Here is a 72,089-nt window from a genome sequence, read left to right on the forward strand (position 1 = left end):
AATCTAATGGATCTGAACATTCACGTCACATAAGAGGAATTACAAAGGACACCTATGCTAGGTAGCATGAAGGCATCAAAAATTCATTCTTTATCACTTCCCTACTTGAGGACGAGCAGGAGTTAAGCTTGGGGATGCTTGATACGTCTCAAACGTATCTATAATTTTTTATGGTTTCACGCTCTTATCTTGTCATCTTTGGATGTTTTATGTACCTTTTATATCTTTTTTTGGGACTAACTTATTAATTCAGCGCCAAGTGCCAGTTCCTGTTTTTTCTGTGTTTTTTACTCTTTTCAGATCTGATTTTGGAACGGAGTCCAAACGGAATAAAAACCCCGAAATGATTTTTTCCTAAATGGAAGAAGATCAGGGGGCCTCTAGGCCAAGCTAGGTGGGCTCCAGGGAGCCCACAAGCTCCCACTCCGCCACCAGGGGGAGGCGGTGGTGTCAGGGCTTGTGGCCTCCCTGACCGCCCCTTGACCTAGATCCTTGGCATATATATTCCCAAAAATTCAGCAAAAAATCAGGGGAGTCTCGAAAATACTTTTCCGCCGTCGCAAGCTTCCATTTCCGCGAGATCTCATCAGTAGACCCTTCCCGGCGCCCTGCCGGAGGGGACTTTGGAGTTGGAGGGCTTCTTCATCATCATCATCGCCCCTCCAATGACTCGTGAGTAGTTTACTTCAGACCTACGGGTCCGTAGTTACTAGCTAGATGGCTTCTTCTCTCTCTTGGATCTTCAATACAAAGTTCTCCATGATCTTCATGGAGATCTATCCGATGTAACCTTCTTTGGCGGTGTGTTTGTCGAGATCCGATGAATTGTGGATTTGTGATCAGATTATCTATGATATATATTTGAGTCTTTGCTGATTTCTTATATGCACGATTTGATATCCTTGTAAGTCTCTCCGAGTTTTGGGTTTTGTTTGGCCAACTAGATCTATGATTCTTGCAATGGGAGAAGTGCTTGGTTTTGGGTTCTACCATGTGGTGACCTTTCCCAGTGACAGTAGGAGCAGCAAGGCACACATTAAGTAGTTTCCATCAAGGGTAACAAGATGGGCTCTGTCGTTGATATGAGATTGTCCGTCTACATCATGTCATCTTGCTTAAGGCGTTACTCTGTTCTTTTGGACTTAATACACTACATGCATGCTGGATAGCGGTCGACGTGTGGAGTAATAGTAGTAGATGCAGAAAGTATTGGTCTACTTGTTTTGGACGTGATGCCTATAGATATAATCATTGCCATAGATATCATCACGACTTTGCGCGGTTCTATCAATTGGTCGACAGTAATTTGTTCACCCACCGTCTACTTGCTTTTATGAGAGAAGCCACTAGTAAACACTACGGCCCCCGGGTCTATTCACATCCATCGTTTACACCTCCGCTTTTACTTTGCTTTGTTACTTTGTTGCTTTCAGTTCTCACTTGGCAAACAATCTATAAGGGATTGACAACCCCTTCATAGCGTTGGGAGCAAGCTTTTGTGTTTGTGCAGGATCTTGTGATACTCCTCCACCGGATTGATACCTTTGTTCAAAAACTGAGGGATATACTTACCACCGCTGTGCTAAATCACCCTTTCCGCTTCGAGGGAACACCAACGCAAGGCTCCAAGGCCACGCAGGAAATCCTTTGCATACTTGCCTAGGAAGTCCCTTAAGGTGTAGCCGTAGCTGAAGGATTCCTGGTGCCGTTGACACGACTATTCTTGGCGCCGTTGCAAGGGAAGCACAGCTGACATCAGAAGTATTTCTGGTGCCGTTGCCAGGGAGTATCAAGAAACACTCCTATTTCTGGCACCATTGGAAGGTCTTTTGTTGCAGTAGCAGCCTCCAAATGCAGAGGTTTGTAGGACAGTAGCAATTTTCCCTCAAGTGGGTGACCTAAGGTTTACCAATCCGCGGGAGGCATAGGATGAAGATGGTCTCTCTCAAGCAACCCTGCAACCAAATAACAAAGAGTCTCTTGTGTCCCCAACTCACCCAATACAATCATAAGTTGTATAGGTGCACTAGTTCGGCGTAGAGATGGTGATACAAGTGCAATATGGATGGTGGATATAGGTTTTTGTAATCTGAAATTACAAAAACAGCAAGGTAACTAGTAACAAAAGCGAGCATGAACGGTATTGCAATGCGTGGAAACAAGGCCTAGTGTTCATACTTTCACTAGTGAAGTTCTCTCAACAATGATAACATAATTGGATCATAAAACTAGCCCTCAACATGTAACAAAGAGTCACTCCAAAGTCACTAATAGCGGAGAACAAACGAAGAGATTATTGTCGGGTACGAAACCACCATAAAGTTATTCTTTCTGATCGATCTATTCAAGAGTTTGTACTAGAATAACACCTTGAGATACATATCAACCAAGACCCTAATGTCACCTAGATACTCCATTGTCACCTCAACTATCCGTGGGCATGATTATACGATATGCATCACACAATCTCAGAATCATCTATTCAACCAACACATAGGACTTCAAAGAGTGCCCCGAAGTTCCTACCGGAGAGTCAAAACGTGTGCCAACCCCTATGCATAGGTTTCCAATGTCACGAACCCACAAGTTGATCACCAAAACATACATCGAGTACTCACATGAATCCACGTGTGCCAACTCATATGCATAGGTTCCCAATTGTCACAAACCCGCAAGTTGATAACAGCAGATAGACACGTGCAAGACATACATCAAGTGTTCTCAAACACTCAATCCGATAAGATAACTTCAAAGGGGAAACTCAATTCATTACAAGAAGGGAGAGGGGGAAGAACATCATAAGATCCAACTATAGTAGCAAAGCCCACGGTACATCGAGATCAAGACATCTCAAGAACACGAGAGAGAGAGAGAGATCAAACACATAGCTGCTGGTACATACGCTCAGCCCCGAGGGAGAACTACTCCATCGTCGTCATGGAGATCGCCGAGATGATGAAGATGGCCACCGGAGATGGATTCCCCCTCCGGCAGGGTGCCGGAACGGGCTCCCGATTGGTTTTTGGTGGCTACACAGGCTTGCGGCGGCGGAACTCCCAATCTAGGTTTCTTTCTGGAGGTTTCCGTATTTATAAGACCAGATGGCGTCGAGAACAAGTCAGGGGCACCCGGGAGTCACAAGCCCTTGGGGCGCGGCCAGGGGGTGGGGGCGCCCCACAGGCTTGTGGCTTCCTCGGGACTCTTCTCCGGTATCTTGTTCTTCCGGTATTTTTGATATTTTCCAGAAAAAATATTTTTGGGGATTTTCTTCCGTTTGGACTTTGTTTCAAAATCTCCTCTGAAAGGGGTCAAAAACATGGAAAAAAACAGGAACTGACACTTGGCACTGAGTTAATAAGTTAGTCCCAAAAAATATATATAAGGTATGCATAACATCCAAAGTTTGACAAGATAATAGCATGAAACCATCAAAAATTATAGATAGTTAGGAGACGTATCATGTACCCACGACACCGCGCGTGATGCACCGCAGGTCACGTCGAAGGAGATTCGACCGACAGCACGATACACAAGACAGTCGGCACACGCTTTTGAAGACCCGAAACCCCACACGCCCGGGAGGAACCCCGTCATGGAGTGCGGCGGCTATGGGGTGCGTAGGTCGATTCGCTCGCTCCTAGGGCCTCGGTATTTGCAGCTCTCAAACTTGAGGAACAACAAAGAACGAGAGATAAAAACGATGGAGAGATAAAACGTAGATGAAAAAGTAATATATTGATGTTTCGATTGTGTGTTGTTTCAATCGGCCATAACCTCCAATATATATAAGAGGCGGTTGTACTTTTCATATAAGCAAAAGATTCATCTAGTCTTTCCTTACAAGAAAATTACACCAAATCACATCCTAGAGTCCTAATTCTAGTCTAACTCGGATTCAACCCGAATCTGGCCCAAACTCCTGTCTTGCTCCTTGCTCAAGGCACATAATCTGCATATGACCACAGGTTGAGAAGATTTATTTGTCGAAATCAACCGGCTTGACGATACGAATAATAATTCTGTTGATTAGTTTTCCAAATAAGGCCATCTTGAATACTCCACGAGGTCATCTTCAACTCCCAATCGGATTCGGCCACACGGTTGACTATACTGTCTAAATCTTGTATTTTTTTCTGCAGGCTGCATACCATCTCATATGAAGATGACTCCAAAATCAAAGTTAACCGCCTTGATGATGATACGCACAACTTTTGTGTTAAATACTTTTACATATAAAGACATCTAGACAACCTTTTGCACCTATCTTTCAACTTCCGGTTGGATATTGGCCAACATCACTCAGATTCAAACCTTTTCAATCGGATATTAGGATCTTTCACTCAGATTGCAAGATAATATTTGCTCATCCAAATAATAAAATTTCACTTGGAAAACAAGCTTTTCATTCGTCCGACATCTTCTCACTCGGCCGACAACCTTCACTCGGCCCGCAAACTTTTCACTCGGATTCCTGACTGAACCATTAGCCTGGTCTTGTTTTGTCCCTCCAGGTCGCATACTAACACGGATTGAGACAAAATATATATCAAAATAAGTCGTCTTGATGAGACGAAGCATTTCTGTGTTGTAAGTTTTTTCATGAGTGGTCATCTCGATTGCATTTTGCACCATGCCAAAATCAGGTGTCAACATATGCCCCCCTGTTTTTAGGCAAAGCTTGCATGCCGAAAAATAATCCGAAATATATTTGTTCTAAGAACGATGTCAACACTCCATCGGCCATTTATTCTCCTCAGGGCGATAATCATATATTGGTCATGTTTTTTGCTAAGGGCGATAATCGTATATCGGCCATTGCTTACTTAAGCTTCTGGTCACACACTCGGGTGGTATTTTTCCAGATACTTGCCATTCAGAGCTCGAGGTAGCAGTGTCCCTTGAATTGATTCCACCAAATATGAGTTTTCGGGAACCACTCTTGCAATCTTAAAAGGACCTTCCTAGTTTGGAGACCAATTCCATAATTTTCTATCTCTTGAACCAATTGGCAGGATCACCTTCCACACAAGATCGCCAATTTGAAAATTCTTCAATTTGACCTTCTTATTATAAGCTCTTTCCACTCTTAACTTGTCTCTCTCTATGGCCTTTAAAGCAGACAAATGTTTATCGGCAACTTCATCAATATTGTCCATCATTAAGTTGTAAAAGTCCACGGCCGATAAATCATTTTGTTTGGCTATTCGCAAAGCACTCAAATTCACTTCCACTCGTAAAACGACTTCTTGGCCATATACCAGCTCATAAGGGGTTACTTTTGTAGCACCGTGCTTTGACATTCTACGATCCCACAAAGCCTCAGGTAGTAGTTCATGCCATCTCCTTGGATTATCTTCAATCTTATTTTCGATGATCTTGGTTAATATTTTATTGCTAGACTTAAATTGTCCATTAGCTTGGGCATAATACGGAGAGGAATTGAGAAACTTTATCTTATAAGATTCAGCAAATTCTCTACCTTGATGTGAAACGAAAGATGAACCTTGATTTGTAGGTAATGTTTGCGGAATGCCGAATCTATGAATCATGTGCTCAGTTATGAATTGAATTACCTCCGTATGTCTCATTTTCTTGAGAGGTACCGCTTCAGACCATTTAGTGAAGTAATTGGTTGCCACCAATACGAACCGATGCCCCTTTGAAGAAGACAGATGAATTTCTTCAATGAAGTCTAAACCCCATCCTCAAAAAGGACACGGTTTGATAATAGGAGGTAACATGGCAGCAGGAGCCAATTGAATATCACCAAACTTTTGACAGGCTTCAAATCCTTTATAATATCTGAAGCAATCATTAATCATCATCAGCCAATAAAACCCACCACGTCGCAACAACCACTTCATCTTGGGAGCCGACTAATGAGTTCCACAAATACCTTCATGTACCTCTCCCATAGCAATTCTAGCTTGGTCTTCGTCCAAGCACTTCAAAATAATATCATCAACTATTCGGCGATAAAGGTGAGCATCCCTCATCATATATTTGAAAGCCATAGGCCGAACAACCATGTCCACCCTTTCACTCAGATCGTGCAAGTAATCAAAAATGGGATTCCTCCAGTCCAGATTTTCACATGTACTAGATTTTTTGTTAGTGGCGGAAGTTGTATGTTCTAGTTCAGCCTCTCTTATATTGGCAAAGCTAGACATCATCTTTTGAGAAATATGAAACATGCCATGGTCAACATGATAGTCGGACGATTGTTGTGCCATATCATTCGCTCTCCAATTGTGATGTCTAGATATATGAGCAATGCTAAATCAATCCAAATCAGAAATTATATCTAGACGTTTATCAAGATAAATATTAAGTGATTCGTCAAAACATTGAAAAACTCTGGATATTTGTTGTACCACTAATACCAATGCTTAATATTCTGCTTGATTATTTGTGCAAAAATATTATAAGCGACATGAGGCTTCAAAAACAGCACCATGAGGAGATATATAAACAATACCAACACCTTGGCCATTGCTACAAACTGAACCATCAAAATATAAACTCCACGGTACTACCGAGAAAACATATATATCAACATTGTACTTGTCATCAGTCCGATGCTCAACAATGAAACTAGCAACTATTTGGTCGCTCATGGATTTCGGAGATTCATAGGCAAAATCATAGTCAATCAAAGCATAAGCACATTTGCCAATCCTACCACTAATAATTGGTCTATGCAACATGTAGTTAATGACATTGGTTTGACAAGCTACTATGCAAGCACTCGGCACTAGGTAATGTCTCAGTTTTGTACAAGCATAATATAGACAAAAACATAATTTTACAATATATGTGTACCTTGTCTCGGCGTCCAATAAACGTTGGCTCAAATGTGTAATAGCATTATATTTTCCTTCGGTCTCTTGAGTCAAAAACAGCACCAATAACACCTTCCTCAACTGCAATGTAAAGCTTAAATGGCTCTCTATGCTTGGATGCTTTCATCATCGGAGGAGTGCACAAATAACTATTGATCATATCAAATGCTTCTTACTGCTTTGCCCCCCAAGTAAAATTGGCATCATTCTTTAACAGAAGGATGTGAGTGAATGCATCAACTTTCCCTCATAGGTTGGCTATGAATCTTCTTAAATAGTTGACTTTGTCCAGCAATTTTTGCATATCTCTCTTGCATGTTGGAGCCTCCACTTTTTGTATAGCTTCTATCTTCTTGGGATCAATCTCTACACCATTTTCATGAATGATGAAACCCAAAAACTTTCCAGCTGACATGCCTAATGCACATTTCAAAGGATTCATCTTCAATCCATATTTTTTCATCCTTTCAAAGGCTAAATGCAAATCGGCTAGATGAGATTCAAAAGCATCCGATTTGACAACAGTATCATCAATATACACCTCAAGTATAACACCGAGTAAATCATGAAAAATTAAATTCATAGCTCTTTGATATGTGGTGCCAGGATTCTTTAATCCATAGGTCATCACTGTCCACTCAAATAAACTAAGTAAACCGGGGCAACAGAAAGCCGTTTTGCGCATATCCTCTTCGGCCATAAAACTCTGGTTATACCCTGATGACCCACAAGTATATGGGGTCAATTGTAGCCTTTTTTATAAGTAAGAGTGTTGAACCCAACGAGGAGCAGAAGGAAATGACAAGTGGTTTTCAGCAAGGTAATGTCTGCAAGTGCTAAAATGTAAGTAGCGGAGTAGTTTGATAGCAAGATAATTTGTAACGAGCAAGTAATGATAGTAGTAACAAAATTGCAGCAAGGTAGCCAATCCTTTTGAGGTAAAGGACATGCCAAAACGGTCTCTTATGATAAGAAAAGTGTTCTTGAGGGTACTCGGGAATTTCATCTAGTCACTTTCATCATGTTGGCTTAATTCGAGTTCGCTACTTTGATAATTTGGTATGTGGGTGGACCGGTACTTAGGTGCTATTCTTCCTTGAACAAACCACCTACTTATGATTAACCCTCTCGCAAGCATCCGCAACTACGAGAAAAGTATTAAGAATAAATTCTAACCATAGCATTAAACTTTTGGATCCAATCGGTCCCTTACGGAATAGCGCATAAACTAGGGTTTAAGCTTCTGTCACTCTCGCAACCCATCATCTAATAACTACTCCACAATGCATTCCCTTAGGCCCAAATATGGTGAAGTATCATGTAGTCGATGTTCACATGACACCACTAAGGGAATCACAACATACATATCATCAAAATATCGAACACATATCAAGTTCACATGATTACTTGCAACATGATTTCTCCCGTGACCTCAAGAACAAAAGTAACTACTCACAAATGATAATCATGCTCAAGATCAGAGGAGTATTAAATAGCATAATGGGTCTGAACATATAATCTTCCACCAAATAAACCATATAGTAATCAACTACAAGATGTAATCAACACTACTAGTCACCCACAAGCACCAACCTATAGTTCTCGTACAAAGATTGAACACAAGAGATGAACTAGGGTTTGAGAGGTGTTGGTACCGTGGAAGATGTTGATGAATATAGCCCTCCCCAAAATGGGAGATTTGTTGGTGATGATGATGACGATGATTTCCCCCTCCGGGAGGGAAGTTCCCCCAGCGAAATCGCTCCACCGGAGGGCAAAAGTGCTCCTGCCCAAGTTTTGCCTCGAGACGGCGCCTCTTCATCCCGAAAGTCCTCTCCTCCATTTTCTAGGTAAAAATGACTTATATACCAGAAGAAGGGCACCGGAGATGGGCCTGGGTGAGCACAACCCACCGGGGCGCGCTTGGGCTCCCTGGCTCGCCCAGGTGGGTTGTGCCCACCTGGTGGGCCCCCTCTGGTACTTATTTGCTCCAATATTCCTCAAATATTCCATAAAAATTTCTCGTAAAGTTTCAGCTCATTTGGAGTTGTGCACAATAGGTAGCCTGACGTAGCTTTTTCAGGTCCATATTTCCAGCTGCCAGAATTCTCCCTATTTATGTATACCTTGCATATTATGAGAGAAAAACATTATAATTGCTCCAAAAATCATTATTATTCAATAAAAAAATATAAATAACAGTAGGTAAACATGATGAAAAATGGACGTATCAACTCCCCCAAGCTTAGACCTCACTTGTCCTCAAGCAAAAACCAAAATCGAGAAACATGTCCACATGCTTAGAGAGAGAGAGGTGTCGATAAAAACAAAAATACGGACATAGAAGCATCATGTAACTTATTATAACAACAACAAACTTTAACATAAAACTTTTATCATAGAACTTTTATCATAGGCTTCTCATGAACAAGTGACAATTCATCACAACATCGAAGTATAATGCATAAACTCAATTGGAAACCAACAAATTATGTTCTCAATGAACTTTGCAACTACAATTCATCATCTTTTCAGGAAGGGTCACATATCAGATCCTTTAGGCAAGTCCACATACTCAACCATCATTTAGTCTTCTACGATTGCTAACACTCACCGCGTACACATGAGCAAAACACTTCAACTGGACACATAGAAAGATAGGGGCTTATAGTTTCGCCTCCCAACGAATTCACCTCAAGGGTGATGTCAACAATAATAACTCATGCTACCCATATTCAACTGGATATATGTGCCTATATATTTCCTCACCACATGATGCTTGCCAAAGGAGAAAATAAAAAGGAATAGAGAGAAAAACTTTGACTCTTGCATGGAAGTAAATACATAAAAGTAAAAGATAGGCCCTTCGCAGAGGGAAGCAGAGATTTCCATGCGCTTTTTGTTTGTATGCTCAACCCGTTAGTGCAAGATAATGTCACGTTATATTGCCTCGTGTGATGGCAACCTTTATTATGCAGTCTGTCGCTTTTATTCTTCACCATCACAAGTTCGTACAACGCTCAATTTTCCCTTACGCTAAATGATCTTACACTTCTAGAAGCAATTTTTATTTCCCTTTTTGCACCGATGACAACTTACTTGAAGGATCTTACTCAATCCATAGGTTGGTATGGTGGACTCTCAAACAAGATTTGGGTTTAAGGGTTTTGGATGCACAAGTAGTATCTCTACTTAGTGCGGAGTTTTTGGTTAGCGAAGATAGGGGAAAGCACCACATGTTGAAGGATCCATAACAATATAACTTCTATGTGAATATGAACAAACATAATTCATTACGTTGTCTTCCTTGTCCAACGTCAACAATTTTGGCATATAATATTTTGATGGGTGCTCACAATCACAAAAGATTTCCAGGATAGTGTATTTGCATGTGAATCTTCTCTTCCCTTATTAATTCTTTCATGAGTTGCATCATTGACCAATGTTATGTTTGTCAATCTACAATAAAATTTTCTACTTATACTTTTCCTTGTGTAATGTCATCACTTACCATAAGATTAGCATATGATCTTCTTCATTTATTTCCTTTCTTTTTATTGAAACAAGAAAGTAAAGAAGGCAAAACTCAAACTCAACTTTATTATATATCTCGCACACGATTGGATAGATTGGTCACTAAGCAAACTCTTGGAAAGAAAGGATCAAACTAAACTTTTATTCATCTAAAGCAAAAGATAACCATGGATCGAACTAAGAAAAGTAAAGGCAAAGATGGTGGAGATGATACGATACCGGGACACCTCCCCCAAGGTTGGCGAAAGCCAAGGGGAGTGCCCATACCCGATACTAAATTTTCTTTTGGTGATGAAGAAGGTGGTGGTGGTGATGAAGTAGAAGCAATCTTGTCCTCCAGACTCCATGGCAGAGGCTCACCATCATAAGAGGAAGAGTGAGTCTCTTGGATCCTGCAACTGGCAGCCAAACTCATACCTTTAAACCTTGCCTCATATTCAAAGACTTGGCTTTGAAGGTCGTGGATCTGGCTATGGAGGAAGTTGATTTGCTCGTTGAGGTAGAAGACGATGTCCTTCATGGACTTGCCATCCACCTTGAGATCACGGGTGTAGTCCACGTTCATGAGGTGATTGGCATTGAGCCCACGTTCCACCATCCCCTTGCACCGGAAGACTTCCTGCTCCATAGCTTCAAGCCTGGCCTCCACGGATCCAGTCCCCTTGGGTCCTTGCACATCACGGATGTGCAGCGCCCCATGGCGCATCTGGATTGCTTGAGGGTGCTGCATCACTTCCCGCACATATGGGTTGATGACGTTGTCGAAGAACTTGTCCTTGGAGAAGCTTGAACCGGCCATGGTGGATTGGATCTGACAGAAAACAACAAGAAAAGAAAACAAGAGATTTCTCCATGATACGGAGGTCAACAGGTTTGGGGGTATATAAAGATTTTTTTTTTAACTTGGGGAACAAGCAGAACGGAAGAAAAACGGAGTCCGGAAAGTACTCGAGGTGGGCACAACCCACCGGGGCGCGCGTGGCAAGCCAGGCGTGCCCCGGTGTATCGTGCCCACCACAATCACTTTCCTGGAAGTTTCTTATTTTCCTAATTTTTTAAATATTCCAAAACTGACAAAAAATATTTTTGCGGATTTTTCGGAGTCCGTTTACTTATCGTATCACGTATCTCCCTTTTTCACGGTTCTGGAGTGTTCCGAAAGGTTTCTTTTATGTGTTCTTCCGGTGTCATAGTTTGGATAATATTGCTTTCAACATTTATGGGTGTACGTGAGATATAATGTTTTATTCGTTGCCCATTGACAACCTTTGGGTTAGTACCTTCGATATTATTTATTTTGATACTCCGGATCGATAGACCTCCTCGATAACATAGGGTCCTTCCCATTTGAAGAGGAGTTTTCCTGCAAAGAATCTGAAACCGAGAGTTGTACAAAATAACATATTCTCCAACTTTGAACTCTCGTTTTTGGATTCTTTTGTCATGCCATCTTTTAACTTTTTCTTTAAATAACTTTGCATTTTCATAAGCTTGAGTTCTCCATTCATCTAATGAGCTAATATCAAATAACCTCTTTTCACCAGCAAGTTTGAAATCATAGTTGAGTTCTTTGATTGCCCAATGCTCATGATTTTCTTAGTGATTAAATCAATCGCTAAAGTGCCAATATTTCCAATATAAGATACATATGAAACAAATTGTTTTTATTTTTTGTCTTACTTGAAAAAAATAAGGAGTTGATTAGTATAGTAATACTGATAAACAATAATTGCCAATTGAATTATTATTTCTTAAATCTTGACGGTTCTTGAGGTACAAGACATAGTAATAACTTGTTCTCATTGTCTGAAATTACTAGAAAAACGATGATCAGTTAAAGAATATATAAAACATAGGGTAATAGCAGTTAAAAGGAATTGGTACCTATGGGGTATTGAACCCACGACCTTCGGCATATTAGACCAACACTCCAACCAACTAAGCCAGGGGACCTAATTTCTTTAGTAATTTCTATAAATAACGAAAAATGAATAATATAGAATGAGTAATCATGTTTCGTGATTGAGTGCAATTTAAAAAAAACTCCCGACGGTGCTGAGATAAGATCTATTGAATCATTTTTGTTTTCTAAAATTACTAGGAAAATATTGAGCAGATAGAGAATGTCTCTACCTAATAATAAAATACGGACTGTTTCTCTTCGTCCATCATCCAAATTACCCTCGAAGTTGATAAGAATAACCACCAATGCCACGCGTAAGTGATGAAAAACGTTTCATAGAGGATAATCCCTGTCTGGGTTGGCCCATGCAGCAGTGACCTCCTATACTACTCCATCCGTTCCTAAATATAAGTCTTTCTAGAGATTTCAATATTGAACTACATACGGATGTATATAGACATATTTTAAACTGTGGATTCACTCATTTTGTTTCGTATGTAGTCTTCTATTAAAATATCAAAAAAGCCTTATATTTAGGAACGGAGGGAGTACGTCCTGGCCAGTGGAAGAAGAAGCAGCGCGCCAGTTTGGCCAGGCCCATGTCCAGGCGGCCTGTTTCTAAACTTTATTTTTCATCTTTATTTCTTTTTACTTTAAATATTTTAGGACTAGAAAAGTTCTGGAATTTTTTTGACATAAAATATTTAATAAATCATAAAATGTTTGTGCATACAAAAGAAGTTCATGATATTGTAAAGAAATATTTGCTTACTTGAAAAATGTTTGCAACATTAAAAACAAGTGTTCGGAAAATAATAAATTTTCATAATTTTTTAAATTTTTTGCCTATTAAAAATTATTAATGAAATTGAATAAAATTTCGTCAATTCAAAAGTGTTCATCAATGGAAAATAAACTGTTCGTAAATTACAAAATAGTTTATTCATTCAAATAATTATCATGCATTTCGAAAAATATTGTTAAATTAAAAATTGTTTGATAAATCAAACAAATGTTCATGAATTTCAAAAATTGTTCCATAATTTTTTTTTAAAAAATCATCGATTCTAGAAATGTTCGCCGATTCAAGACCATTGTCTAATTTTTTCACAATTTTTAAAAAAATGTTTGCGAATAATATTAAATGTCATGAATTCAAAAAATATTCTTGATTTTAGAAAATGGTCATGAATTTATAATTGTTCACGAATTCGAAAAATGTTGACGCTTTCAAATTTGTGCATGAGTTTAAATTTTTTTCATGATTTCATGAAATTAAAAGTGATAGTGTATCTCGGTGATGCAGCTATTGAAGATTACGAAAGAAAAATCCTTTAGCCTAGTACAAACGAAACAAGGCAATCACATTAAAAAACAATTAGTCCTGACGGGACTTGAACCATGACCTTTGGCATATCAGACCAACACTCTAAGAGCTACATGACCTATTTACTCCCTTGTAAATAAATATAAGAGTGTTTAGATCACTAAAATAATGATCCAAGCGCTCTCATATTTCTTTACAGAGGAAGTACTTAGTAAAGTAAATACTGCTTTGTTTTAAAAAGGATTTAGAGAGATAGTTACGCTCCTTGCTTACACAGTGCCCGCGGTGAATAACTGAATAACTTGGAGATGGGCTTTGAGTTCGAGAAACAATTAGAGTGAACCCTGCGACAAATTGGAGGGCACCGCACATACATCACCATGTCGTACACATACATCACTGATAGATAGGCACTTCTCACGGAAAAAATAACTATCACACAAAGATAATTACACAGTAACATATATAGGCCTAATTTTGTTTCTGCTCAGTGGTAAGCACCCTGATTTTCTTGGACTTGTTTTTGGAAAAGGAGGAACGAAGCCCCCGGCCTGTACATCAATATCAGAAACTCATGATGTTGCCTGCTGCAGCATACGGTAATTCACCGCTGCGGTAATCCTGTCGAGGGTGCTCATCTATCTTCACACCCAGTCTTATACTCATCAGTTCATATACACATTACTTGACAAGTCTTTCTGTGCCACGTCATCTGACAAGCCTTCACTTGATGGTATATATATCGATGACAATATTTGCAGACAACAGCTGGAAACCGACATTTGACAATTGGATCTGCTGCTCTTGAAAGATATACTTCTTACAATTTTACACCTTGTGGATTAATATATCATTCAACTTATTCACCCTGCTATGCAAAACCTCAGCCATTGAGCCGCGAGCCAGGGACCACTATCAGGCATGACACTCATCTAGTGTGTAGAAGCAAATGCCATGCACATTGGTGGAGTGATCTTGGCCAATGCAAGCAAGGAAGCTGGGAAGATCCAAAGCCCATCCCCACATATAAAGCCGGATGCAACTGCTGGCACCATATGTGCTGCTTTAATCCTGTCCATCTTGTGCCAGATGTAGACTATCAAGCTCCCGGCGCACATGTCGATGGCGAAGCTCGCGCCGACGAGGAAGGGGAACCCCATTGCCATGGGCAACGGAACCCATTTGCCATACTTCCACGGAAGGAAATCCCTCATGAGGTTGGCCGCCAGTGCAAATGCAAAGAATCCACAGCACAGCTGCAAGCAATGCATGGGCAGAGCAGAGAAGCCCTGCACACCAAGAATCGCGATGTTTCGGTATATTAGAGCATACGGCGCCTTCCAGGGGCTGTCCTGGTTGCCTATGTCAAAGGCACTGTAGAACACATAGAATGTCAGTGGTGAGATGACACAGCCCATGGCGGTGCCAATGATCTGAGCGATAAGCATTGATCTAGGTGATGTTAATGTAAGATGCCCAGTTTTGAAATCCTGCATCAGATCAGCAGATATTGACGTCATGCATTTCACCATGCCACAGCCTACCATCCCAGCAACCACACCATGTTCTTTCCCAGCCGCGGCCGCAAGAATGAGGAGGGCAACTTTTCCGTAGTTGAAGGCCATGTTGATGTCAGTAAGGCCGGAACCATAGGCATTGGAGAAACCCAGGGCAGGAGCCAGTAAGTATGCTACGACAGCATAGTACCACTTCAACTCAGGGAACATCCTGGGAATAGCGATTACAGCGCCGACTGACAATGCAAAGTAACCTAAAATGGCTATCCAGTTAGGGAGACTGTCTCTTGTAAACACTTCATTGCGATGTTGGTCAGCGAGTGACAGAGTACCTTCCCCTGAAAGGATAATGAACCCAACATCAGATCATCTATACATCAGGAAGGGAGAAAGGTTGAGTTGTTTACCGTTCTTTGTGTTTTTCTGCTTTGATTTGTCAAGCATACTGATGGTGGTCTTAACCATAACCTTTGTAAAATTGTATATGCCGTCTCCTAGGATGAGAGCTATGCAAATGAATGCCTGCGAATGATAGTAAGTAAGGTAAGAAAAAAAGAATTGCATTCTCGAAAAAAATGATTTTTTTTGCAAAACACGCGCACAACAAAAAAAATCAATTTTGGAAGCAAACCTTGTAACCTTGCAGACTTTTCATGCTGCTTTCTGGTAAATCTGCAGGATACCAGTTCCCTTTCATATTAGCAATCAGTGGCCACATTATGCCCCAGGAGAGAACAGAACCAAGAAGGAGAGATATATTGACAAGGTGGGGGCAAATCATCCCTGCCCCGACATATGTGAGATTGAAGTCAAAGAAGAACCTGACACCCCATCACAAAATCCAAATTAGGTGAAATTGTTACCAGTCAAGAATATAATATACTCCCTCCGTCCGAAATTACTTGTCGTAAAAATGGATGTATCTAAAACTACAGTACGTCTAGATACATCCATTCCTCCGACAAGTATTTCCGGAGGTAGGGAGTAATAATGAATAACATGATGGGTGTTACGTTTGTTTCCAAGCTCTTAATCCAAGAGTGGGGAACTGCGAAAAGCCACAATGATCTCCACCCGAATAAAACCACTGGAAGAAGCTCCAGACGAAGCTAATTGCAAAGTATTTTGTGAATCCATTCACTTGCATCCTGACGTTAGCAAGAAAAACATCAAATCTTGCTGAAAATGAGGGAATCATAATATTTGGTTATGAAGGCCATTGGTTATGTGAGAGAACTGCATACTTTGCCACATCATCTCCCTTAGGCGCATGAAATCCATTTATAAGCACGGCGGTTGCAGTTCCGCTTGGGTAGGTTAATTTGTAGTCGATCACCAAAATCTGAAAATTTACAAAGTTCCATACAGAATTGTGCTTAGATTTGGTTTTTCCCTTTACACGTGATGTGAAACAACTTATTTTTCTTTCCTTTTTGCGCGGGTCAAACAACTTGAAAAGTTAACAGCGGAGAAGTTATGCAGGGATCACGTTCAATATGAAAGGTTTCCCAAGATGATAGAGAACACCGCACGCCATGGCTTTATTTTCCTTGGCACTATTTAGCAAAAAAAGTTTAACATACTTAGCCAATGTGTATACCGTGTGGGACTTGGCTGAAGAAAAGTTTTGTCAGGACTCAGGACTAAGTGGTGAATATAAATCAAATAATATGGGCTATGGGCAGTGTGGCAACGAAACTAAGCAGTCCAAAAAACATTCAAGTGCTAGTGTTTACCACAAACAACAACACCTAACAAAATGGAAGAATACTTGTCCCTTGTCTGAGCTTTACATTACCCTTCACACACTAGTTGGAAACTGGGCAAAGGTACAAAGCCGGGGAAATCTCAGTTGGTAGTACTAAGTAATGGTGAACCCTGATCGAATGGCAGAGGTAAATTGCTGAATATGTAGACAGGAAAGACTGACAGACCTTCCTGAGAGGGACAAGCGCGAGAATCCCCACGAAGGCGACGGCGAAGAGGAAGCCGGTCATCCACCCAACGCCGGGCTCCTTCGTGCCCACGTTGCCCTCCATGTCCACCCCGGCCATCTCGTAGGTCTTCTTGTTGAGCCCGAGCAGGTAGGACCCGAACCCACCTGGGGAGGGAGGAAAAGAAAAATGCAAGAAGGCGTCAGAATCCCAGTGCTCCACTCGACGAAACCGGGGAGAGATTGGTGGGCGCGGTGCCGACCGGCGGATCCGATGCTGTAGCAGGCGACGGCGCAGGTCTGCACGACGGTGTTCTCCTGGCGGGTGAGCGGGCGGACGACGAGGCCGAGGCGGGCCAGCGCCTGCGTCCAGCCCCGGAGCATGACGAAGGAGATGAGCGCGGCGGAGACGTTGAGGGTGGGGTTGAGGCCCGTGGTGAGGTTGAGCTTCATCACGATGACGCTGTACATGGTGCCGACGGCCACGCTCACCACCAGGCCGCGCAGCGTCAGCTGCTCCGTCCACGGCGGCACGCGGCCGGTCGCGTGCGCGGGCACCCCCGGCTCAGCCTCCGCGCCCTCGTCGCAGAGCGCGGCTTTCCCCCCGCCGCCGCCGCTGCTCTCGCCGGCGTCGTCCCGCTGGTGGAGCCCCATCGCGAGCCCGGTGCGGGGTTGCTTCCTCCGCCGTCCCCTGCTTCATGGGGGAAAAAAGAAATATTTCCGCGGCGTCAGGTTCGAGTACAGACGGAGTAAGAAAGATTCGTGGCTCGTGAGGAGGAGCTAGTGGTGAACAGAAGCCCAGCACAAGAGTATTACAGTGCTACTAGCAGTGAAGTCATGTGCAAGTGAGCTCTCGTGCACCATGAAAGGTCGATTCAGTGGAGGAAAACATGTGGATTTGATCGGCGATTCATGAGCGCGAAAAATCCTGCGTCACCTGCGGTCTCCGCTCCAAACCAAAACGACGAACAGAAGAGTGAAGCAGGGGAAATGGAAGGTGAGCAGGATGCTAACCGGGGAGGACGTCAAGGAAAGAGAAAGGAAAACGATGGACAATAGAAGGCAACAGTTTGTTTGACAGTTCTTCTGCAGGTCTCAGCAGCAGTTAGCGCTGACTGGCCGATCACCGCCCCTTGTGTACGTTAATAGTAACACACACGCAACCACACAAAACTAGGAAATAATAATAATAACCAATCGGCAGTTCTTCCCTGGCACGCAATAAGGAAACAACATTTCCAGCAGGAAACAGGAAGGGATCCCCGTCGAATCACAGCACGAGATCGACCTCCCAAGCAAAAGAGGTGCCAGAAAACGGAAGCAACCCCAATCAAGATGATCATGATGTAGTATCAAAGAACAAAGAACGGCACAATACGAGTTACATAAAGCCTAATTTCTTTCCCAAGCAAGACGATGGATGAAAGAACAGAGAACGGCAGAGTTAAGCTGTTGTTATCCTAGGAAATAGATGGATAGACATGATGTGCTCCCCTGCTCCCATCCGAACTGTACCTGCTCGGTGATCGTAGGAGGAGGACCCGGCCGGCGACGGCTGCTGGACGGTAGTAGGAGTCGGCGATGGGTCGATGGATCCTACGTGGTGGGTGGACTACACCAGTGGACAGTGGCAGGGGTTATATATAAAGGCGTCGACGTTTGTTGTCTTATGGCGCGTGGGCCCCCGGGAGCAGCATGGTTCACGCCAACTGCGCTCGGCTTGTCTGCTTCTGCGGGCGTGTGCTCCGCGCTCGCGACGTCAGGTGTCAAGTTTTTCGCTGCATGATGCACCCCTGTGCGTTTCTAGTCCTACCCTGGTGTCTGCTTCTCTTCTGTTCAGTGTTCACCTGGTAGATGATGCTCTGCTCTCCCCGGCGGCGGAGGGAGCGGCCGACACGTCGGCGAACAAAATCCAGGCCGGGGGTCACGGGTTTGGGCAGGCAGATGCCGGCGATACGGGGAGCGTCCAGCCGTCCAGTACAACCAGGGGACCAAGCGGACGCGTTGGTGACTGTGTTTCAGTATTCTGGTTCGGTTCCGTTCTCGCTTGGTCCTCCTTTCTGCATTTCCCCATCAAGCTATAGTGGCCCAAGACACAAACACATGGTTAGTATTTCGTCGAGAAATATTCCTAGTCGCTTTGTAAGAAGGAAGTTGATCAAATTGAAGAGTGAAGTCTGTTTTGAGAGGGTAGTGTGCGTCGGAAACGAACCCCCAATGTTCAAATCCCAAAAGTCTATGTCCTGTTGTCGCTAATTCCGGATGCTTCTAACCTTTAGTGTGTATCAAAACGAGGGGATGCGTACGTGGCTCGGGAAAGACCGGAATCGCGTTCGCCCCTTCCTCTTCCTTCTCTCCCGTGATGTATGCGCTCCTCCCTGCACGGTGGCGATGGTGGCGTAGCGGATGATCGCGGCGGCGGTTGACGGCAACTCTGATGGTAAAAAGCAAGGTATGCAATGTTCTTCTACTGTGTCCACTCGTCGTATCTCTCCTCTCTCTTATCTCAGCTAGGTTTAGAGGTTTTGGAGGGTGGAGTAGGGCAAATTTAGGTGTCTGAATTGGTTGGTTTGTGGTCCAATCTGGTCATGTAGTGTTTTAATCATTTGAAATCGATGCAATGTAGGTGCTTTTTGTTGACTCCATGGACCCATCGAAGATTTTGAATGTCAGAGTTCACATAGGGGGTCGGGTTTGTTCGAATTAGACCCTCTCTGGACTATGTTGGGGGGGTGATGTGGCCTACTCAGAGATTGAGAGGGACAAGTTGTCCTCGCGGGAGGTGAAGGGCTTTCTTAGGGATCACGTGGTTGTGAAGGAAAGCATGAAGTTGTACTTCTTTTTGCCAGGCAAAGAATTGGTGAATGCACTGCTGTTTTGCATGATGATGAGGGTTGCATGAAAATGTCACAGTATATTACTGATGGTGGAGTAGCTTATATATATGTGGAATACAATGAGGAAGAAGATCCAAAAGTAGAAGGGGACAATGGGTCTGTTTTTGCAGATGAAATTCACGATTATGCAAGTGGAGATGATGTTCCTGTTGTCATGATTGTAGAACATGAAAACATTGAGAATGCAGGTGCAGAACATGATGAACATTTACTTGAGAAGGTGCTTGTTCCTAATGACAGTGGTGCTATCACTTCACTAATTAACAACCCCTTAAAGAAAAGAAATGCAATAGTTGGTCCATCTCAAGCATCTCAAAGTTCTCAAGTGTTGAATCCATCTCAAGCATCTCAAGCAAGAGAAATTGTGCAAAAAATACTTCAAGGAGCAGAGCATGGGGCAGAGCAAGGAGCAATGTAAAATTGTAGAAAAGATCCAGATTCAGAGGACACTAAATATGTGCCTCACACTGATAACAGTGGAGAGGAGTCAGAAGTAGTTGCGATGAGAAAGCATGCAAGGAAATTTAGAAAGAAAATGAAAGACTCTAGGAAATGGTTTCAATCATATGCAACAGGGGCAGTGCCAATTGAAAGCATTGCAAATGTTCACGAGGTGGTAGAGGACATGGAATTTGAGTCTTCTGATGAAGATTATAGTTATGATGAAGATAGTGATGGAAACATGGTGAGAGGCAAGAGAAAATACCCAAGGTTTAACCCAGATAATCATATACCACATTTTAGTTTGGGGGTGGCTTTCACAAGCAAGAATCAGTTTGTCAAGACTATGAAAAGATATGGACTTGTGACCAAAAGAAGCATGAGATTGAAGAAGTTAGAGGGGACCAGGGTAAATGTTGAATGTGGATGGCCTGGTTGTCCATGGCTTGTGTGTGCAACAAAGACAACCAGATCAAATTTGGGAAGAGAAAAATCCATCAGGGGTACACATCCATCAAAAGCAAGGGTTGAGGCAAAGCAAAAGCTAGCATCGCGAGTTGTGTGTGGTAGCTACTACACGTGAGAGTATTTGTACGCGGAGTTCGTGTACTTGGCATTGCGTGGATGCTCGGATTATTTTTTCACACAGTCAGCCGTACAAAAAACCATGGCGCCAGTGGGTACCAGGTTTGAGGAGGAGAAGTAACACGACTTACTTGTTACGCAATCCTGGGTCCGCTAACACCAGCGTTTCCGACCCACATGCGTTAACAGGCCCAACCGGAGAGCAACACCGACTTATGACAGGCCTTGGGCCCTCTCCTCCCAAAAGACTAGCCTGTTAGGAGGGGACACCCTCACCCTTATAAGTCGTGTTATGTCTTCCCCCACAACCGATGTGGGACTAAACCCAACAATCTCCCCCTCACACATCGGTCACCCATGGGCCCGCTAACACCAGCGTTCCAGCCCACCTACCATGACCGACCACCCGTGAGTCCACCGAGATTTATTCCGAACACCTGGGCTCTGATACCACTTGTTACGCAATCCCGGGTCCGCTAACACCAGCGTTTCCGACCCACATGCGTCAACAGGCCCAACCGGAGAGCAACACCGACTTATGATACGCCTTGGGCCCTCTCCCCCCAAAAGACTAGCCTGTTAGGAGGGGACACCCCCACCCTTATAAGTCATGTTATGTCTCCTCCCACAACCGATGTGGGACTAAACCCAACACCAGATGCTCAAGGTATCAAATTATCACCTTTGGTGATGACCACCAGTGTGCACAAAACAGAGAGAATAGACTAGTAACTGGAAAGGTCTACTTCTCTTCTATTCACCTCGTAGATGAGGCAAAACCTGATGTTGTGGACTTTTTTGAAAAGTTTAGCCGGATTTGACTCGATGAAGAAAAAAATCAAGATTTGACCTTTGTTCCTACCGTCAGGGAAGCTCGCGGTAGGGTTGCACTGCCTACCACCGAGGTGACTCGCGATAGACCACTCATCCACGTCAGCAATGGTAAATAGTTGTTGGCCTCTACCGTTGAGGCCCCCGGCTATAGGGTGCTTTACCCTATCATCGGAGACCCTCGCGATAGGGGCTGAATAGTTATAAACCCGCAGGGCTGGCTCACGGGCCCCCCCACGAACCCAGCCCCCATCTTCTCCCTATCACACCGCAATAGAGAGGTGTGACCTTTGTCAGGACATCTTGCAGGCTTGTCCCCGCTTGAATTGCCGCCCTATGGTCGGCCTTTTCCTGCCGATATTTTGGGAAGAGAGGCCCATGGCAAGGATAAGAGGGGCAGGCAGCTAGAGAGAGAGGGAAAAAGGATTGACCTCCCATTTTCCCCCTGGGAAGAAGGCTTCTTCTTCCTCGTAGCTTGTAACACATGTGCAACACAACAGAGAGGAAAACACAAAGCAGGAGTAGTGTTTTACACCGCAAGGTGGTCTGAACCTGGGTAAACTACGACATCCTCCTTGTGCTCTGCACGTGTGCCTTGGTCGTAGGAGAGAAATGAGGTTGTAGGTGCACCCAGATCCCCGGTGCTCGAACCGAGTTCTTGAGAGGTTTTCCTGTAGGCACAAAACCAACCTCCGACACCCGCGGGAGTGTCAGCGACGCTAGAAATCGCGTCGGTGGGAACCTAGTCCGTCACGGGATCCCAACGTCACGCGCATGAGTAGGGCGGTTCCACGGGATCCTCTGTGGGTGCTGAGCTGGATGCGGCCACTCATACGCCACACCGTAGGCTACAACATCTGTTGTGCAAAGCAGGTCCAGATTCTATTCATGATATTCTGTGACTAATTCTTCTACGCCATCTCATGTACAACAAGTTGCACGGCGTGTTCAATCACAACCAGTTTCACATGTTATGATTTGACTACAAAAAGGTATAAAGAATCCAAAAACTAGAGCTGATGGCACTATACCATATGGCATGTTGTATGTTACAGGAGAGCCAACGGGTTTAGAGGATCCACTGAAAGATCCGAAGTGGAAAATGCAATGGATGAGGGATACAAGGAACTTATGAGAAGCAAAACATGGCATATCGTACCCGAGCCAAGAGGTAAAAATATTATTGACTCTAAGTGGGTGTACGGAATCAAAAAGAAGGCACATGGCTCGTTTGACACGTATAAAGCATGTTTAGTTGCAAAAGGTCTTAAACAATGTTATGGTTTAGATTATGAAGATACCCTCAGTCCTATTATTAAAGTTGTGATTATTAGGCTTGTATTAGCCATTTATGTTTCTAGGGAATGGATCTTGAGACAACTAGATGTTCAGAATGCGTTTTTTCATGGTGTTCTAGAAGAGGAGGTTTACATGAGACAACCACCTGGGTATGGAGAAACAAGGGCACCTCATTATGTGTGTAAACTTGAGAAGGCACTTTATGGTTTGAAATAAGCACCAAGGGCATGGTACTCATGGTTAAGTTCTGACTTGAGGCATCTTGGTTTTCTTGAATCCAAAGATGACACATCACTCTTTATCTATAACAAGGCAAACACAATTATATTTGTCCTGGTATATGTTGATGATATTATAGTTGCAAGTTCTTCACAAAGTGTCATTAATGCCCTATTGCATGATCGAAGTTCAGAGTTTGCTTTGGAGGATATTGGTGATCTACACTTCTTCCTAGGCATTGAAGTCAAGAAGATTCAAGATGGCATAGTACTTCACCAAGAAAAATATGCCACTGAACTTTTGGCTCACATGGGGATGAACGACTATAAGCCTTCACACACACCGTTGTCTTCTTCAAACAAACTTTTAGCATTTGAAGGAGAGCCACTTAAGGAAGAATAAAGCACAAGGTACATAAGTGTTGTAGGGATCTTACAGTACTTGACATTAATGAGACCAGATATATCCTTTACTCTAAACAAGGTTTTTCAGAATCTGCATACACCTACTTCTGTACATTGGACAACCGTTAAAAGAATCATACGGTATATAAAGCATACTGTAAGCTTAGGCCTTCAGTTCAGATATTCCAATTCCACTCTTGTTAGTGCCTTCTCTGATGCTAACTGGCTAGGATGTAGTGATGACAGAAAGTCAACTAGAGGATTTGCAGTATTCTTTGGCTCTAATCTTATTTCCTGGACTAACATAAAACAAGAAAGAGTGTCAGGGTCAAGTACTAAGGCTGAGTGAAAGTCTCTAGCCAATGTCACTGCTAAGATCATTTTGTGGTAACCATTGCTTAGTGAGTTGGGAATCAAACATGCGCTGTCATGTTTATGGTGTGACAACTTTGGAGCCACCTATCTCTATGCACCATGGCATAACTAAACATATTGAAATTGATTTCCATTTTGTGTGAGAAACGGTTGTAGAGAAGAAGTTGCACATATGTTTCATTCCCTCCAAGGATCAAGTAGCAGATGGTTTTATAAAGGCCCTACCAAGCAGACCATTTGAAGACTTCAAGAGAAATCTTAATGTAAGATAGCTGAGATTAAGGGAGAGTGTTAGACTTAGAGATATTTTGAGTTGTAATCTCAACCAACTCTCGATTCTCTATGTCTCTATCGTAGCAATCTCTTATTCTATAACTACCTGATCGTAGAGATCGAGGGAAGTCTTGTATGACATGGAAGGGGCTATTCCTGCCTCATATCAATGTAAGCCAATGCAGCCCTCTACGACGCTTCCAACTTACTCACATGATATGGTTCAAACAATGGATTCTCTTGAAACTTAATAACCTATGCTCTTAGTCAACAATTTCAATGCATCTTATTTTCACCAAAGTCTAAGTAAGAGCTCCACATACTCAATTATCATATAGTCTTCTATGATTGCTAATACTCATGGCATATTTTTAGAACAAACATCATCCATCGAACATAGAGAAAGAGAAAGATAGGTGCTTAAAGTTTTTCAAAGAACTCCGGGGGAAATCACACAGATTGATTCCTCTCCGAAGAACTCCTACCGCCTAGGAGTCTCCAACCTCCAAGAGTAACAAGATCACGGGAATGCTCAAAACTTGCTCAAATCACAAATAGCTTGGGTTGAGAGAAGAAGAGGGAGAATATCTATCTTTTGATTGGAACAACTCTCAAAGGGGCTCACAAATGCTCTTGGGATCTAAGATTTGGAGTGAGCAAATGTGTGTGAGGTGGAAATGTGTTCTTATGAGGATAAGGCTGTATTGGGCCACCCACTCACGAAGTGGGAGGGGTATTTATAGTGTGGAGAGAAAAAGAGCCGTTGGGGGTACTTTAAATCACACAGGGTCCGGACGTCCGACAGTTGTCCGAAGTCCGGGCGTCCGTGAGGGACCGGACGTCCGACAGAGGTCGGACGTCCGAGACCTCTAGGCATGACTGGAACTCTTCTGAATTCATCAGCGATCGGACGTCCGACAGGGGTTGGTCGTCCGAGGCCTGTAGATGTGCCTGGACATATTTGAATTCATCAGCATACGGACGTCCGGAGTGGCCCGGAAGTCCGTGTTATGCAGCACAATTTCTACTGGTGGTAGGTTCCGGATTTCCGACGGGTGTCGGACGTCCGGAGGGAGTCGGATTTCCGAGATATAGAACTCAACTTCTACTGGTGCAGGCTTCCGGATTTCCGGGACTTGGCCGGACATCCGGGCCTCGGACGTCCGGAGGTAGCCGGAAGTCCGAGTTATATGGCTCTGAATTCTCTGGTATAGGATTCCGGATTTCCGAAGCTGTCGGGCGTCCGACCCTCGGACGCTCGGAGGAGGCCGGATGTCTGAGGCACTGGTTCTGTTTTCAGATAACAGCAGAGCAGTGGAGATGTGGTCTGAACAGAAAGTGAAGATGTAGTTTGAGCAAGTTCATCGCAAAACCTGTGATCCCCTCTTAATAGTGCGGGATCCATAAGGACTCAAGAATCATAAAAGAGTACTGATGATCCATACTTGAGTGTATACTTTTATTCGCTGATCATCACTCCGCACAACTAACGTCAAAGGAACTGATACCTTTGAGTTAGCCCTTTCACCTGAGCTTGATGTTGTTGTTCCTTCTTGGCTCAAGTTGAAAGCAAGACATGATGAAGTCTTCAAGTAGCTTTCCCATACACAATGCGGAAAGCCTAGCTTATGTATTCATCTTCATTTGTCCACCATGTGAACATCCACAAGAATCAAGCATGAAGTTCTCAAGAATGTTTATCTTGATCTTGTCCTTGTTAGCACATGAGGTTGTCCTTGTCACCACATGATCATTGACAATAGTTTCAATGATATATTCGTGCTGATCCACTTGAACTTGCACACCACAATCTTGATGACGATCACCACTTGACGTCATCCTTCATGGGTTGTATGAGATCTTCCTTTTGACGCAAGCCCAATGGAAACACACCTAACCCCCACATAGGAGTCTCACAAAGACCATGGGTTAGTACACAAACACGTAATGGACAATGCTTACCATACCATGGGATCACTTGATCCCTCTCGGTACATCTTATACGCTTTGTGTGTTGATCATCTTGATTTGCTCTTAGTCTGAGATCTTGATCAACCTAGTGTTTCTATGACCAATCTTTGGATAATACCTTGAATAACATCTTGGTCAACATATAAACTCCTTGAACCCAACAGATGGACTTCAAGAAGTGCCTATGGACAAATCCTATAAATATAACTTAAGGCAACCATTAGTCCATGGGGAGTTGTCATCAATTACCAAAACTACATATGGAGATATATGCTCTAACATATACATCAACTGACAACTTGACTTTTCTGTTTTTAATAAGTGCATCCACAGGTTCTCTAGGATTTACTCTAGGAGAAGGCTCAACTGCTTTGGAAAGCCACTTATTAGTAACCTTTGTGTTCTCTGCTGATGTTGGACAAGTGTGCTTCATGTTACACTTCTTAATGCAAAAAATCTTTCATGAGCTATCCTGGAGGTACACATGTAAAATTCACATCCATGCTCTCTCTGTGAACACCCAAAAATAATTCTTGTTGGGGAGTTCCCGTGGTAGTGAAAAGACCTCAAAGTCCTTATATGAAAATCCCTTAATGCTTCTCTGAACTGGTAAACACTCAAAACACAAGCTCTTGCACAACAGTAAATGTGAATTGGGAATTGAGGGGTCAAACCATACCCTATCATTCTTCTTTTTCTTATTACTCTTTGGCTTCTTCGGGAGGTATGGTAGTTCAACTTCATCACTTCATCCTTTTCTTATTACTCTTTATGTTCACAACCTTCACATGATGATAAACCTCCAACATTTCATGAACACTAGCTTCATTCCTAAATACTTTATTCTTTCAGATCCAATGTCCTCCTCCTTCACATAGTACATGTAATCACTCTCCCCATACCCTTCACTAGCAATACGTGATTGTAGAGTAAGAAAAGAAATATTTGTCTCATATATACCCCTTTTCACAGGGTTTCTTCCTTTGAAATGAAACCATATGTCCCACTTCTGGTCAGCCAAACTGCATAGATAAGTGCTCATGAATTGAATTGAAATAGACACAACTACAAGTGCAATACAATTTACTACACATGTTTAACAAACAGAAACATCCTACTTTAATGGCAAATCTAGGATTGAAGAAAACATGCTCCTACAAACACATCTTACTAATTTGCGAGATTAAAGAAAACATGTTCATTTAAGCAGATGATATTTCCATACCTGCAACCCACAGAACATCCATGCGCCGGCGATGATTGGACGAGCGGTGCCTCCGGCTGCTGCAAGCCTGCCTGCGTCGTGTAAGTAGTGCTCCCCAACCAGTTATCAACTTCAGAGAAAGACCCTACACCGTTCAAACTTGTGCCACCGCCGCCGCCGTCGCTGCCGCCATCGCCGCCGCCCCCGTCCGGAATCACCGACCCCATGGTGGTCGCCACCTAGGTCAGAGAGAGGGAGAGGAGAGAGTGAAGCGAGAGGGGACTGACTCAGATCTTGACCTCACCCGACCGCTTTCGACCGCAAACGCGTCGTTAAGGCGCGATGGTGCACGGTTGGCCACGGTTGCAGCTGGTTAGTGGGCCCAACCGGTCAGATTCGTGCTTAGAGTGGGTGAAGCAGGCGGTTTCACGACTTGGTAGCTTTTTGCGACGGGTTAGGAAAAAAAGTGGTAGTTTTTCGCACAAAATCGTAAAATTGTAGTTTGTGGGCATGTTTCCATGAAATGTGGTAGCTTTTGGTTAAATACCCTCTCCGTTGTGATCATGTAGCATTTTTTTTATTGTGCAGCACATTTCCCTACAAGTTTCTGGATCCCCCCCCCCCCCCCCCCCCCCCGAGAAGACCGAGCTATGCGTAAATCGCCTGGAAAAAATATTTTGGGTAAGTCGATGTTTTGGGTCATTATATTAAGATCCAATGATCGCTGTTCTATCTTCTTCCTTCACCTTTTTTCCTCCACTCAGAAATTTGACTTGTCTAAATCGTAAATTTAATCAACTTACCTATATTTTTCTTTTTCTTTGAGGAGACAACTTGCCTATAGCTATTGTGCTTAACGATTGCATGTCTGTCTATAAAGTCTGTTCCTACAGCTATTGTGCTTCACAATTGAGGATCAGAAATGAAGTTGAGGGAACGGTACAGGGCTGTAGGAGAACGATCTTGTCGAGGAGCTGCTCCTCCGTTCGGATTCTCTCTACTGTCGCATTTTTGTCTTCCAATTCTGCTAGTGCTTATTAGGGGGGTGATACCATTACCACCACGATATGCTTCAACTTGGACCAGAGATCCGTGCTTCATCACATCCTTACGTAACACTTGACTTGATCGCTCATCGTACCTCACTACTGAAGTCAAGCCACAAAGGTGCTTTCTTATGCTGGAAAATCTAGCTAGCTAGGTTGCCGTGATTCTTGCCGTGATTGCCCATCGCGGCGCATGTGCGAAGTCAATCAAACCACCAAGGAAATCTAGGTGGTTACCCCAGCCTACGGGAGAAGAGAGAACGAGTTTTCATATAGGAGTAGACTAGTGCGTGGGGGATCATGACCATGCGGTCCTGTTTTGGATTCTTTTCGCGTGAGATTCAGGCACTGCTGCACGGGAGGCAGTGGTGCCATCGCTGCTGCAGCTTTCGAATCCCTCAAATTGGTCAGCAAACCTAACCGGATATATGCGAGCACTGCAGAGCATGGGTAGCAACGACCACGATCGATCGGTGTGGCGACAAGCCGATGCAGACCGCGCCTTGAGCTGCACTGGGTAAGAAAGCTCCACAATGCGTGGCACTATTTGCTTCGCAGGGAACAGCGAACCAGTGCGATCGATTCGTAGCGAAGACAAACGGAATCAGCGCAAGCCAAGCTCCGGGGTGACACGTAGAGAGAGAAGGAAGAGATCACTCGAGGCATCATACGATTGATAGATCCCATGGATCGACAAGGCTAGATGTGTTCGGTTAGAGTAGTGATTTATTACCTTGTGATGAACTCGATGAGCTCCCTCCAAACACCGTCGTGAGGTGGTGACGACGGTGGGGAAGGAGAGAGATGTGACAGCGGCTGAGGTGAACTTCCCATCGCTTCAGTGCATCCCTCTAGATCGGATTAGGGTTAGGAGTGGGGAACAGTGGCGACGGCGAACCTCGTTACTTGTGCCACGGTCCCCACCTCCTCTTTATAGCACTGCGCGACAGGGGCCCACCAGCCTTGCTTGGGCTGGACGCCTTCGATCAGGACGTGAGTCAAGGTCCAATGAACCGTTGGGCTCATTGGGAAAGAGATCAACCTAACAACAAAGTCATAATCGGCGACGGCTCTGTCAGCCACCGTTTCCTCCACCACTGGCACCCGTGTCTGTTTCCACAAGGGATCATTTTGGGAAAGCTCTAGCCTCTAGGAAAGCAGGTTGTTCATAGTAATGTTTTCACGTGTAAAGTCGGTGGTTTACCACCCATTTGTCTTGGCCTTCCAAGAGATGAGATTTGGATTGGAAACAAGGATTGGAAAAAAAGTTGAGAGTAAAACTGGAAACAGGTTAAGAGGCTGACAAGGAAGAGCTTCTTTCAATTGGAGGAAGATTGGTACCTGTCAATTCAAGTTTAAGTAGTAGCATTCCCTTTCATATTATGTCTTTGTATGAAATTTCAGTGGGCGTTAGGAAAAGAATAGATTGTTTTGGAGCTAGGGTAATGTGGCAAGAGGATGTGCCGTGAGGAAGTGGTATCATTTAGTGGCCTAGCCAAAAGTTGTAGACTGGTTCTAGGTGTTTTTTTTCTTTTCTTTTTCTTTTCTAAAAAGGAGAATGACATTCGGCCTCTTCATCAGGACGATGCATGCAATCATTTCAATACATCAATCAATAAATCTAAAGTCATCATCTTGCTAACATTATCGCCACTCCTATCAACTTGATGAACAGGTCCGGGGTGTTAGATCTGGAAATAAGAGTTTGGAAAATGGTAGAGGACTTTAGCAAAAGGTAGTATCATTTATGTTACGAACAAGTGTTCTTTTTGTTTAAAAGCAGGGCAGGTGACTCCATGTTTTGGAGCGGCCCGTTACATGTGAAAAATACTTTTTACAAATGTTGTAAAACAAGAATTAGAATTAGAAAGGATTGAGGTTTTGAGAGGACTAGTGTATAGGGATGCACCACTGTATTAGCCATTCCCTATTTTGTACTCCCCCCATTTCTAAATATAAGTCTTTTAAGATATTTCATTACAAGTCTACGTACAAAGCAAAATAAATGAATCTATAATCTAAAATATGTCTATATACATCCATATGTAGTCCATTAGTGCAACCTCTAAAAGACTTATATTTAGGAACAGAGGAAGTATGATTTTTGCTTTAGTGAGGGAAGGAAAGTATGCTTTATGAGAAAGAACACAGATCACTGAAGCAAGCTGATGACAATGTCAATAAGTCTAGTAGATTTAAAAGATGATTTTTTTGCGGGGTGTTTAAAAGATGATGTTGTTTGGCCTCTTACAAAAACAAATGGCAGATTCACTGTTAGTTCTTTCTATTAGAATTGTAGTGGATGGATACCTCTTTCCCACAAAAATAACTGCGAAAAATAAGGTTTCCTTTGGGTATCAAACGATTAATTTGGCTGGTGGCTCATGATAGCATCCTTACTAGTGAGCGAAGTGGATCAGTTGTTGAATCGGTGGGTTCATGCTTTTGCTCGTGAAATGAAATGTTTGATCTTGGTTTGGATTGCCGTTGTTCTTTGGTCAATATGGACCACAAGTAACAAACCTCATGATTAGGTAGTGATTGTACAACTAGTTAGACACGGGCTCCATACGTCGTCTCAAACAAATTACGGAGGCGAGATGAAGTCTGCTGTTGTGAGCAACAAAATTGTTTGAGCAGGTGGCAAGGAGGGTCTTTTCTAGAACAACTTTATATTATTATTTTTGGAAACAAAGTGAGAAGTTTTTTTAAAACAGAGGCAAAAGATTTCCTTCATCTAATTAATTAAGAAGAGGGGGACAAAGTCTATTTGTTACATGACCAAGAAGGTCAATCAAAAACACGAAGAGATCACTCTTCCGGTAAAATGTTACCCAGGAACTAGCAAGGAGTTTTTTTAGCTAGCAAGGAGGTTTTTAGTTTTTTTAGCAATCTGTTTTTTTTTTTAGAAAAAGGTTGTATAGAAATCAAGGAGGTTTTCAGCGTAAAGCTGGAGACTGTCTAATGAGTGGCTCATGGCCCATGCACTCATGTCCAAGGTGGTCCAGTCCCATATCAGAGAAGTGCACGACATTGACAACGAGGAGGAGACAGGCACCCCTATGTCTCGCATTCAGCCAGACATAGGGAACCTCGCTGAAGGGTGCCGCGAATTGGGATGGTCCAGACGCACGGGAAACAACAACCTTGTTTTTTGTTCTTTTTGCTTTTTTAACTTTTTTTATACTTTCAAATATTCTAAATAAATATATTACAAAAATAACTATACATAAAAATTTTGATAAATATTGACCAAACATTTGGAAAATGCTAAACAAACATTTCAAAAATGTTAATCAGGCATTTGAAAAAGTTAAATGTATACAACAAAACCATGTATTGAAAAATGATGAATTTTTATCATGAATATAAAAATATTAATCAAGAATTTGTAAAAATGTCAAACAAGTATTTGAAAAATGTTAAATAAGCATTTGAAAAATGCTAAATGTGTTTAGACAAACTGTTAACCATGTGTTCAAGAAATATTAGTATTGTATTTAAAAATGTTAATCAAGCATTTAAAAATATTAAATGGGCATAAATAAAAATATTGAACATGTATTAAAAAATATTAATCTTGCATTTGAAAAATATTATTCAAGCATTTAAAAAAGTTTGAAAGTATGCATAGCAGACAAATTGACCATTGATTCAAAAAAAGTTAACCTTGTATTTAAAAATTATTAATCAAGCATTTGATTTATTTTTTAAATATGTATAGAAAAAATATTGACTAAATATTAAAAATATTTTGTATTGGCAAAAATGTTATACGTCTATTAAAAAATGTTTTGGTATAAAACAAATGTAGAATGAAAATCAAAAGAAACAAAGAAAACAAAAAAGTAAACAAAATAAACCAAATAAAATTATAATGAAAAAATGGAGATGAAAAACAAAAATAAAAGAAAAGAAAAACCCGGATAAAACCGGCTTGACTCGCTTCAAGTAAATCACACCCTTCTACTCCTACTTATCACGAACAATAGGCTGGTGCGGATGCTAGCATCGTTGCCTATCTTCCTCGAGAACATAGATCTAGCCTTTGTGTGGAAAGTCATATTCTACTCCCGAGCTCAAATACTCCTTTGTGAATAGTAAAATCAAAAAAGTAGTAAAATATTAATAAACTTTGACAAATATTTTACATGCGTATCTAATTCAGCACCAAATAATATTCCTGCAAGTTATAGCGAAAAAAACAAAATCAACAGTCTAAAATGTATCCGAAACTAGCATTTTTTGGAGCAGCAATTTTTTTTCTCCACGACTTCCACAAATGCTCTTTAGAGCTGAAATTTTGTAATCATACAAAACTTTTGCCAAAGTTTACCATAGATTTTTTACTTTATTTTTGATTTTACTATCCACGAGGGAACATATGAGCTCGGAAGCAAAAACTTCACTTGTGCTCCCTTTTTCCTTCTCTTAAAAAAGAATGGGTATTATTGGCTGGTTTACTATGGGGATTGGGAGAAGGCAAACCGTGTATGGTTTGATCCTAATTTAGATCTTTCTTTCTGGTCTTCTTTCCATCTCATTTCGTGAGCCGACCTTTCCTGCTGGAGGTGTGATTCCTATCTTTGAATCAAATTGGATTTTTTGTGTTAAAGTGAGGGGGGTGAGTGGGGAAGGAAGCTGACGGTTTTATTAACACTCACGCAACTCAACCTTGTCTAGAGAATAGCGTCATCAGAACGATTGACTGCGAGTTGGGAACCATCGGCTATCTTCCTGGAGTCGACGGGTCAATCCATTGTGCTCCCCTTTTCCTTGCTATAAAAAAGAATGGATACTATTGGCTGGTTTACTATGGGAAAGGGGAGAAGGGAAGCCGCATATGGATTGATCCCTAATTCAGTTATTTCTCCGTGATCTTCTTCCTATCTCACGACTTCCATTTTGTGAGCCGACCTTACCCGCTGAAAGTATGATTCCTATCTTTTAATCGAATTGGATATTTTTGTGTTAAAGTGAGGTGAGTTAAATCCATCAAACCACCACATTAGCGGCATAGCTCTCAGAAAACCACCATTTTACAAAATGTGACACTTTGCACCGCAGCAGAATTTTTGACAGTGGCACAAAACACTCAGCTGATAATCGAGCCCATTTTGATGTGGCCAATCGTGCCCTGACCGACAACGGCGGATGGCACCGCGCTAATGGTTGTTGGTACCGAGTCGGTTGGCCCGTTTCCTAAGGGGAAACGGTGCCATTCCCACCCTCTCCTCTGGCTCACTCCCTCACTCTCCTCTGCCTTGCTCCCCTTCGCGTCGTCGCTGCCGCAATGGCCTCTTGGAGAGATCTAGAAGACAACAACGAGGAGGAGGAGCGGACCTACACCAGCATGGACGTGGATGGCTAGGTATGTATACACTGCTTTCGGTTAGGGTTCGGGTTTGACAAGGTTAACCTGCAGAATGTGCCATTTTTAGATCCTCCATTCCCAGCCTCTCCTCTTTGGATTGACTAAGGCATCTTTTCGATGCAGAAGAATCATGATACTACTATTGGTTCTTCCTTCTGTGGCATGGTGACTAGTCCAAAGTTTTGGGGAACGTCGCATGGGAAACAAAAAATTTCCTACGGACACACAAGATCTATCCATGGTGATGTCATCTACGAGAGGGAAGAGTGCATCTACATACCCTTGTAGATCGCTAAGCGGAAGCGTTAAGAAATGGGTTGATGTAGTTGAACATCTTCGCGATCCTATCACGATCCGTCCCGCGAACTCCCGGTCAAGTGCAGAACGGACGGCACCTTCGCGTTCAGCACACGTACAGCTCGATGACGTCTCCGCCTCCTCGATCCAGAAAGCGAGGGCAGAGTGGTAGATGACTCCCCGGCAGCGCGACGACATGACGGTATTGGTGGTGGTGCTTTCCCGGCAGGGCTTCGCCTAAGCACTACCGAAAAAACTAGAGGAGAAATACATCCAGGGAGAGAGAGGGGCGCCAAGGGCTTCGTGTGTGCTCTTGGGGCGCCCCCTCCTCTCTCTATATATATAGGTGGAGGGGCATGTGGAACAGCCCCTCCAAGCCCTAGGGCGCAACCAAGGGGGAGAAGGTGGAATCTAGAACCCTTCCTTCCCTTCCATACAAAGGTGGACTTTCCATCTTTCCCAACTGCATGGGCCTTGAGGGACTTGTGCGTTTAGCCCAATAAGGCCACGACGTCTCCTCTCAGCCCATGCAAATGCTTGGGACATGGTGGAACCCTTGGTGCACTTCCGGACTCCTCTAGAAGTTTCCGGAACCTTCTAGAAGCTTCGCGGTACAATACCGGAAAAAATCAAACTTTTTCGGTAGCCAAAATATGACTTCCCATATATAAATATTTACCTCCGGACCATAACGGAGCTCCTGGTGACATCCAGGATCTCATCCGGGACTCTAAACAACTTTCGGTTACAACCACACATAATTCATTAATACCAAATCGTCACCAAACCTTAAGTGTGCAGACCGTGCAGGTTCAAGACCTATGCACACATGACCGAGACACTCTCCGGCCAATAACTAATAGCGGGACCTGGATGTCCATATTGGCTCCTACATATTCTATGATGATCTTTATCGGTCGAACCACGATGTCAAGGATTCAATCAATCCCGTATATACTATTCCCTTTGTCTATCGGTATGTTACTTGCCCGAGATTCGATCGTCGGTATCTCCATACCTCCCCGTCATACGGAGTGACAAAGATACGGAGTAGCGTGTGATCGTGTCAGTTTATTGCTACTGTTTTCTGCATGTCAAGTATCTATTTCTATGACCATGAGATCATGCAACTCCCGGGCACCGGAGGAATGCCTTGTGTGTACCAAACGTTGCAACGTAACTCGGTGGCTATAAAGGTTCTCTACACGTATTTTCGAAGGTGTCTATTGGGTTGGCGTGAATCGAGACTGGGATTTGTCACTCTGTATGACTGGGAGGTATCTCTGGGCCCACTCGGTAATACAACATCACAAGAAGCTTGCAAGCAATGTGACTAAGGAGTTAGTCACGGGATCTTATCTTACGGAACAAGTAAAGAGACTTGCCGGTAATGAGATTGAACTAGGTATAGAGATACCGACGATCGAATATCGGGCAAGTAACATACCGATGGACAAAGGGAACAGTATACGGGATTGATTGAATCCTTGACATCCTGGTTCAACCGACAAAGATCTTCGTAGAATATGTAAGAGCCAATATGGGCATCTAGGTCCCGCTATTGGTTATTGGTCGGAGAGTGTCTCGGTCATGTCTGCATAGTTTTCGAACCCGCGGGGTCTGCACACTTAAGGTTCGGTGACGATATGGTACTAATGAGTTATGTGTGATGGTAACCGAAAGTTGTTCGGAGTCCCGGATGAAATCTCGGACATCACAAGGAGCTCCGGAATGGTCCGGAGGTAAAGATTTATATATGGGAAGTCATATTTTGGCTACCGGAAAAGTTTCAAGTTTTTCCGGTATTTTACTGAAAAGCTTGTAGAAGGTTACAAAAACTTCCGGAGGAGTCCGGCAGTCCACCAAGGGTTTGCATGGGCTGAGGAGAGACATCGTAGTCTTATTGGGCCAAGCGCACAAGTCCCTCAAGGCCCATGTAGTTGGGAAAGGTGAAAAGTCCACCTTTGTATGGAAGGGAAGGAAGGGGACTAGGATTCCACCTCCTCCCCCCTTGGGTGCACCCTATGGCTTGGAGGGGCTGTTCCCCACGCCCCTCCACCTATATATAGAGGGGAGGGGGCGCCCCAAGAGGACACACGAAGCCCTTGGCGCCCCTCTCTCTCCCTAGATTATTTTCTCCTCTGTTCGCGGTTTCAGTAGCGCTAGACGTAGCCTTGCCGAGATAGCACCACCACCGCCGCCGCCACACCTTCGTGTTGCCAGAGAACTCATATACTACTCCGTCCTCGTTCGCTGGATCGAGGAGGTGGAGACATCATCGAGTTGTACGTGTGCTGAACGCGGAGGTGCCGTTCATTCGGCGCTCGATCGAGAGTTCGTGGTACGGATCGTGATTGGATCGCGAAGACGTACCATTACATCAACCACGTTCTTTAACGCTTCCGTTTAGCGATCTACGAGGGTATGTAGATATAATCTCTCCTCTCGTAGATGTGCATCTCCTAGATTGATCTTGTTGAGCGTAGGAAATTTTTGTTTCCCTTGCAACGTTCCCCAACAGTAGCACTCAACGGGACCTTCCTCTGTCGTCTCAACATCGCCATCAAAGTCTGAATAGTCTATGGTCAGGAGGGGTTGGATAGAGTCAAAAGGAATTGGGAATGGTAAAATGCCCTGGATCCGGTCCAAATCATACCAAATCACTAACCCCGGGCTATAAAAAAAAAGAGTACAGTGGAGGGGCATTACATCATAGGGAAGTTGAGCATTTCTACCTCACTGCTCTCCTCGGAGTCTGCCCAAGAAAATATTCCGGTGGCGACGGTGAGGTTAGGCGGCGGCGACAGCGATGGTGCAGAGGGGGCCGAGGCAGGGGAGAGCAAAGCACGGAAGAGTGAGCGAGAGGAGAGGATGGGAACGACGATGTTACCCCTTAGGGAACGGGCCGACCGGCTAGGTCCCAATGGCCGTTAGCGTGATGCCGTCCACCGCTGTCGGCAGCGCGCGATTGACCACGTCAAAACGGGCTTGATTTTCAGTTCACTGGTTTTTGCCATTGTCAAAATTATGTTGCGGTGCAAAGTGTCACGTTTTGTAAAGTGATGGTTTTACAAGAGCTATGACACTAATGTGATATTATTTGCATTTAACTCAAGTGAGGGCGATGAGTGGAGAAGGAAGTTGATGATTTTATTAGCACTCACGCAGCTAGACCCTGTCTGGAGAATAGCACCGCCCGAACAATTGACTGCGAGTTCGTAGCCGTCTCCTCAATCCAAAGAGAGACTGGTGCTAATGGGCAAACCTGAAAGATGCAGTATCGGCTCAAGCTGTTGCCTTTTGTTCTGTTGGAATAAAAACCTGAAGTTAGTTATTCGTTGTGAACTAGTTTTAGCATGGTTTTAGCTGGAAATGTGGAATGACCTTGAGTTGGTTCTCTGATGCTAAGCCGTTTCCTTTTGGTGTATGGTTGCATTTGAACATGTAGCGACATAAACCGGAGGGGAAACACTCTTTCAAAAACTTTTCTTTTTTATGATTCTTCATTGGCATATATGTCAGTGAACTATCTTCATATGCTCGAAACTGACAATGAACAACTGGATCAGCTGCCCCTGAAAGATTATTCCCATATCTTACAGTATTACACCTTGAGGGACTTGTTGCCAAGACTATACAGAAACATATCAATAGTAAGAAAAATGCATGTGCATGTTACAATCTCGCCCAGCTATGCAAAATCTATTTACTGCATTCTTGCCAGGATGTATGCCTTCTAGCTGTACATAGATCTAGCTTGCTTGTTACTGTCCTAGTGTGTAGCCCTGAATGCCATGCAGAATGGTGGGCTGATCTTGGCCAGTGCAAGCAAGGCCGAAGGGAAGATCCAAAGCCCATCTCCACATATCAAACCAGATGCAACTGCTGGCACCATCAGTGCAGCTTTACTTCTGTCCAACATATTCCAGATGAAGACAGCTAAGCTTCCCACACACATGTCGATGGCAAAGCTCGCACCGACAAGGAAAGGAACCCCCATTGCCATAGGTAGGGGAACCCACCTGCCATACTTCGGTGGCAAGAGGTCCCTCATAAGGTTGGCCACCACCGCAAAGCCAAAGAACCCATAGCACAGCTGCAAGCAATGCTTGGGTAGAGCAGAGAAACCCTCGACACCAAGAATCGCCATGTTTCGGTAGATTAGAGCATACGGTGCCTTCCAGGGCCCTTCTGGGTTGCCTATGTCAAATGCTTTGTAGAAAAGCATGAATGTTAGTGGCCCGATGATACAGCCCATGGCGGTGCCAATAGCCTGAGCAACTAGCATTGATCTAGGTGATGTTAATGTAAGATGCCCAGTCTTGAAATCATGCATCAGATCAGCAGATATTGACACCAGCGATTTCACCAGACCGCAGCCTACTAAGCCAGCCACTACACCAGAGTCTTTTCCAGCCCAGGCTGCAAGAATGAAGAGGGCAACCTTCCCATAATTGTAGGCCATGTTCATATCAGTAAGGCCGGCACCATAGGCATTGCAGAAACCCAGGGCAGGAGCCAATAGGTATGCTATGACAACATAGTACCACTTCATCTCACGGAACATCAAGGGAATAATAATTACTGCAGCAACTGATAATGCAACGTAACCAGAGTAGGCGAGCCAGGAAGGTAGACTGTCTTCCATAAAGACTTCATTACGATGAAGGTCATCAAGCACTGGAATGTCTTCGTCTAGAAATAGCATGAACCCTAATGAGATTATCTATATATATCACAAAGACTCTACATACATGCATTTGTCAGAATGGTTACCTTTCTTTGTGTTCTTTAGCTTTGATTTTTCAAACAGATTTTTAATGGTGAATGCAATTATCTTGACAAAATTGTATAGGCCATCTCCTAGGATGAGAGCTATGCATATGAAAGCCTGCAGATTGAGACAAGGTAAACAACAAAAGAATTATAGTCGACATGTAAAATAACCGAAACAAACTCAGAAACAAACCTTGTAACCTTGCAGGCTGCTCATGCTGCTTTCTGGTATATTTGCTGGATACCAGTCACCTTCCAAATCACTGATCAGAGGCCACATGACACCCCAGGAGAGAATGGCACCAAAAAGGAGAGACAGATTGACAAGGTGGGAACAAATCATCCCTGCCCCAACATATGTGAGGCTGAAATCAAAGAAGAATCTAACACCCCAAAAATCAGAAGAAAAAAAACAGAATCAGGTAAAAATGTTACTGGTCAAGAAGATATTTAATATCACAATGAGCAAAGTGGACAATGTTACGTGTGTTTCCAAGCTGTTAGTCCAAAAGTAGGAAACTGCGAGAACCCACAACTGTCTCCACCAGAGTAAAACCACTGGAAGAAGCTCCAGAAGAAGCTGATTCCGAAGTATTTTGTGAATCCATTTACTTGCTGCCTGACGTGAAGAAATAAAGGACTTATTAAAAAAGATAATGGTGTTTGATTCTCCAGGTCCTGTGTTAGAAATAACCAACATACTTTGCCATAGCATCTCCATAAGGCGTATGGAATCCATTTATAAGCACAGCTGTTGCAGTCCCGCTTGGGTAAGTTAATTTGTAGTCGATTATCATAATCTGAAATTTTACAAATTTTGATGGCAAAATTAATCATCTGTGTACATGTGATGTCAAACTTATTGAAGCTCTTGTGACCTAAGAGAAGACTATGCAGGATCAAGTTCAATTTGAAGCATTCACAAGTACAAATATGTTTAGCCAGACATGACAAGGACTATAGCGCATAGCTGACAACTCAAAACTTCCATGTACTTTTTCCAAAATTATGCTCTTAGTGAATTGCAGCTGAAGATTAGAATTACAAGTTTTCAGAAACATAATAACCGAATGATAGGGTAAGTAGCTAATGTTAAGAAAAACACCACACGGTACACGATATACAGTTCCGGAGAGCTTTGGTGGGTAGTCGATGGGAAGGATGGTTACACCTAGTCAGAAGATTGATGAATATCCACTTATCGGAGGGGCCCGATAGGATTCATTGGAAGTTAACCATGAATGGCATCTTCTCGGTCAAATCAATGTATCTTAGCTTAATTGACTCAGGCCCGATTCCCAAATCGATTCACATTTGGAAGGTCAAAGTGCCCTTACGAATCAAGGTCTTCATGTCGTTTGTTCGCAAGAAGGTGATTCTCTCTAAGGATAATTTGGCAAAACGTAATTGGGAGGGTAGTAAAAGATGCAACTTTTGTGATAATGATGAGACTATCAAACACCTCTTTCTTGACTGCCCGCTTGCCAAAATTCTTTGGCAATCAGTCCATATAGCCTTTAACATCACACCTCCACAATTCGCACATTATTTGGATCGTGGTTAAATGGAGTGGATTTAAATTTAGCGAGACATATTCGGATAGGAGTATGTGCTTTACTATGGGCTATATAGAACTGTAGAAATGACATGGTTTCTAACAAATAAACTCGTATAAATTTTTGCAGGTCATTTACAAGGCAACATCTTTGATCCGTACGTGGTCATTACTCACTCCTGCGGAAACCAGAGAGCCTTTGATTACTGGGTCTGCCCGACGGGAGATGGCAGCTCGGGATATCTACAACCGGTTTGGATGACGGTCCAGTAATAGGATAGGTGGTTAGGCATCTAGTCCTATTTTTGCCGATTGTGGCTTTTCAATTTATATTTCGATTTTTTTTGCTTCAGCTCGTTTTGAGCATGTCTTGGATTGCAGACTATTTTGTTTGATTTATTAATAAAGGGGCTGCATGCATCTATCTGATGCAGAGGTCGGGGCACGCCTCCTTTTCTAAAAAAAGATAGAAAGGTGATATACTCTTTCATCTTCTTGCTCCGCCTCTGGGCGGTGACGGGACCATCAGCCTCACTCATCATACGGTGGTTTCTCTGATCTCCCATAGCGGTGACCAATGTTGTCTGGTTGTCATCCTCAAGGGCGGTCAGCGCACCGACAATGATGACACTCTGAACTGGTGGGTTATGGGCATTGCTTGACTAGTGTGCCACAGACGGTCGTGTTGTGGTTAGGCATCTGCTCGCGGGCGATGGACATCATGACTATGGTGCGGTCGCGGTCAAAGCGTACTCCTACGGAAACCAGAGAGCCTTTGATTACTGGGTCTGCCCGACGGGAGATGGCAGCTCGGGATATCTACAACCGGTTTGGATGACGGTCCAGTAATAGGATAGGTGGTTAGGCATCTAGTCCTATTTTTGCCGATTGTGGCTTTTCAATTTATATTTCGATTTTTTTTGCTTCAGCTCGTTTTGAGCATGTCTTGGATTGCAGACTATTTTGTTTGATTTATTAATAAAGGGGCTGCATGCATCTATCTGATGCAGAGGTCGGGGCACGCCTCCTTTTCTAAAAAAAGATAGAAAGGTGATATACTCTTTCATCTTCTTGCTCCGCCTCTGGGCGGTGACGGGACCATCAGCCTCACTCATCATACGGTGGTTTCTCTGATCTCCCATAGCGGTGACCAATGTTGTCTGGTTGTCATCCTCAAGGGCGGTCAGCGCACCGACAATGATGACACTCTGAACTGGTGGGTTATGGGCATTGCTTGACTAGTGTGCCACAGACGGTCGTGTTGTGGTTAGGCATCTGCTCGCGGGCGATGGACATCATGACTATGGTGCGGTCGCGGTCAAAGCGTTGCTCCCCTTACTGCCGCCGAATGTGGAGGGGCTTTCCTCCATTTGAGGTGGTAGGAGCGGTAGCTCACTCTCTATCAGGCATGTGGTCTTTGTATGACGATCTTGCGGCAAGGCTTTGTGCCGATGTCGCGGGCATGCAGACATGTACCCACGAGTGCATCACAATCAAAGGATCAACGTGGTCTATCATGGCATCGCCCTCTCTCCTTTAACAACAGGTGGATGCATGTTGCGGAAGGTGGAAGACTAATGATTCAGTCTAGTCAAAGATGATCAGGGTCGAGTCATTACACGATCGATAGGATTTCCAATGGTGGCTATCTTAGGAGGATAACAGGGTGGGTTCGCTCCTAGTGATGGGTGTAATAGCTCTTAGAAGACCCACCGTCAAGACGGTCAACACTATTCATATCTAGGGTAAAACCTGCGATCTGGCTTCACTAGTCGGAGCCGGCAACAACAAAATTGCGTCTTATTGTTGAAGGCATTGTCTTTGTGTTGATGCTCTTGCCTTTGACTTGTAGGATCTGACATCCAGAATGAAAATCCTTGTCCTGGCCTTCACAGGCTAGACTCAATGACATCGATGCACATATGTTTGTTTTGGGAGAATGCTGACTTAGAGGTAGGTGTTTTTTGTCATATCTTGTAATGGCTCTACCGATGTTGGCAATTTTATGTACTCTATTGCGTACCACGAGGTGTTCCCCAAGGTTTTCGAGGGTATTGCACAGATTTGCAGTGCAGCACATCCGATAGGTCATATCCTAGAGTCCTAGTAGCCTGTCCCGTTGGAACATGTCGAATTCAAAAAGCATGCCCGGGCCTTTTTGTAACGTTTCTATCTTATTAGTGAATGGGCAATGCTCCTGCTATTGTTCTCCAAAGAGAAGGCACATTCAGTAGGTACAATGAAGCTATCACCAATCAAGAGCTCCTAACTAAATCACCTAACTAAATCATGACAATGGTAGCACTGACGTCGAACTACATCACCAAACTCAATCGAAGTAGCTAGATTTATCCTTTTTCAGCTTACCTAATCCTTTTTGACAAGAAGACTGAAACAATATCCTATAATAAACAAACAAGGATAACAAGACAGAGACAAAAAGACCTTAAGCGGCACCTGACGTGTAGGACAGCAGAAGGGGCTAACATTTTTCTGTTGTTGAAGCAAGAGCAGATGATGGAATACAAAGGGTGACATGGAGATGATGACCAATTTGATACAAGTATGCAAAATGAATGCAACATTGGTAGAGGAGCAATTTCGGGATATATTGTAAGCTTGTGATTACAAGTGTGGGAGCACAAGCGTACTGACCTTCCTGAGAGGGACGAGCGCGATGATCCCCACGAAGCTGACGACGAGGAGGAAGCCGGTCATCCACGCAATGCCGGGCTCCTTGTAGCTCCCCGGCACGTTCCCCTCCGTCTCCTCCCCCGCCATCTCGTAGGTGTTCTTGTCGAGCGCGAGCAGGTAGGACCCGAACCCACCTGAGGGAAGGAAGGGGAAAAAAAATCCAAGGACGCGCGTCTCAATCCCAGGGCTCCACTTGACGAAACGGCGGATGCGATGCGCGGCCCTGACTGACCTCCGACGGCGATGCTGTAGCAGGCGACGGCGCAGGTCTGCACGACGGTGTTCTCCTGGCGCGTGAAGGGGCGGGCGGCGACGCCGAGGCGGGCCAGCGCCTTGGTCCAGCCGCGGAGGACGACGAAGGCGATGAGCGCGGCGGAGACGTTGAGCGTGGGGACGAGGCCCGTGGTGAGGTTGAGCTTCATCACGATGACGCTGTACATGGCGCCGACCGCCAGGCTCGCCACCATCCCGCGCGCCGTCAGCTGCTCCCGCCACGGCGGCACGCGGCCCCGCGCCTGCCCGGCCCCCAGCTCGGAGTCGCCGCCGCCGGCGTCGAGCTCGCGGATCTCCTCGAAACGGGCTCCGCCGCTGGACCGCGAGTGCGGCGCCATCCCGAGCTCGACGGCGGCGGCGGCCTCGGGTGCTTCCTCCGCCTGTCCTGCTTCATAGCGGGCGGAAGATTTTCCCCGGCGTCAGATTCGAGCCCGGGGGTCATCCGACCGTCGGACGGAGGACGGTGTTCTTTAATCATTAGTGAGCTCTACACTTGTACCACCAGTACCGACTACCGAGTGAGCTCTCGACAGAGAGCTGTGAGCGAGTGATTCAGTGCAGAAAGCAGAATCATGGAGCATGGAAGACATTCTTGATTCCTCGGTTGGAATGGAGAACTGAACATACATAGAGCATGAAGAAACAAAATCTCACCTGCTGGGTCCTCTAGTTTTCGACCAAAGAGCTTGGGAGCGGCGTCCCCCGCCAGAAAATGATGGAAAGGCCAAGAAAATGTTATGATCCTCGCCTCGGTGCTGGCGAGTGCTCTCCGTGAGGCCGAGTAGGGGCTTGTGTTTGTGTGCAGACAACTGTGCAAGAATGCACACAAGCAAACGGACGGGAGTTGCTCCTCGGCACGCATCGATAAAATATCTCATTATCATTTATCAACGCTCGGGAAGGAGCCCCGTCCAATCAAAACTCCAGACCAAGGGGCTGAAAATGGAAAAACTTAAAAAAAAAAAGAGGTCAATGAATCTCCGAGTGAAATCGATCTACAGTTGCTTGAAAAATCATTAACTGACGCGATTGCGTAGCTGAAAGAAAGATCGGCTTCCGCGACTCTGCGTAATCCTTCTGCTTGTTCACTCCACGGCGTGTGGTCGCCACGGCTGACGGCTCCCCGGCACGCACGGCTCGGACGATGAGGCCACAAGTCTACGTCGACTCACAAAGGCAGAAATGAAGCCGGGAGAGGGACGCTCAACTACACCGTTGAACAATACAAAATGGTGAGGTGTCATTTACAAAGCCGATCCTAAGAACAATTCCAACCGGTCGATTCAAATGGACACGCGCTATGTCCGTATTTTGTCTATTTGAATCGGCCCGGTGGACATTCGTGTTTACTTTTGCAATTAAGTCAGCGCTTATGTCCAACGCGGTCATGAGCCATTTTAGACGGCACGGAAAAAATCATAATAAACATTTTAAAATATGTAAATCATTAATTAAATATTAATGTCGGCCTAGTCCACATTACATTAAACAAAAAATTTAATAAACTAAAAACGAGGAGGCGCGCTGTCGTAGGCGTCCTCGTCGTCGCCGTCGTCGGGGCGGGTGAAGTCGACTAGCGTCAGCACCGGGCCAGCCTAGGGAAAGGCCGTCTCCTAGACGGCGGTGACGTCGGTTGCTGCACCGACGCTCGATGGGCAGCACGTCGCTTCTCCTCTTCAGCTTCGGCCTCGCGCTCCACCAGCTTGATCCGTCGGACCTCTCCGCCCTCTTCCGACACCCGTCGCTACCGGCAGTGCTTCAAATAGGCCACCTCCTGCTCCGTCGTCGCACCCAATCAGACAGGTGGCGCGCTGACCCACTTGCGCACCACCCCGTCCCAGGCGTACAGCTCGAGCGTGAGGACCAACGACCGTGGCTCGGTGGGGGACGGCGAGGCCAGCGGCGGCATGACTGTTGGGGTTATAGTCCTAGGGTAGGGTCATAGGCCTGCCCTATAAGTCCTACCCAAGGACTACCCTTCATAAGGGAGAAGACCCTTAGTCAGTTCCGAGTGAATTAAGGACATCCCATGATCCAGTCGATAACGAATCCTCCACCATCCAGTCGGAGATGAGTATTCGGAGTATATCAAACTAACCGACTGGATTCCACTCTGCGCATCGTAACCCCCTGGAGGGAAACGGTCGTACGTTTCCACGTACCTTTATTAGCATTTAAGACATACGTTACCTGTAACGTGGACATTTATTCGCCACTACTCCACCCCTGTGCACCGAACCGTTGTGGAGGGCAGCGCACTCTATATAAGCCGCCCTCCCCCACTGGTGCAGGGGTTAGCAATTCACTGTAATCCATATTCCACTCGACAACAAGCTTCCAGAGCACTGAGACGTAGGGCTATTACCTCCACCGTAGAGGGGCCTGAACTCATACAACCTCGCCGTAGCTAAGGCTCTGCCCATCCTTTCATACCCTACATATCTACTGTCAGACTTATACCCACGACAGTTGGCGCCCACCGTGGGGCAGGCGTCTAAGCGACTTCCGACGAGTTTGCGACTACATCTTTTCGTCATGTCATCCGGCGGAGATTCGAGCATGGGTCACGAGATTCTCTTCGACGCTCTCTCCTTCATCGTCGACGATTCGGCATGGCTTCGGGACGCCCCTCTCGACGTCGAGACGATTCCCCATCGCGGGGCTACGCACTTCCGTGCCGGCGCCCGCGGCATTCTTCTTCTCCAGCAGTCGGCTCCGGTGTCGACCTACACCGCCGTCATGCGCCGCAACAAGCGGTCCCGCCGTCCGTGGCTCCAGCGTTGGGTGCAACACGCCCAGGCGCGCCAGAACGTGTCTTCACAAGTGGCGGTCCTGGAGTCGGTTGTGGTTGCCCCGCCGTCCCAGCGCTCGGACTCGGTTCCAACTGAGTCCCCTTCTGAGTGCGTGGGTCGCGGGCCTGCAGCAGAAGTACACATGGCCAACTCCCATGAAAGTCCCCGCCAAACTGTCCGGAACGAACGCGAGATCGGCGAAACATCCGGCGCTCGCCGTTCTACCAGTCGGCACACTCGGCGGAGCAACGTGGAGCTGTTCCGCACACCCATCCTCAACTTGGCTGCCGCCGCCAAGATAGCCGATTCCCTTCAGCCGACTGATTCAGAGGCTGGCAGGGGGATCGAGCAAATCTGTGCCCTGTTGCACACGGCGCAGCAGCAAAATTCGGCGGTCTCCCAGTCGCACAACAGGATCCACAATAGTTCTGTTCATGCGAACACGCATCAGTCAGTTCATAGCCCTGGTTCTCATCAGTGACACAGGGGAGGCAGCCGTTCCTTAAATCCCGAAGATCGTCGCCGTTCACGCACCCCTCCGCGGGGTGGGCCCTACGGGTCCCGACATCATGATGATCGGCGTTCAGTCGGTGACACTTACGACCCAAGGCCCGACGCGAGAGGGCATATCGCCCAGCGGAGGGTCGACAGGGGCCGAGCCCACCACGATGGTCGCGATATTGACCGTCCGAGTGGAAGCAGGACCATCGTTTCTGGTCCCGAGTGTTTCAGTCGAGCAATCCGTTCGGCTGACATCCCTCCCAACTTCCGATTGGCGACGGGGATCAGCAAGTTTACAGGAGAGTCCAAGCCAGAAACGTGGCTGGATGACTACCGAGTGGCAGTCCAGATCGGAGGAGGAGACGACCACGTCGCCATGAAGCACCTCCCTCTGATGCTCGACGGCTCGGCGCGAGCGTGGCTGAACCAATTGGCCCCCTCAAACATCTACAGCTGGGCAGATCTGGCCCGAGTGTTCATCAGGACCTTCGAAGGGACGTGCAAACGCCCTGCTGGCCTCGTGGAGCTCCAGCACTGCGTCCAGAAGCAGAATGAACCCCTGCACGATTTCACTCAGCGTTGGACGACCCTCTACCACACGGTGGAGAACGTCACAGAGCACCAAGCAGTCTGCGCCTTCAAGGCAGGCGTGCGGTACAGAGATCTGTACCTGAAGTTCGGTCGAACAGGCGATATCTCCATGAGAAAGATGATGGAGATAGCGGCACGCTATGCAAATGGCGAAGAAGAGGACCGCATCCGCAGCGGCAAGCACAAAACAGCCGCCGACGGAGATGGGAATAACACTCGGAAACAGAAGCAGAAAGCTCCGTCCACTCCGCAGGCAGAAGCCGCAGCTGTTACCAATGCCAAGTTTAAGGGCAAGGGGAAGGCTCAGTTCACCCCCAAGGAGAAGCAGTTCAACAACCCCATCCTGGACCAGCCATGTCCGATTCACACGAAGATGGATGAAGAGGGCAACGCCATATATCCGAAGCATACCACTCGGCAATGTCGCCTCCTGATCCAGGGGTTCGGCGAAGGGCAACCGAGTGAAAAGGGCAATGAGCAAGATGAGGAGGATAAGGAGGATCCGTTCCCCCAAGTCCATGCAACACTGATGATTTTTGTTGACGTTGAGAGCAAGAGTCGACTGAAGCTGGTGAACAGGGAGGTGAACATGGCCACGCCGACCAACCCCACGTTCCTCAAATGGTCTCAGACTGCGATCACCTTTGACCAGTCGGATCATCCAGCACACGTGCCCACCCCAGGGAGGCAAGCTCTGGTCGTCGACCCGGTGGTGGAAGGAGTCTGACTGCGCAAAGTCCTCATGGACGGCGGCAGTGGTTTGAACATCATGTACGCTGACACTCTCAAGGGGATGGGCATTCCGATGTCCAAACTCAGCGAGAGCAGCATGCAGTTCCATGGAGTCTTCCCTGGACGAAAGGCCAAGTCACTCAGCCAGATCACGTTGGATGTCGTTTTCGGCTCCGACAACAACTTCCGCAAGGAAAAGCTGACGTTTGAGGTGGTGGACTTCCAGAGCGCTTACCACGCAATTCTGGGCCACCCGGCGTATGCGCGTTTCATGGCCCGTCCATGTTACGTATACCTGAAGCTGAAGATGCCAGGCCCGAAAGGTGGGATCACCATCACAGGCAATCGACAGCGGGCCGAGGAGTGTCTGCAGCAGGGATCAAGAATTGCCGATCAGCAGATGGTCGTCCTCGAGCTTGACGAGTACAAGAAAACAATCGACCCCGCTGACTTGATGCGTTCGAAGAAGCCAGCTTCGGAGTCCGCATTCCAGTCAGCGAGAGAGACGAAGAAGGTCAGCATCCACCCGACAGACGACACCGCTGCCCCGACGAACATCTCCACCACCCTCGATCCTAAATAGGAAGCCGAGCTCATCCAATTCCTCCGTGAGAACTGGGACATCTTCGCATGGAAGCCTTCTGACATGCCAGGTGTACCCAGGGAGTTGGCTGAGCACCGGCTGCACGTGGATCCCTCCGCTCGGCCTGTCCGAGAACGCCTGCGCCGGTCTGCCGCGCACAAGAGGAAGGCAATCGGGGAAGAGGTGGCCAAGCTTTTGGCAGCCAACTTCATTCGCGAGGTTCACCACTCCGAGTGGCTCGCCAATGTTGTCATGGTGCCCAAGAAGGACAAGTCGCTCCGAATGTGCATCGACTTCAAGCATCTCAATAAGGTCTGCCCGAAAGACCATTTTCCGCTCCCCCGCACCGATCAAATTGTCGATTCGACTACGGGTTGCGAGCGTTTGTCATTTCTTGATGCCTACTCGGGCTATCATCAGATCCGTCTGTATGGCCCCGATGAATTAAAAACAGCCTTCATCACCCCATTCGGGTGCTTCTGCTACATCACTATGCCATTTGGTTTGAAGAATGCAGGAGCAACCTTTATGCGCATGATCCAAAAATGCCTTCTCGACTAGATCGGTCGGAATGTGGAGGCGTATATGGATGATATCGTAGTCAAGTCACGCAAAGGTTCTGACCTGCTGACTGACTTGGCAGAAATATTCGCCAACCTTCATAGGTACGATATCAAGCTCAACCCAGCCAAGTGTTCATTCGATGTTCCTAACGGAAAGTTACTCGGTTTCTTCGTTTCCGAACGAGGGATCGATGTTAACCCCGAAAAGATTGGGACCATCGTCCGAATGGAGCGGCCGGTCAGAATACACGATGTTCAAAGGCTCACAGGTTGCCTAGCGGCTTTGAGCAGGTTTATCAGTCGACTCGGCGAGAGGGCACTTCCTTTGTACCGACTCATGAAAAAATCAGATACCTTCGAGTGGACAGACGAAGCCCAAGTCGCATTCAACGACCTCAAAGTCCTACTTTCCACCCAGCCGGTTCTTACTGCTCCGCTCAGTAAAGAGCCCCTTCTTCTGTACATCGCGGCTACAAATCAAGTCGTCAGCACTGTTCTCACAGTCGAACGAGAAGAAGAAGGCAAAGCATACAAAGTTCAGCGGCCAGTGTATTACGTCTCCAAAGTCCTGACTCCTTCCAAGCAGAGGTATCCCCACTATCAAAAACTTATCTACGGGATTTACATGACTGCGAAGAAGGTGGCTCACTATTTCCAAGACCACTCGGTGTCTGTCGTTTCTGATGCTCCGTTGTCGGAAATCCTCCACAATCGGGACGCATCAGGCCGAGTGGCGAAGTGGGCAATGGAGATGTTGTACTGCGACATCAAGTTCGAGGCCAAGAAAGCTATAAAGTCTCAAGCTCTGGCTGACTTCATAGCAGAATGGGTAGAACAACAGCAACCGACCCACATCTACTCGGCTCATTGGACAATGTTCTTCGATGGGTCCAAGATGTTGAACGGCTCCGGCCCTGGCGTTGTGATCATATCGCCAAAGGGCGACAAACTCAAGTATGTGTTGCAGATACACTTTGATTCCTCCAACAACGAGGCAGAGTATGAAGCTCTCCTTTACGGATTGTGCATGGCCATCTCACTCGGCGTCCGTCGCCTGATGGTCTATGGCGATTCGGATTTGGTGGTCAATCAAGTGATGAAGGAGTGGGACGTCAGGAACCCCACCATGACCACGTATTCCAATGTAGTGAGGAAGCTCGAGAAAAAGTTTGAAGGTCTGGAACTCCACCACGTTCCGCGACTGAAAAACCAAGCAGCTGATGAGTTGGCAAAACTCGGATCTACTCGGAGACCAGTCCCGAGTGACGTCTACCTCGAGCACCTCCACTTTCCCTCAGTTAAAGAAGATCCCTTCACAGAGGAACCAGTACAACCAAAGAGCTTGACAGACCCAACTAAAGTCGAAGTACCTGCCGTGGTTGATTTGATCATGGAGATTCTTGCTGTCATCCCCGAGTGGACTGTGCCATTCATTGCATACATCCTGAGGCAAGAATTACCGGAAGACGAAGTCCAAGCCAGACAGATCGTCCGCAGGTCAAAGTCGTTCACTGTCATTGACGACCAGTTGTACAAGGAAAGCATTTCAGGCATCCTTCAACGTTGCATCTCCCCTGAGGAGGGACAGTTGATCCTGGAAGAAATTCATTCGGGAACCTGCGGTCATCACGCCTCTTCAAGAGCAATCGTCGCCAAAGCATTCAGAGCTGGCTTCTTCTGGCTGCAGGCGAACGAAATGGCTAAAGATATGGTCGACCGATGTGAAGGCTGTCAGTTCTACTCTAACAAGTCCCACAAGCCAACATCTTCGTTGAAGACAATCCCTCTTGTTTGGCCATTTGCAGTATGGGGATTAGATACAGTCGGTCCATTCAGGACAGGCCAAGGGGGATACACACATCTGTTGGTAGCAGTCGACAAGTTCACAAAGTGGATCGAAGCCAAGCCCATCAAGAAGCTCGACGCTCTAACGGCCATCAAGTTTGCCAGTGACATCATCTCCAGATTCGGGGTACCTCACAGCATAATCACTGACAACGAAACAAACTTTGACTCGGACGGATTCAAAGGTTTCTGTATAGGCCAAGGTATCCGAGTGGATTTCGCATCTGTGGCGCATCCCCAGACAAACAGGCAAGCAGAGCGGGCGAATGGACTTATTCTGCAAGGTCTGAAGCCTCGACTCCTGCGAGAGGTGGGACATGCTGCTGGTGCATGGGTCACCGAGCTACCTTCGGTGCTCTGGGGTCTCCGCACAACCCCAAATAGATCTACAGGGCGATCCTTGTTCTTCCTCGTTTACGGAGCAGAGGCAGTCCTTCCGAGCGACTTGCTTCACAACGCTCCACGAGTTGAACTCTTCTCCGAAGCTGAAGCAGAACAAGCAAGGCAAGACGGAGTGGATCTTCTAGAGGAGGAGCGCGAGATGGCACTGGCTCGCTCAACAATTTATCAACAAGATCTGCGGCGTTTTCACGCGCGACACGTCAGGAGTCGTACATTCCAAGCAGGCGACCTGGTGCTCCGAGTGGATCAGCAGAGACCTCATAAGTTGGCTCCCGCCTGGGAAGGACCCTTCATCATCTCCAAGGTGCTGAACAATGGTGCATACCGACTCTACAACATCGACAGGGAAACGGACGAGCCACGAGCATGGAACGGAGATCTCCTGAAGCGCTTCTACACGTGACCGTCGACTGAAGCAATGTAAAGAACAAGTAATGGTGAAATAATACAAAGCAGATTGAGTTTTTTCCAGATTCAAACTTCTTCCGCGGTCGCAGACTCCGGTCTCAAAAAAAAACTTAGCTGCGATCGAGAATCGCCTAAGTATTAACTTTCTCCGAGTGTGCACCTAACGTCGCACTCGGGGACTTAGCTGCGATCAAGAATCGCCTAAGTACAAACTTTCTCTGAGTGTACAGTAAACGTCACACTCGGGGACTTAGCTGCGATCCAGAATCGCCTAAGTACTAACTTTCTCTGAGTGTGCACTAAACATCGCATTCGGGGACTTAGCTGCGATCAAGAATCGCCTAAGTACAAACTTTCTCCGAGTGTACACTAAACGTCGCACTCGGGACTTAGCTGCGATCCAGAATCACCTAAGTACTAACTTTCTCCGAGTGTGCACTAAACATCGCATTCGGGGACTTAGCTGCGATCAAGAATCGCCTAAGTACAAACTTTCTCCGAGTGTACACTAAACGTCGCACTCGGGGACTTAGCTACGATCAAGAATCGCCTAAGTACAAACTTTCTTAGAGTGTACACTAAACGCCGCACTCGGGGACTTAGCTGCGATCCAGAATCGCCTAAGTACTAATTTTCTCCGAGTGTGCACTAAACGTCGCACTCGGGGACTTAGCTGCGATCCAGAATCGCCTAAGTACTAACTTTCTCCGAGTGTGCGCTAAACGTCGCACTCAGGGACTTAGCTGTGATCAAGAATCGTCTAAGTACAAAATTTCTTCGAGTGTGCACTAAACGTCGCACTCGGAGACTTAGCTGCGATCAAGAATCGTCTAAGTACAAAATTTCTCCGAGTGTGCACTAAACGTCGCACTCGGAGACCTAGCTGCGATCAAGAATCGCCTAAGTACAAACTTTCTCCGAGTATGCACTAAACGTCGCACTCGGAGACTTAGCTGCGATCACGAATCGCCTAACTACACACTTTCTCCGAGTGTACACTTAACGTTGCACTCCAGAACTTGTCTGCGATCAAGAATCGCTTAAATAGAAAGCTTCCTTCGAGTGTATCTCACAGATCCACTCGGAGGCTTAGCAGACCCTCATTGAGGCTCATGTAGATGTCAAGACCACTGAAAATTACATGAGTAGCAGAACCTCATTGAGGCTCATGTAGATGTCAAGACCACTGACAATTACATGAGTAGCAGACCCTCATTGAGGCTCATGTAGATGTCAAGACCACTGACAATTACATGAGTAGCAGAACCTCATTGAGGCTCATGTAGATGTCAAGACTACCGACAATTACATGAGTAACAACCCGCTCCGAGTGCGACCCGACAGCCGCACTCGAAGACTTAGCCGCGATCACGAATCGCCTAAGTACTCTATTGCCTTCGAGTGTATCGTACAGATCCACTCGGAGACTCAGCAGACCCTCATTGAGACTCATGTAGGTGTCAAGACCACTGACAATTACATGAGTAGCAGAACCTCATTGAGGCTCATGTAGATGTCAAGACTACTGACAATTACATGAGCAACAACTCGCTCCGAGTGCGGCCTGACAGTCGCACTCGAAGACTTAGCCGCGATCACGAATCGCCTAAGTACTCTATTGCCTTCGAGTGTATCCTACAGATCCACTCGGAGACTCAGCAGACCCTCAGTGAGGCTCATGCAGATGTCAAGACAACTGACAATTACATGCTCCGCATGTTTGCCATTGGCTTCACCAAGAAACGCCAAACAAAAAACATGAGCCAAAATCGTATCAACAACTCTTTGGCAACAGAAGAGCAAAAGATTCGATTCAAATTCAAAGTTCACCTAAAGATAGTTGGCTCAGTGTGGATCAAGCTTACCCACACCGAACCAAGAATGTGACAGCCAACAGCAGTGGCCAAAGTTTCTTACAACCAACACTCGGCATACCGAGGCAAAAGTTTTCTCAAACGACGTCAGGACTGGCGCTGGGACTCGCAGGCTCTACGAATGTGTCGAGGTCGATCCCGTCGGCGATGCGAGTGGCGCTCTCAAGGAAGGTCTCCATGAAGTCTTCGAACCGAAGCTTTTTCGTGTTGGCGAGCTGCAACGCCTTCAGCTTCTCTTCGAGAGCCTCCTTGCAGTGCACTCGGACCAAAGACAGAGCGACGTCCGCACCACAGCGAGCCGCAGACTTCTTCCACGCCTGCACTCGGTTTGGGACCTCCTCCAGACGAGTCATCAAGCCTTCCATCTCGTGCCGAGACTCGTCTTCAGGCCAAAGCTCCTTGTCGATTCGGCCGACGACTTCTCTCAGTCGACCGATGAAAGGCCCAACTTTGCCAAGGCGAATGTGCGCTCGGAGCAGATCTCGATTGGCGTCCTCGTCGAGTGGAATGTTCTCAAGAATCGACCGCTCAACGTCAGCTGCTTCAGCCTCAGCGTCCATGCAAAAATCTGCAAAGACAGGACGAGCAAACAATAAGCACCGAATGAAATGCACATACCACAAGCACTTGGAAAAACAGAACTTACCACCGAGAAGCGCTATCATCTTTCGGGCCCAGTCACTGACATATTTTTCCTATGCTATACACCGCCTGTTCAGCACTTTCATTTGTCCCATCAGCTCGGTCCTTTGCGCCTTCATTCTCTCCACTTCAGCAGTCAATGCCTTGTTTGCCTCACGGGCCTGCTCCAAGGACTTTTCTCGTTCCGCCAGAACATCCTTCATACCATCCATTGCAACCATCGCTGCATCAAGTTCACCAGCGAACTGCACCTTTTCCGCCCTCAGAGCCTCGTACGCCGCTCCCATCTCGCAAGTTTTCTGCAAGTCAGCGCCAAGGGAAGATCAGACAAATTCAACAATATACATTCTAAGTTCTTCAGACCCCTGCCGACGCAAGCAGTCGACAGCGGTCTCGGGGACTACACCCAGTGGGTTCACTAAGAGTGACCCCACTGGCATGAAGCTCAAACAGGTCCGCCCTATTTGAGATACATGACAACAAACAAGCCTATGAGGTTACTACTACCCGACCTGAGTAAAATTACTCTCGGGGACTCATCCAGTAGGTGCACTCGGAGTGCCCCCACTGCTAGCATTCGAACAGATTAATTTTTGATTTGAACATGTTAAAGAACATGTGCATAAAGACAACTGCCGGTGCAAGCACTCGACAGAAGTCTCGGGGACTACACCCACTGGGTTCACTAAGAGTGAACCCATTGTAAAACAATCATACAATATCCGACTGCACTGATCCGACACCCAGTGGGTTACAGGAGGAAAGTAAATACTTACTAGCCCACTTACTCGGATATCGTCCCGCAGTTCCAAGCTTCGCTTGTACACGGACGCGATGGAGTCGTACGCTTTCTTGGCCTCTCCCGCCATCAGCTCCGCCTGCACCATGGCTCCCTTGGCTGCTCCCACCTGATCTTCCGGGAGGCGCTGGACGTTGTACTCGACAGTCGACGGGCCTGGCATCGTCGGAGGCTCCTTGGGCATCCCAAGGCCCGCTCCAGTCGGTTCAGCAGCAACCAGCGCCGTTTCAGTCGACGACATCGCCTCAGTCGGCGGCACGTCCGCGGCGAGAGCAGTAACCGGCGGAACAGCCTCAAGGACAGGCACCGCAGCTTGCTCAGACCTCCCCTGGTCACCCTCATCCACATAAATCGCCCCTGAGGGAAACCCGACCGAACGGCGTGAGATCACAGGAAAAAAAGGCAAGACCGAAGACAGAATTCGTGATGCAATAATGTAAACTCTCGGAATCGCTACGACACACCTGGCTGGGATGTGACAACATTATCCATGTCCATGGGATCATCCCCCTGGTGTGCCGGAGAGGTGGCAGAGGTAGCAACTCCGTCGAGTGAAATTCATTCGACCAATAAGCAGGAGTTCAATCGAATATCGGAAGAAGTTAGAAGAACAATGCACTTATGTTGAGGTGACGGGAACGATGACCCTCATCCGCGGCAAAGCCTTCCGAGGTTTAGATCCACTCGGTTTGGCCACCTTAGAGGGCTGACCCGCAGGCACAGCAGCAGCGTCCCTGGTCATCTTGACGCTCCGAGCACTCGGAACCACGGGAACAGTTGGCGGGGCGCTCGGAACCGCAGGAGCAGTTGGCGGGGCACTCAAGGATGCTGGAGGGGCCGAGGGAGCCGCGGGTTCATGTCGGCGTTTGGTTTGAAGCTCTGGCGGTGGGGGTGGTGAGTTCTGCTCTTTGTCTTCCTCCTCCTCTTCCCCAGACTCCTCCTCCGTCTCCCCACTGTCGGAGACGTACTCGACGCTCTCCACGCTGCCCTCCTGGCTGCCCTCCTCCTCCTCCTCGGTCGGATTCCCGTTCGAGACAGGAGAGAACCAGTTGGTCCAATTCTGCATAAGATACAGTCGACGACATCAGACGTCAGACAGTGATTCAAGAAAGCGATAAATCTAAGACAGTTATGTGCACTCGACAAGTTGTACTCACCTTGTTCGGAGGAGGGTTGTCCGCGCGGAAAGCCTTCACTCGCCGGGACCCTATGGGGTTTTCGCAGGCGCCTGTGATGTTGAGCACCCACGACGCCACCGTCTCCCCGGTCACGCACTCGACGTTAGTCCGAGTGGAGTCTTCGGGCCCCGTGTAGTGCCGCATGGCGTGGTCTCGGGCCTGCAGTGGCTGGATGCGCCGGCCGAGGAAAACCTCCAGCAAATCTATGCCGGTGACCCCCTTTCTGACGACATCTACGAGTGCGTCGACCAGAGGCTGGATATGGATCTTCTCTGCCTTCGTGAGCGCGAGCTGCTTAGGCGAAGCTGGTCGATCTAAGCTAAAAGGAGGCAGCCCTGTCGTGGCATTCGGGCAAGCAACGTCCTGGCAGTAGAACCATGTCGAATGCCAGTTCCTAACCGATTCACTCAGCTGAAGAGCGGGATAACTACTTTTGCTCTTATTTTGGAAGCCTAAGCCTCCGCAGAGCTGGAGAAGGTGAGTTTTATCATCCGACTGATTAAGTCGTTTGATGGTTTGGGATCTAGCAGAGAAGATATGTTTGAAAAGCCCCCAATGGGGAGGACAGCCGATGAAGCACTCGCACAAGACTACGAAAGCAGAGAGATGAGCTATGGCATTCGGGGGAAAGTGGTGGAGCTGCGCCCCGAAGTGGTTCATTATGCCTTTGAAGAAAGGATGTGGGGGCAGGGAGAAACCTCGATGCACGTGGCTGAGCAACAGGATGCGCTCCCCCTCCCGGGGCGCTGGCTCGGTCTCGTCCACCGCCGGCAACCTCCATGACTTGTGCGCAATCATCCCGTGCTCCACCAACTCCAGCAGGTTCTCCTCCGTCACCGTGGAGGGGAGGAAGTCCCCCTGGATCCACCCCGCCGGTAGCATTCGCTGCCTCCGCTGAGCAGGAGCCGCCGCCTTCCCCTTCTTCTTCCGCGCCTCTAGCTTGCTAGTCTGCCCCTTTGTCATGGCGGAGGCTGTGGATTCGCGAGGGAGAAGGAGAGGGAAGGAGCTTGGGGTGCGCCGAGGATGGCGAGAGAAGCGGAGCAAAGGCAAGTTATCTGGCGAGTGTAACAAAAAAAACCTCGCCGCCGAGGTTTAAATAAGGTTCCGACTGGGTCACTGGCAAGTGGCCCCAAAATCTTATCCCCCACCGGTCGCGGCGATATCAGTGGAGAAGTTGAAGGCACGGGAATCGAGGCGTCAGGTACTACTCGAGCGCGATGTCGTCACCCCCGTTGAGCGTGCGGTAACCGAAATTTGAGGATCCCGGAAAATCCGCCGCTGTCAGTTGACTGGTCACGTCAGAAGATACCACGGGAGCACTCGGTTCCCGACAGTTCGTTTCACAAATACTTCCACTCGGATAGTTGGTCAAAGAAGATAAAATGGATTGAGGCAAGCAACGCCAAAGTCGCATCCATACCAGTCGGATCCATACTTCAAGCATCGCTTCGTCGTTCCAACCCCAATCCATTCGGGGAATAATGATGGGGTTATAGTCCTAGGGTAGGGTCATAGGCCTGCCCTATAAGTCCTACCCAAGGACTACCCTTCATAAGGGATAAGACCCTTAGTCAGTTCCGACTGAATTAAGGACATCCCATCATCCAGTCGGTAACGAATCCTCCACCATCCAGTCGGAGATGAGCATTCGGAGTATATCAAACTAACCAACTGGATTCCACTCTGCGCATCGTAACCCCCCTGGAGGGAAACGGTCGTACATTTCCACGTACCTTTATTAGCATTTAAGACATACGTTACCTGTAACGTGGGCATTTATTCGCCACTACTCCACCCCTGTGCACCGAACCGTTGTGGAGGGCAGCGCACTCTATATAAGCCGCCCTCCCCCACTGGTGCAGGGGTTAGCAATTCACTGTAATCCATATTCCACTCGACAACAAGCTCCCAGAGCACTAAGACGTAGGGCTATTACCTCCACCGTAGAGGGGCCTGAACTCATACAACCTCGCCATAGCTAAGGCTCTGCCCATCCTTTCGTACCCTACGTATCTACTGTGAGACTTATACCCACGACAATGACGCAGTCGCCGGCAGTGGAGAGCGCCATGGCCTCCACCAGCTGCTTCTGGTAGGCCACCTCCTCCTCCTCCTCCTTGAGGCGCGCTTCCTCCTCGCACTACTGGAAAACAGTTTTTTGCCATCTGCCTAGTCTTTGTCGTCTCCTAGCTGATGGCAAAGAGTGTCTTTGACGTCAGCTTCAGCAAAACAGACGGCAAAGCACATGCTCATGGCATAAAGTCTTTTTGCCATCTGTCACATCTTTGTCGTCTGCTAGCGGACGACAAAGAGTCCAGAGGTAGACGACAAAGATATAGATAGGCCCACATGACCGCAGGGTGGCTAGGTCAAACTGGAGTCGGACCTTTGCCGTCTGCTAGCGGACGGCAAAGAGTCTGGAGGCACACGACAAAGAGTCTAGACTCTTTGCCGTCCGCCGGCAGACGGCAACGGTCTAACACCGTTAACGGCTCCTCCCCCCCCCCACCCCGCCCCCTCTCTCTCTGTAACGGTCACCCCGCGCGCCCCTCTCTCTCTCCCCACCCCGCGCGCCCCTCTCTCTGTAACGGCCGCCGCCGCCACCGTCGCGTCGCCGCCAGGGCGTGATACGTTCATTTTGCATCATGTTTTGCTACTGTTATTTACAATATTTTTATGCATTATACCACTTTATGGAGTAATTCTAATGCATTTTCTCTCATAACATGCAAGGTTCACACCAAGAGGAAGAATGCTGGCAGATGGAATTCTGGACCTGAAAAAGCTACGTGAGGGATGCCTAGTCTGCACATCTCCAAATGGGCTAAAACTTCACGAGGATTTTTTATGAAATAAATAAGAAATCTTGAAGGAAATAAGTACCAGAGGGGGGCTGCCAGGTGGCCACTAGGCACGAGGGCGTGCCAGCCCCCCTGGCGTGGCCTGGTAGGTAGTGGGCCACCGAGCCCACTTGTGTCGACCATCTTTTGGTATATATTCACTCTTGACCTGAAAAAAAAATTAGGAGAGGACTTTTGGGACGGTGCGCCCTCGTCTTAAGGCGGAACTTGGGCAGGAGCACTTTTGCCCTCAGGCAGAGCAATTCCGCCCAAGGAACTTCCCTCCCGAAGGGGGAAATTGAGGTCGTCGTCATCACCAAAAACCCTCTCATTTTGCGGAGGCCAATCTTCATCAACATCTTCAACAGCACCATCCCCTCTCAAAACCCTAGTTCATCTCTTGTACTCAATCTTGTACCGGAACCTGAGATTGGTAACTAGGGGGTGACTAGTATTGTTGATTGCATCTTGTAGTTGATGCTTTATGGTTTATTTGGTGGAAGATCATATGTTCAGATCCAATATTCTATTTAATACATCTCTAATCATGAGCATGTTTATCACTTGTGGGTAGTTACTTTTGTTCTTGAGGCCACGAGAGAAGTCATGTTGCAAATAGTCATGTGAAGTTGATATTCGTTCGATATTTTGATGATATGAATGTTGTGATTCCCTTAGTGGTGTTATGTGAATGTCGATTACATAACACTTCACCATCTTTTAGCCTAAGGGAATGCATTGTGGAGTAGTTATTAGATGATGGGTTGCGAGAGTGACAAAACTTAAACCTAGTTTTATCCGCTACTCGGTAAGGGGCTCGTTTGGATCCCTATGTTTAATGATGTGGTTAGAATTTATTCTTAATAATTTTCTCGTAGTTGCGGATGCTTGCGGGAGGGTTAATCATAAGTGGGAGACTTGTTCAAGTAAGAACAACACCCAAGCAACGGTCCATCCACATATCAAATTATCAAAGTACCGAACGCGAATCAACCCGGCATGATGAAAGTGATTAGATGAAATTTCCATAGCAGCCACATAAAACTTGCAACAACAATTAGAGGACGTCTAACTTGTTTTTGCAGGGTATGCTATGTGATGTGATATGGCCAAAAGGATGTGATGATATATATGTGATGTATGAGATTGATCATGTTCTTGTAATAGGATTCACGACTTGCATGTCGATGAGTATGACAACCGACAGGAGCCATAGGAGTTGTCTTAATTTATTGTATGAGATGCAACGTCATGTGATTACTTTACTTTATTGCTAACTGTTAGCCATAGTAGTAGAAGTAATAGTTGGCGAGACGATTTCATGAAGACACAATGATGGAGATCATGGTGTCATGCCGGTAACAATGGTGATCATGTCGCGCCCCGAAGATGGAGATCAAAGGCGCAAGATGATATTGGCCATATCATGTCACTATATGATTTGCATGTGATGTTTATCATGTTTCTATATGTTATTTGCTTAGAACGACGGTAGTAAATAAGATGATCCCTCACTTAAATTTCAAGAAATGTGTTCCCCTAAGTATGCACCGTTGCGGAGGATCGTTGTTTCGAAGCACCACGTGATGATCGGGTGTGATAGATTCTAACGTTCGGATACAACGGATGTAAGCCAGATTTACACACGCAAAACACTTAGGTTGACTTGACAAGCCTAGCATGTACAGACATGACCTCGAAACATGAGAGACCGAAAGGATGTGGATGTCGCCTAGAGGGGGAGGGGTGAATATGCTCTTTAAAATAATTATGGTTTAGGATTGAACAAATGCAGAATAAAACTAACATTTAATTAGACAAGCATGAAACCTAAAACAATTAGGCCCACCTATGTGCACCAACAACTTATGCTAAGCAAGATAAACAACTAAGTGATAACAAGATATATAACAAGAAACAATATGGTTATCACAAAGTAAAGTGCATAAGTAAAGGGCTCGGGTAAGAGATAACCAAGGCACCCGGAGACGACGATGTATCCCGAAGTTCTTACCCTTGCAGATGCTAATCTCCGTTTGGAGCAGTGTGGATGCACAATACTCCCAAAGAAGCCACTAGGGCCACCGTAATCTCCTCACACCCTCGCGCAATGAAAGATGTCGTGATTCCACTAAGTGACCCTTGAGGACGGTCACCGAACCCGTACACTTTGGCAAGCCATGGGAGCGGTCATAGAAACCCATACATTTTGCTCGGGGCAATCTCCACAACCTAATTGGAGACCCCAATGCTTGCCCAGAGCTTTATACGACAAGTCCAAGTCATGGCCCTATGTGCGCGAAAGCCCACGCCTTTCCCCCGAACTGATGAGAAGGGAGGAGCCTCCACCACCCGCACCCCGCCACCATATGTCACCGTCAAAGCTGCGGACTCCGTGTCGACAATGGATGCCTCCACCAAGCACCCATCATAGCTTCGGCTGGCCTTGAGCACAACAAAGTCCACACCAGGGGTAGCCACCGCAGCACGTGACAGGCCCTCGGTCAACAGCGACGCCTGCTGCCAGATCTGGCTGATCTAGATCAGGATGCCCTAGACACCATGGGCATGAGCTATCAGCCAGGCCACGCCGGATCGGCACCGGCGGGCAGCCCATACACAGCCCCGTTGGTGTCGCCCTCCACCCCCTACGCGCTTCCGTGAAGCAGCGGCATTCACCACCAAACCACCCGTTGTCGCAAGCTACCGCCCAACCGATCGCGCATGGCCACGCGACCCCGCGGTGGGTCAAGCCCATGCCACCGCCACAGCACCGTCGCTCGCCCTGGCTGCCGGCCCGACCGTCCACCTTGCTGCCGTCGTGCCCTGCACAAGCGTTGTGTCCCGCGATGAGCGCTGCGGGTGGCCACCCGGGAGGAAGAAGACCCCGCCACCGCCTATGTCGATCGAGCTTTGCCCGGCAGTGCACGCCGACGACGACAATGGGGGCGAGGGTTGGGGCGGCGGCGACGGCTAGGGTTTTGCTCGCCGCTCACGGGAGCGGGTCGATCGGAGGGAGGGGTGGGGGAGGGTTTGCATGATGTTAGGCAGAGGGGCGCTTGCACACACCATACGGTCCATACCAGCATGACACTAGTCCCCCTTATGAATTTACCTTTCTTCTGTGCGAATTCAAAGCTGCTAACTGAACACCTTGAGGTGTGCTGCCTGACAAGTGTTACTCGCGTAACAGACGCACGGTAGTACAAGGCGCCGTCAGCATTTTTTTGCATGGAAATTGGGGCTCTTTATTCAACACTTACACCTCCGGCAAAATCAGGTGAGAGACTGGTTACAAGGATACTCTATGTAGAATCAAGCCAACATTTCATGACATCTATAATGCTAGCTTGCCTAGCACAAAGATGAACAGAAACATTAGTCGACATACGAACATTCTGCATTATAAAGGACTTAAAGAAAGAAACATGCTCCCCAATCTCAGGCAATATAGGAGCCACCACATTGCGATAGTTGTGGCGCGAGTTCTAGAGATTCACAATCCCCAAATTGTGGGTCTCGAAAACCACTTCAACATAGCCTCTGAGATGTGCAAATAGAACACCATCGTGAAGAGCGAGGGCTTCAGCTATAACAGGATCTGTGATTCCCAGGTAATATTTGTACCAAGCAGCTAAGAAGGATGAGCGGGTTCTCACTGTTGAATATATATTTATGCATGTATATTGTGTTATTGGGCTTTCCTCCTAGTCCCTTGTATAGTTGAGGTAGAGGCATATCTTGTACCTATATATACGTGCCTAGTGCACCCAATCAACATTGAGTGTTGCAGAGCCTAAACCTAATCTCCTACATGGTATCATCTTCCTCCACGTTCCTGCCCTAGCCGCCGCCTACGCCACGCCATCTCCTATGCAGCAGCAGCTGCCGCCACATCCGTCGTTACTGCGCCATCTCACGCGCCGCCGCTGCCGCGCCATCTCGAGCGTCGCTGATGACGAGTTGATGGATATACTTTTCACCCCTTGTTGGTTACCCCAAGTGGAAGGTGGAGATGTAGTCAGCACCAGATTTCCCTTACACGGGGACTACAAGGTTTATCGAACCAGGAGGACTCCGAGGATCAACAAGCAGGTGTCTGCTGCTCTGGCACTAGCAGAAGACGTGGACCTGCACACACAACAAATAACTTTGCTCCCAACGAGTTCAGAGAGGTTGTCAATCTCTCCGGCCTTGTAGTTTGCAAAGGATCAAAACACAAGCGGGAATAGTGATAGTGATTGCAACAGAAAAGTAAATAAAAGCAGTAAATGGTGGAGGTGTAAACAATGGTGGTAATATGGACCGGAGTCACATGATGTTCACTAGTGATGTCTCTCTCCCAAAAGACGATAAACAACTATGCATGGGTAAACAAATTACAGCTGGGCAATTGACAGAATTATAAACGCACCACAATGCTAATCATGCTACTAGAAAGTTAGAGGCTCAAAAGTAATGGGCAGTACGCCAAGACAAGTAGCCGTTTATTCATCAGCATCTACTTACTAATCATCCACCTTGAGATATCTATCCAGAACATCTCGCTGGTATTAAGTTGTGAGCCCCACCCAAAGTGTAAACACAAAGCAACGGACAACTGCATTAACGAACTTTGCGTAAGGTAAACAATACTTGCAACCATGGTCACAAGCACCGTTGTTTTCTCCTTGGTGGCAACAGCACATCCTCTAGTCTCATGTTTCTGTCACTCAAGCTAGACATCAGGGGCATGAACCCACAATCATGCGTAACGCTCCCTCTAGGAGTTATAATCTACTACTCGGCCAAAGCAATAAAAAGCAACGGAGAACATGCATGAATCACTAAAGACCATAAAATAAAAAGATAATCAAATATATAACTCATCACAATCTGAACATAATCTCATAATCCATCGGATCCCAGCAAACCAAGCATAGCAATAGCAGGAAACTTACATAGATGCCTTGATCATGTAGGGCAGCTCACAAGGGCTAAACATTGAAGCACAAGATTGAAGAGAAGACATCACATAGCTACTGGTCATTGACTCATGGTCCAAGGAGGACTACTCACGGCACGTCCGGGAAGCATCCATGGCGGTGGAGAAGTGATACGCCTCCATCGTATCTATAATTTTTGATTGTTTCATGCCAATATTCTACAACTTTCATATACTTTTGGCAACTTTCTATACTATTTTTGGGACTAACATATTGATCCACTGCCCAGTGACAGTTCATGTTTGTTGCATGTTTTTTGTTTCGCAGAATATCCATACCAAACGAATTCCAAACGCAATAAAAAACCTACGAGGATTTTTTTGGAATATTTATGATTTTTGGGAAGAAGAATCAACGTGAAACGATGCCCGAGGGGGTCACGAGCCCAGGAGGCGCGCCCTACCCCCCCCCCCCCCCGCCAGGCTCGTGACCAACCCCTAAGGCGGTTGGGGCCCTTCTTTCTCCGCAAGAAATCTAATACCTGGAAGAAAATCGTGTTAAAAGGACACCTCAATCGGAGTTACGGATCTCCGGGAATTTAAGAAACGGTGAAAGGCCAGAATCTGGGAGCGCGGAAACAGAAGGACACACAGAGAGAGATCCAATCTCGGAGGGGCTCTCGCCTCTCCGCCGCCATGGAGACCATGGACCAGAGGGGAAACCCTTCTCCCATCTAGGGAGGAGGTCAAGGAAGAAGAAGAAGAAGGGGGGCTCTCTCCCAGCGGCGCCGGAACGTCGCCCGGGACATCATCATGTGACAGCGATCTACACCAACACCTCCGTCATCTTCACCAACACCTCCATCACCTTCCCCCATCTATATTCATCGGTCCACTCTCCCGCAACCCGTTGTACCCTCTACTTGAATATGGTGCTTTATGCTTCATATTATTATCCAATGATGTGTTGCCATCCTATGATGTCTGAGTAGATTTTCGTTGGCCTATCGGTGATTGATGAATTGCTATGATTGGTTTAATTTGCTTGGGGTTATGTTGTTGTCCTTTGGTGCCCATCATATGAGCGCGCGCGTGGATCACACCATAGGGTTAGTAGTATGTTGGTAGGACTATGTATTGGAGGGCAAGGGTGACAGAAGTTTCAGCCTAGCATAGAAATTGATGCATATGGGATTGAAGGGGGACCAATATATCTTATTGCTATGGTTGGGTTTTACCTTAATGAACGTTAGTAGTTGCGGATGCTTGCTAATAGTTCCAATCATAAGTGCATAGAGTTCCAAGTAAGGGATGACATGCTAGAGTGGCCTCTCCCACATAAAACTTGCTATCGGTCTAGTAACATAGTCAATTGCTTAGGGACAATTCCGCAACTCCTACCACCACTTTTCCACACTCGTTAAACTAACGTAATTGTTTCTTTATCTAAGAAGACCCTAGTTTTTATTTACGTGTTCTTTATTATCTTGCAAACCTATCCTATCACACCTACAAAGTACTTCTAGTTTCATACTTGTTCTAGGTAAAGCGGACGTAAAGTGTGCGTAGAGTTGTATCGGTGGTCGATAGAACTTGAGGGAATATTTGTCCTACCTTTAGCTCCTCGTTCGGTTCGACACTCTTACTTGTCGAGAAAGGCTACAATTGATCCCCTATACTTGTGGGTTATCAAGACCTTTTTCTGGCACCGTTGCCGGGGAGAGATAGCGTAGGGTGAATATTCTCGTGTGTGCTCGTTTGATTTATCACTAAGTAGATTTATTTGCTGTTCTAAGTTGTTCTCTATCTTTACTTATGGATACTGAACACGAAATACCAAAAATATTAGGTGTACTTGCTACTCATGGAGATGGGGAACCTCCTAAAACTCTCGATGCTCGTTATGTGGAAAATATTATGCACTTCTTTAATAATCCTGAGAGAACCCCATTCAATTATATAATGGGATACACGTTGGATCAACGTGAATACTTTAGGGATTATCGCTTGACTCGAAAAGGGAAATTATCATGGGATCAAATTCATATGTTGAAATGGTATGCTTGGGATCTATGCTTGAGATATGATATTACTTGTTGCTCTAGGATGAAGGCTAAACACCTTCCCTTTTCTTGTAAATTTAATGCTAATGAAACCTTGGCTTCTTATGCTAATGATATATATGATTACTATGATGTGGAACAAATAGAAGAGTTTGTTGCTTTTATGGGTGCTTATGAAATTGAAACTCTGTTTAAAAAGTGTGATGATAATGATGATGCTGTTTAACGATCTGAAAATTTGGTTATGCTTCGTTATTGTTATACTAATTATGAATATAATGCCCATATTTATCGATTTATGGAGAAATTCTTCACTGCCCAAGAAGAAACTAATATTTCGCAGGAAACTATGGAAGAAGAAAATGCTGAAGCTGTGAGCTCATTAGATGAAAAAGATGACGAGGAGAGAAAAGAACAAAAGGAGGAAGAGCGGACTAGCTACCCGTGCCCACCTTCTAATGAGAGTAACTCTTCAACTCATACATTGTTTAATTTCCCTTCGTTCTTACCGAAGGATGAATGCTATGTTGATTGCTATAATCCCTTGGATTCGTTTGAAATATCCCTTTTTGATGAACTTGATGCTTTCTATGCTTGTGGCCATGATGCCAATATGAATGATGCTTATGAAGGTGAACTTGCTATAGTTCCTTATGTTAAACATGAAATTGTTGCTATCGCACCCACTTATGATAGTCCTATTATCTTTTTGAACTCTCCCAACTACACTATATCAGAGAAGTTTGCTCTTATTAGGAATTACATAGATGGGTTGCCTTCTACTATTACACATGATGATTTTGATGAATATAATATGCATGTGCTTTCTGCTCCTACTTGCAATTATTATGAGAGAGGAACTACATCTCCACCTCTCTATGTTTCCAATACGATACAATTGCAAGAAACTGCTTATGCTATGTATTGGCCTTTACTTGATGTGCATGAATTGTTCTTTTATGACATGCAAATGCATAGGAAGAGAGTTAGACTTCGTCATTGCATGATATATGTTACCTTGTGCTTGCTAGTATATTACAAATCATTGTTAATTAAAATTGGCTTTGATATACCTTGGGATCCGGGTGGATCCATTACTTGAGCACTTTATGCCTAGCTTAATGGCGTTGAAGAAAGTGGCCTGGGAGACAACCCGGAAGTTTTAGAGAGTCGTTTATTTCTGTTGAGTGCTTTTATATAGTTTAAAAACAAAAAAAATATAGATGGGAACTTAAAACTTTTTCAAAAAGAGAAGCGATTGAAAGGTGATGCATTGCGGAAGTGAGGGTCGACCCTGAACACTTGTGTCCATGCTCATGGAAACAATGTAGAATTTTTTATGGAAGTTTCTCGCAAAAATATTTATAACCTTGTACAATTCCATTGTATTATAAAAATAATGTGCCAAGTAAATCCTTTATGATTAGTTTGGGTGATAGTTGTTTGATCATGCTGAAAAACACAGAAACTTTGCACTCTCGAAATCATTTCTTATTTATATACAGAGAGCGCTATTGAGTTGATTCTTTTTGCTGCTGATTGATATACAAATTGCCTTAATTATCATAATTGTTTCAGAATTTTTGGAGTATCAGAAATATGGTATACGTTCAGATTACTACAGACTGTTCTGTTTTTGACAGATTCTGTTTTCTATGCATTGTTCTCTTATTTTGATGAATCTATGGGTAGTATCAGGGGGTATGAACCATGGTGAAGTTGGATTACAGTAGATATAATGCTAATATTAATTTTGAATGAGTTCACAATGGTACTTAAAGTGGTGATTTACTTTATTATACTAACGGATCTCACGAAGGTTTTGTTGAGTTTTGTGTGATCGAAGTTTTCAAGTTTTGGGTGAGACCGCGATGGATGAAGGAATAAGGAGAGGCAAGAGCCTAAGCTTGGGGATGCCCAAGGCACCCCAAGGTAATATTCAAGGAATACTCAAGCGTCTAAGCTTGGGGATGCCCCGGAAAGCATCCCCTCTTTCGTCTACAATCTATCGGTAATTTTACTCGGAGATATATTTTTATTCGTCACATGATATGTGCAAATGCTTGGAGCGTCTTTTGTGTTTATTTTTTCCTTTTTCTTTTATGCACCATGCTGGTATGAGATAGTCCTTGGTTGATTTATAGAATGCTCTTGGCACTTCACTTATATCTTTTGAGTATGGCTTTATAGAATGCTTCATGTGCTTCACTTATATCATTTGAAGTTTGGATTGCCTGTTTCCCTACACATAGAAAACCGCCATTTGTAGAATGCTCTTTTGCTTCACTTATATTTATTAGAGCGGGGCATATCTTTTGTAGAAAGAATTAAACTCTCATGCTTCACTTATACCTATTTAGAGAGTTAACAGGAGTTGGTCATTCACATGGTTAGTCATAAAATCCTACATAAAACTTGTAGATCACTGAATATGATATGTTTGATTCCTTGCAATAGTTTTGCGACATGAAGATGTGATATTAGAGTCATGCTAGTGAGTAATTGTGTATTCGTAGAAATACTTGTGTTAAGGTTTGTGATTCCCGTAGCATGCACGTATGGTGAACCGTTATGTGACGAGGTCGGAGCATGATTTATTTATTGATTGTCATCCTTTGTGTGGAGGTCGAGATCGCGCGATGGTTAACTCCTACCAACCCTTCCCCTAGGAGCATGCGTGTAGTACCTTGTTTCGATGACTAATAGACTTTTGCAATAAGTATGCGAGTTCTTTATGATTAATGTTGAGTCCATGGATTATACGCACTCTCACCCTTCCACCATTGCTAGCCTCTCTAGTACCGCACAACTTTCGCTGGTGCATTACACCCACCATATACCCTTCCTCAAAATAGCCACCGTACCTACCTATTATGATATTTCCATAGCCATTCTGAGATATATTGCCATGCAACTTCCATCGTTTCGTTTATTATGACACGCACCATCATTGTCATATTGCTTTGCATGATCGTAAGATAGCTAGCATGATGTTTTCATGGCTTGTCCGTTTTTTGATGTCATTGCTACTCTAGATCATTGCACATCCCGATACACTGCCGGAGGCATTCATATAGAGTCATATTTTGTTCTAAATATCGAGTTGTAAGTAAATAAAAGTGTGATGATCATCATTATTAGAGCATTGTCCCATGTGAGGAAGTAATAAAAGAGGCCAATGAAGCCCAAATAAAAAAAAGAGGCCAAATAAGCCCACCAAAAAAAGGAAATAATAATAATAAAAATGAGAGAAAAGAGAGAAGGGACAATGCTACTATCCTTTACCACACTTATGCTTCAAACTAGCACCATGATCTTCATGATAGAGAGTCTCCTATGTTGTCGCTTTCATATACTAGTGGGAAATTTTCATTATAGAACTTGGCTTGTATATTCCAATGATGGGCTTCCTCGGATTGCCCTAGGTCTTCATGAGCAAGCGAGTTGGATGCACACCCACTAGTTCCTTTTTGAACTTTCATACACTTATAACTCTTGTGCATCTGTTGCATGGCAATCCCTACTCACTCACATTGATATCTATTGATGGGCATCTCCATAGCCCGTTGATACGCCTAGTTGATGTGAGACTATCTCCTCCTTTTTGTCTTCTCCACAACCACCATATTCTATTCCACCTATAGTGCTATGTCCATGGCTCAAGCTCATGTATTGCGTGAAAGTTGAAAAAGTTTGAGAACACTAAAGTATGAAACAATTGCTTGACTAAAACCGGGGTTGTGCATGATTTAAATACCTTGTGTGGGGAAGATGGAGCATAGCCAGACTATGTGATTTTGTAGGGATAACTTTCTTTGGCCATGATATTTTGAGAAGACATGATTGCTTTGTTAGTATGCTTGAAATATTATTGTCTTTGTGTCAAATGATAGACTATTGCTTCGAATCACTCGTGTTTTAGTATTCATGCCATGATTAGATTATATGATCAAGATTATGCTAGGTAGCATTCCACATCAAAAATATTTTTTTTATCATTTACCTACTCGAGGACGAGCAGGAATTCAGCTTGGGGATGTTGATACGTCTCCGCCATATCTATAAATTTTGATTGTTTCATGCCAATATTCTACAACTTTCATATACTTGTGGCAACTTTCTATACTATTTTTGGGACTAACATATTGATCCAGTGCCCAGTGACAGTTCATGTTTGTTGCATGCTTTTTGTTTCGCAAAATATCCATACCAAACGAAGTCCAAACGCAATAAAAAAACCTACAAGATTTTTTTGGAATATTTATGATCTTTGGGAAGAAGAATCAACGCGAAACGATGCCCGAGGAGGTCACGAGCCCAGGAGGCGCGCCCTACCCCTCAGGCGCGGCTGGCAGGCTCGTGACCAACCCATAAGGCGGTTGGGGCCCCTCTTTTGCAGCAAGAAAGATAATATCCGGAAGAAAATCGTGTTAAAAGGACACCTCAATCGAAGTTACGGATCTCCGGGAATTTAAGAAACAGTGAAAGGCCAGAATTTGGGAGCACGGAAATAGAAGGACACAGAAAGAGAGCGCAGAAACACCTCCATCACCTTCCCCCATCTATATTCAGCGGTCCACTCTCCCGCAACCCGTTGTACCCTCTACTTGAACATGGTGCTTTATGCTTCATATTATTATCCAATGATGTGTTGCCATCCTATGATGTCTGAGTAGATTTTCGTTGTCCTATCGGTGATTGATGAATTGCTATGATTGGTTTAATTTGCTTGTGGTTATGTTGCTGTCCTTTGGTGCCCATCATATGAGCGCGCGCATGGATCACACCATAGGGTTAGTACTATGTTGATAGGACTATGTATTGGGGGGCAAGGGTGATAGAAGCTTCAGCCTAGCATAGAAATTGATGCATATGGGATTGTAGGGGGACCAATATATCTTATTGCTATGGTTGCGTTTTACCTTAATGAACGTTAGTAGTTGCGGATACTTGCTAATAGTTCCAATCAGAAGTGCATAGATTTCCAAGTAAGGGATGACATGCTAGCAGTGGCCTCTCCCACATAAAACTTGCTATCAGTCTAGTAACATAGTCAATTGCTTAGGGACAATTCCGCAAGTCCTACCACCACTTTTCCGCACTCGTTAAACTAACGTAATTGTTTCTTTATCTAAGCAGCCTCTAGTTTTTATTTACGTGTTGTTTATTATCTTGCAAACCTATCCTATCACACCTACAAAGTACTTCTAGTTTCATACTTGTTCTAGGTAAAGCGAACGTAAAGTGTGCGTAGAGTTGTATCGGTGGTCTATAGAGCTTGAGGGAATATTTGTCCTACCTTTAGCTCCTTGTTGGGTTCGACACTCTTACTTATCGAGAAAGGCTACAATTGATCCCCTATACTTGTGGGTTATCAAGAAGCTCTCGGAGGTCAATCCTCCCTCCGACAAGGTGCCGGGAAGAGGTATTCTGACGCTCCCGATCTCGGAAGTGCTGCGACGGCAGAACGATGGAGAAATTTGCGATTCTGGATCCTCTGGTAGTGTTTTCTATTGGATAGGTATATATAGGCTGAAGGAGGGCTCCAGAGGGCGTGGGACCCACCCAGGCGGCTGATAACCCACAAGTATAGGGGATCGCAATAGTTTTCGAGGGTAGAGTATTCAACCCAAATTTGTTGGTTCACCAAAAGGGAAGCGAAACAATATTCTCAAGTATTAGCAGCTGAGTTTGTCAGATTCAACCACACCTGAAAGATTAGTGTCTGCAAGCAAAGTATCAGTAGCAAAGTAGTATGATAACAACGGTGCCAGAAATGATC

The 72,089-nt window shown here is 45.7% G+C and overlaps 2 protein-coding genes across 2 annotated transcripts; both read right to left on the bottom strand.

Annotated features, from left to right (window-relative positions):
* Nucleotides 1-13,896: 13,896 nt before the first annotated feature.
* Nucleotides 13,897-18,528, bottom strand: LOC123427389 (probable metal-nicotianamine transporter YSL9). Its single transcript, XM_045111418.1, has 8 exons — nucleotides 17,873-18,528; nucleotides 17,320-17,750; nucleotides 17,058-17,224; nucleotides 16,368-16,465; nucleotides 16,137-16,271; nucleotides 15,755-15,944; nucleotides 15,531-15,645; nucleotides 13,897-15,461 (listed from the first exon to the last, which is right to left on the bottom strand). Exons 1-8 carry the CDS (start codon nucleotides 17,893-17,895, stop codon nucleotides 14,539-14,541), a joined length of 2,082 nt encoding a protein of 693 aa, XP_044967353.1. The 5' UTR covers nucleotides 17,896-18,528; the 3' UTR covers nucleotides 13,897-14,538.
* Nucleotides 18,529-37,746: 19,218 nt separating this feature from the next.
* LOC123427390 (probable metal-nicotianamine transporter YSL9) lies at nucleotides 37,747-44,432 on the bottom strand. Its single transcript, XM_045111419.1, has 8 exons — nucleotides 44,225-44,432; nucleotides 43,530-43,955; nucleotides 43,259-43,431; nucleotides 39,751-39,848; nucleotides 39,533-39,667; nucleotides 39,242-39,431; nucleotides 39,049-39,163; nucleotides 37,747-38,967 (listed from the first exon to the last, which is right to left on the bottom strand). The coding sequence occupies exons 1-8, from the start codon at nucleotides 44,430-44,432 to the stop codon at nucleotides 38,045-38,047; spliced, it is 2,268 nt and encodes a 755-aa protein (XP_044967354.1). The 3' UTR covers nucleotides 37,747-38,044.
* Between the last annotated feature and the right edge of the window lie 27,657 nt (nucleotides 44,433-72,089).

This window comes from Hordeum vulgare, chromosome 2H, assembly GCF_904849725.1.
Source record: "Hordeum vulgare subsp. vulgare chromosome 2H, MorexV3_pseudomolecules_assembly, whole genome shotgun sequence".
Lineage (NCBI taxonomy): Eukaryota > Viridiplantae > Streptophyta > Magnoliopsida > Poales > Poaceae > Hordeum > Hordeum vulgare.

Coding starts and splice junctions, on each gene's coding strand:
- LOC123427390 (XM_045111419.1), bottom strand. CDS start 44,432: ATGCGTGCCGAGGAGCAACTCCCGTCCGTTTGCTTGTGTGCATTCTTG. Junction 43,432..43,529: donor CTACAGCATCGCCGTCGGAG/GTCAGTCAGGGC, acceptor TCCTTCCCTCAG/GTGGGTTCGGGTCCTACCTG. Junction 38,968..39,048: donor GCTAAAGAACACAAAGAAAG/GTAACCATTCTG, acceptor TGCTATTTCTAG/ACGAAGACATTCCAGTGCTT.
- LOC123427389 (XM_045111418.1), bottom strand. CDS start 17,895: ATGACTTCACTGCTAGTAGCACT. Junction 16,272..16,367: donor AAGGGAGATGATGTGGCAAA/GTATGCAGTTCT, acceptor TGCTAACGTCAG/GATGCAAGTGAATGGATTCA. Junction 15,462..15,530: donor GCAGAAAAACACAAAGAACG/GTAAACAACTCA, acceptor TTATCCTTTCAG/GGGAAGGTACTCTGTCACTC.